Below are 67760 nucleotides of genomic sequence, written 5' to 3' on the forward strand. Positions count from 1 at the left end.
ATGCTATTGCTGCTACTGAAAAACTGAACTGTGATCTGGAAAAGCTATCAAAATGGTTAAATCATAACAAAGACAAAGTACATGATAATATCCAATAAACCAGAAAATATTGAATGGGTGAATTTGAAAATAAATGGAATTCCATTGGAATGTGCCAAAGAGTTAAAGTATTTAGGTGTTATCATTGATGAAAAGCTATGTTTCAAAAGTTACATTGACTATACAGTGAAAAAGATTGCGAAGAAATACGGTGTTATTTGTCGACTTAATAATGAGTTAACACAGTGGAGTATGGTTTACCTGTATAAAGCACTGATATCACCGCATTTTGATTTTGCTCGTCGATAATATATCTGGCCAGCAACCAACAAATGTATCGTCTTCAGAAATTGCAAAATAAGGTAATGAGACTCATTTTGAGATGCAACAGGCGAACATCGATAAGACAAATGTTGGATGCACTACAATGGCTCTCCGTTACGCAGCGTGTAACATACCAAACCCAGTTGTTGGTGCATAAAATAGCTAATGGACTTGCACCAGAGTATCTGTCATCTCGGCTTGAACGTGGCAGAGACATTCATAGTTATAGGACAAGATCTGCTGATGATGTTCGAGTTGCGTCATTTTTGAAAGCATCCACGTAAAACTGACTGTTTTACAAAGGTGTTAAGCTGTACAACTCTTTACCTAGGGACCTACGAGAAGAACATAGTGTGAACGTATTTAAAAGAAAATGTGTTTCATTTGTGAAGGATAATATTATGTAGTGAATCGTTGTAATAAGTGTATATGTGACATTTTTCAGTCACTGGTGATGATGAAACCAAATAGAACAAACGTCTAGGACATTGACATTGTATTCCAGAAGCAACGTGATCTGGGGCGCAGTAAAACAATATATTGGAATCATATGAAAAAAAAAATTGGCAAAAAATAATAAGGACAATGATGGACGTACATGGGAATACAAAAATGCAAATGCAATGACTAAATTCAAATTGATTTTTTTTTTCACAATTATCTAAATAGATAAATAAACCCAAACAAATTCCCATGTACGGGGGTTAGTGGTGGGCCATCATCAACTGTGAACTGTCATCAACTGTATTGACGTAGTTGATGGTATTTCTTCGAGGCCATGTCGAGATGTAGATGGCTGCGGCTCCGCGATGTCCATGACTGACGGTTGCACTTCTAGTTCCAGATTTTCAGCACATGGTTCGATTCTATTTAAATTCAAGCGACACGTATCACATATTGATAGAGATGTATCCAAATTAAATTTCCACTCTAGGAACTTATGTTTTTGAATCAAATTTTCGGATAATTTACGAAGCTTTGACGAACACCGTTTATTAGGAAACGGCTTGCAACACTCGACCTTCTTGAATTCCATATTCAAATTATACTTGTTCACTCAAAAAGATTTTTTTAGTGATGTCTGTTTTCAAAAGGATGGTCATGCTTATACCATGTAGGTACCATTTGGATATTCAGGTATAAATATTGTTTTGGTATTGAAGCTACTCTAACAGAGAAGCTCTTTTTTCATGAAAAATACCATGAAGACATTATAATGTACCTAAAATAATAAGATGGATAGGTACATCAATATTAACAACTTAAATAGGATGAAACTACGCTTGATAATGAAAATAAGTGCAACTTAACTTGTGTTGGTTTCTATATTTAAAATAATAGTGTTTTCATTTCCCCTGTAAATTCTAAACGGGTTGTCTGATCGTTCAATCGTCAAAAGACAAATTGAAGGTAAATATATGTGTATCTTGCTAAACTTATCAATGCTGATGGAGAATCACGATTAACTTATAAAATGGCATATTTTCTACAAAAAAATTGATTTTGATGAAAGTAAATTTGAAATATCACGAAAACGGTTATATTTCGGAAGTTTATCGATATGAGCACTATCGTTTAAAATGATTTTTATAATCATATACTAACATCAAACTGAACATTTTGCCGTAAATAATGAAATTTTCAAAAATGCCTCAAAAGTTTCTCTTAGAAAAACTTTTTTATTGAAAGTTTGTCCATTTTTTTTCCTCTGTTCGGGACCTAACACTACTGCGACAAGTAAATTGATCTATTGTAGTATATCCCGTGTCCTTAGTTTAGTGCATGTCGTATTACTCCATCAATATTGAGAAATGATGAAGTATTCGATTTTACAGTTGCCACTCTTGCATTTATCGCAAGGATCCGAGTCTAATTGAAAGGTCCCGCTATTTATACCCTTCGGAGTGTTGAAACACCCTTCCAAGGCGCGTCCCTTTGTCAGTCAAAATTGGATTCCTTAGCAACAAAATTAAGGTATGACACCGATAATGACCATGCATCAGAACCCTAGTCTTAACCACTTCAAACTAGGGAACAACGAAGAGAAGATTAGGAATCACATAGATGAAGACAACTAACTTATTTTTTGCCTTGTTTCAAGATCATCCTTGGTAGACAAAGCCGAGTCTTGTCACTATCAACAAGGCATAAAAGTAAGATGTGCTCCTTGGATTACTGAAAAATCCTGTTCCCCTAGTTTGAAGTAGTCAGGACTAGGAATCGGTGGTAGATCTTACATCCCGTCACGTACCACGAAAAGGTGATCTACCCACGCTACGGGGAAAAAAGTTTGTCCATCCTAGAGTTGTTTTCAAAACTTCTGCTTTCTATTCATTTTGAGGTTTATTTTTAATTTTTTTTGTAAAAAAACGAAAAAAAAATTCCGTGTATATTTTGTTTTTATAAAGCCTTATTAGTTTCCTACAACTCCTTCTTAGTAAATTTTTTTCTAAAACCAACTGTTTTCGAACTACATTTTTTAAAAGTATGTGAGCAAAAGCACATAGACCCTTTTCAAAAATTACCCTTGAGTCAAAAGGGTCTCCTCTCGGAAAATACTTGCACGCTAACTTCTGCTTACTCACCAGGTGAGTCGATCGTACTCACTTTCGTCCGATGTATCGAGTTCAACGGCTTCCCCAAATCTGCCAGCAACCGCATCATCCACATGGTGTGACACGCAGCTGTGCATAACGCCGCTAGCTCCGCCTCCGTTGATGACAATGATACGGTCTGTTGTTTTCTCGTAAGCCAACTGACAGTACTCCCATACAGCTTCATCACGCAGCTGGAAACCGAACGGCGATCATTCGGATCGTTCGCCCAGTCCGCGTCACAGAAGACTTCCTCCCCCTTAAACACTAGACCAACGTCCGTCGTTCCCTTGATGTAGCGGAGAATCCGTTTCAGGTGGATCCAGTGTTCTTCATTCGGGCACGACTGGAACTGGCTGAAAAAGTTCACAACCGCCGCCAGATCCGGTCTCGTTGTGATCGACGCGTACGTCAAACACCCCACCAGTTCGCGGTAGGGCTTCGACGTTCTCTGCTTCTCGTCTCCCTTCTTCAGTCTCAGCCGGTTCTCCATCGGCGTCGAAACGGGTTTGCAATCCGCCATGCCAAAGCGTCGCAACAGCCCTTCGAAGTAGTCCCGCTGACTGATCTTCAGAACTCCTGCCTTCCGGTCACGATCGACTTGCATACCAAGGAATTGTTTGATCTCACCTTCGTCGGTCATCTCAAACTCCTCCGCCAACTTGCGTTTCACCGATTCCAGCATCTGCAACGACGAGCTGGCCAGCAAAATATCGTCAACGTAGATCACAAGGTTCATCTTCTCCTTCCCAGTTCCACGCGTGTAGAGGCACATATCATTGGCGCTCCGAACAAATTCCAGCTTGCTGATAAAACTATGGAACCTGTCGTTCCACGCTCGGGACGCTTGTTTTAACCCGTATATAGAGCGGTTTAGCCGACAGACCAGTTCACTCCCTTGCTGGAACTCTTTTTTTTTTTTTTCCTCTGTTCGGGACCAAACACTACTGCGACCAGTAAATTGATCTATTGTAGTCTATCCCGTGTCCTTAGTTTAGTGCATGTCGTATTACTCCATCACTATTGAGAAATGATGAAGTATTCGATTTTTTTACAGTTGCCACTCTTGCATTTATCGCAAGGATCCGACTCTAATTGAAAGGTCCCGCTATTTATACCTTTCGGAGTGTTGAAACACCCTCCAAAGGCGCGCCCCTTTGCCAGTCAAAATTGGATTCCTTAGCAACAAAATTAAGGTATGACACCGATAATGACCATGCATAAGAACCCTAGTCTTAACCACTTCAAACTAGGGAACAACGAATAGAAGATTAGGAATCACATAGATGAAGACAACTAACTCATTTTTTTCCCTTGTTTCAAGATCATCCTCGGTAGACAAGGCCGAGTCTTGTCACTATCAACAAGGCATAAAAAAGTAACAAGGACTAAGATGTGTTCCTTGGATTACTGAAAAATCCTGTTCCCCTAGTTTGAAGTAGTCAGGACTAGGAATCGGTGGTAGATCTTACATCCCGTAACGTACCACGAAAAGGTGATCTACCCACGTTACGGGGCTGCTGGAACTCTTCCGGCTGGGTCATATAAATCTCCTCTGCTAACTTGCCGTTCAAAAACGCAGTCTTGACATCCATGGTGTGAACGAACATCTGGTTCTCGTTGGCCAATGCAAGTACAGCCCGCAGCGTGTCGAGCTTCACTACTGGAGAATACGTATCTGTATAATCGAAGCCTTGCTTCTGTGTAAAGCCTCTCGCAACGAGCCTTGCTTTGAACCGATCCGCCTTCCCATCACCGCCACGCTTTACCTTGAAGACCCATTTATAGGTGATCGCCTTCCGCCCAGGTGGCAGCTTGACCAGCGTCCAAGTTTTATTCCGCTTCATGGAACTCATCTCCTCGTTCATCGCAGTCTTCCACTTTGGCCAGTCATCACGCTGCTTCAACTCGGCGATCGAATTCGGAATGTCCTCAATGAAGTTCATGGCGTTCAAAGCAAAACTGGCGTATTCCACGTTGAAATCCTTATGCCATGCGGGTGCCGACCGTACTCGTTGAGGCCATCCGTCTCCAGTTTGACCAGGGGCTTCATCACCCAAGTTGTCATCATCAGCTTCTTCACCATCAGTGGAGTTGTATTCATCATCTGAAACGTCTTCTTCCTCAGGACCAACGTCGCAGTCGTCGTCGGTCTCCTCGACGCTCGCCGGTGCCTCTTCAATCAACTGCTTGTCGGCATTGATCTGCTTCCGCTGCGGACGCCCTGTTTCGACGAAGTCTACATCGCGCGCTGTCACGATTGTCTTCTTTACAGGATCCCAGACACGATATCCATTGTGCGCATAGCCGACGAGGAGTCCTTTCCACGCCTCGGGATCGAGCTTCCGACGTAGTTCCTTCGGCATGTGAACGAACACATCACAGCCGAAAACCCGAATGTTCGACACATCAGGCTTTCTCGATTCCCACAGCTCGAACGGAGTTTGCTTCTTCTCGAGCGCTGCAGTCGGACTCCTATTGACTAGGTAGGCCGCCGTCAACACAGCGTGCCCCCAGAACCTCTTGTCCACGGCCGAATCGTAAATCATGGCCCGCACCTTTTCAACGAGCGTCCGATTCATTCGCTCGCTCAGCCCGTTCTGCTCCGGCGTGTATGGCACCGTCCACTCGATTTGGATGCCTTTGCGTTTGCAAAACATTTGGAATCGCTTGCCTCGATATTCGCCGCCGTTATCGCACTTCAGCCGCGTAATCAGTCGCTCAAACTTCGCCGTGACGAATGCCTCGTACTCCTCGAAACACTCCGCTACCTCGTCTTTCGACTTTATCAGATACACCACCGTGAAGTGGCTCCAGTCATCGATGAACGTCACGAAGTATTTCATTCCGTCAAGTCCAACCGGCGTCACCGGCCCACAAACGTCCGTATGCACAAGCTCGAGCACTCGCGAGGATCTTCGTTCTTCACGCGACGAGAAAGGCTTCCGTGTTTGTTTACCCACTACGCACGGTTCACAAACGATGGTATCAGCGGTCGCACCAGTTGCATTCAACTTCAGTCCCGATACCATTTTGTTCTGTACCAAACACTTCAAGCTTCTTTCATTTAAATGTCCATACCGACGGTGCCACAGTTCGAAACCTTTCTGCACTCGACCACACGTCAACAACGAGGCATCATCCGCACTGTGCCTTTCGGAGTAAAGGTCTAGTCCATACAATTTATTCTGCTCCTGCAGCTCGTCCAAATCCGCGACGTCAGTCCGCACACACTCCAAAAGCTCGTGCTCTTCTAGGAGTATCGCCATGCGGAATTTCCATGCCGCGAAATTAGAGCCATCGAACAGCGGCAACAGCAACACCGATTTTTCCTCCGTTATAACGCCCGATGAAACCGATAATTACTATCGGACAACAAACACGCGAAACGTAACCTGGGCCCAGAACCTGAAGAGGTTTTCGGATGGGCAAACAAAGGAAAAACTCACGGATTGATAGAGAGAAAATAAAAACAACGTGTATTCACTTGGTTTGATTTGGTTGTAATAAAAACGGAAATGCAACTGTCAAAACGGCCGCAGCCGAAAATACCCCAGTGGTGTGGAAAAATAGTGGGGGCACATGGAGTGTAGTGGTTGCCATCTCAACACGAAACGAAAATCAATTATTTTATTCATGTGTTTCACTTATATATTTTTGCCAAAACATCAGCCTTATATAATCCATAAGACAAACCACATAGATCCTATAATAATGCATAAAAGGTATGTGTGACCGCTTATACATTTCATTTGACACATGATCTTCATTAACTTTTTGCAAGGCGTCTGCTTATTAGTTGACTTATACATTTTATGAATAATCAGCAATAGAAATTTGCCGGAAGGTATAAGGAAATTTCTATCCGTGAACATTTTCGAAATAATTGTTTGTTGTTAGCGGTGTAAATCATAATTGATGGCCCATCAATATCATTTATGCTATGAATAGAAAATCTATCAGTTACGTCTTCAACAGAATAAGCTAAAAAATGTTCGTCGAATTCTCCTACCATCCATTGTCGTCTTACTATATATAATTCATTCGTAGTTGTAACCAACAGCCCTAATGAAAAATAACCATAAACGAATGATAACCCAAATCATTGAACTATTCCACAAATGGTTTGGATGATACCCAGAACACGTCGTTAAGCAAATTAACCATACAATTTTTATTAGGGAGGTCTACTATTTCGTACAAATCAATTGCTCCTGTCTCCGATTTAGTTACACATGATTCAACTTTAAATTCTCATCCTTTTGTGTGGATACTAGCTGCTCTTCTAAGTTCCTGATTGATTTTAAATGGCAACGGTAGTGGCAAATCCTTGAAATATAAATTAGAAGCAATGTCACAGCTATGAATTTTTGCTTCGAAAGGTGAATTAAAAAATGTTTCATTGAGAAGGTCATTAGCAAACTGCAACGCTGCTTTCATACACAACGTGAAACAAACATTTTTACGTGAGGAAATAATATGCGCATACTCTTTAAATCCTTTATATTTTACCTCATTCCTAAAATTAATCATATGAACAACGTTTCCACTAGCTTTGATAACTAAGCCGTAATGGCATCGTAGACGGTATCGTGCTGTTCTAAACTACCTGTCTGTGGTGACTGCATTTCGGCTTCAACATTGTCCTGGTTTCTTAAAACAATGCTACTGGTTTCCGAGTTGGTTCCGCTAACTTGTTCATATTGCTCGGGATTCGATGGAGTTTCTACGTGTCCTAATATATGTCGTTTAAAAGCATACCAATTAGATAGCTTTTGATAGCATTCTGCGAACGTACATTCATATCTATATACTCTTGGAATTCTATGTATATTGGTCAGGTAGTCAAAATAAGAGTAAGTGGACGAAAAAGCATTTAAGCATTCTGGAATCATACATACGAACATTTTTATTCTGTTATCAAAAACCGCTTGAGGTTATTAATAGCTTCGTATTGCTCTTGAATTGGTATATCGTAGATGAATGAACATATGAAGTTCCACACCAGTCTGGAAATTCGTGAAAATTGAAGACCAAAGACGCCGTTAAACTTTACTAGCACGTCAATCGCCTTCGCCGCAGTATCGAGCCTATAAATCATCCCTTCGTAGTACACTTCGAAAATTCCGGTCAATGATTTTATGTCTTGACCTCGGACCACAAGCCGTGCGATCGAAGAAATTCCATAACTTGAAAATATAGAGGTGAGCTCCCTCACTTTTTCATGCGCTTGTTCATCCGTAACCGCAAACGAAATCGACAGTGAGCATGCATAAGGGCGTATAAGCGATGATCGATTCTCTTCATCGATTTTCTCTTTGCATTGCTACAGCTAAGCGAAACAATTTTGTAGAATTTGTTCAATGAAGAGTTGTAACAGGTTGCATTGACTATCAAAAGCAACAGCAAACGCACCGACAAACGTTAAATCTAGCGAGTTATTAACAAAAGAGAAAATCGATGAAGAGAATCGATCATCGCGTATACGCCCTTATGAATGCTCACTGTCGAAATAATTTCTTCTTGCACAAATAAGATCGACGGTTTGAATGTTCTTGTAACCTTCGTTGGACATGAAAAGTCTGTCGTTAGCTCAAAGTAAAGAGCCTGAATTTATAAAGAGGCGACATCTTATCCATTTGACAGGTCTTCTGCTCGATTGGAATGACTTTTCCTATGACTTTGACAAACGATTGTTCCAATTTTGACATGTCGTCTCTTTAAAAATTCAGGCTCTTTAGCTCAAAGCAGATAGCTCGCGCGAAAAGGGCATATCATTGTTGATCGATTCTCTTAATCGATTTTCTCTTTCGTGAATAAACCGACTGCAAAAGAATATCCCATGCAGTGTGTTGTTTCAGGCGCAAGCCAACACGGCTAACACCATCTTCTGTCGAACTGTGCTGCGAGCTTAGTGAGAAATTCGTTTATGTTGCCGTGGTTAACCAAAGAGAAAGTCGATGAAGAGAATCGAGGATAGGGCCTTTTCAAATGTTACGCGAGGACAATTTAAAATTTTCATCGAGACCTTAGAGCAACCGTAACGGTACGCTGCTAAACTCATTTTAGCAGCCCTCATCATAGCGCAGCTACCGTATCGGGGGTTGCCATACGAGTAACTAAAATAGCAGTCGGCTTCTCGGTGAGAAGCGCGTTACCAAATTTAGCAGCGCAAGAGAAAGGTTGCTATTCGTAGAAATGTCAAAATGCTCACTACCGGTACGGACTACGGCGAGTAAATTGATAACCGCGATAGCAGCGACCGGTGTGGAGAAGAGTGACTAAACTAAAATGAGAGCGCTGTGCGCTGTTAAAATAGTCGCGCAAATGACAACGACCGTTACGGTTGCTCTTATAAGTGGTGATAAACAATCCTATAGTCCTCTCCAGGTGGGTTCGTATTGGTGCGATTTGCGTGTTAAGTGAGATGAAATTTTTTGTTAGCTGTGAGAAATATTTTGTTTGCTGTAAGAACTGTCATTCTAAAGTAAAAATAAACAACAAAACGAAAACAAACCCTACGCTTGCACGGTAACAGTCAAGTACCCTTTTGTGAGTAAAGGTTAACCCATTTTTGATAAAGGTGCACTGAAACAAAGACCATAGTAAGAAATACTATTTTGCAGAAAACACTTATTTTCAGTACAACTACGCTTAATGCCGTTAAATCTACCATGATTTCAGTATAGTTGACTATAAATATAAACAAAGTTAATACCATTCTGTCAAAACTACTATGCTTACTCAAACGGCATAGTAGTTTTGATAGAAAAAATAGTAAAATTAAATGAATTTCGTTTCTGCACAAATCTATTGGTGGGAGTATTTAATTTAAACCATCAATATAGTAATTTTGCCAATGGATTTTGTTTCTGTGTGGCTTTACTCATTAATGAGTAAATTATTTTAATAACAATGAGTTTCTGCTAACAGTAGCTAACAGTTACTACTCCCTCCCCATGGACATGGAGGTTGACGGTACTGAAGCAAAGTTTAATTTCTTTTTATTTGCAACGATGATGATTTCCTATAGTGACACATATCACCTTCTTAATGCTTCAGTATGCCTCAAACGAGGCCTCAAACGATTAATTCGACAGTGAGCATGCATAAGGGCCTATACGCGATGATCGATTCTCTTCGTCGATTTTCTCTTTTGTTAATAACTCACTAGATTTAACGTTTCTCGGTGCGTCTGCTGTTGCCTCCCACATACAGCGGGCTAGTCGCCCACGGCTCGCCCCCGGACCGCTCGGCGGACGGGGCGGACTTGGGCGACTCGAACCTCGCGGCGCCGCTTGGTCCAATTTTGGTCGCCGGCGCGCCGGGGGCGACCATATTTGCAACATTTGGGCGCCTGAGGCGAAAACGATACCTGTCAAAAAACTGATCGTTTCGGCCATTTTGTCCGCCCCCAGGCGCCCCGGCGCGCTCCCGATTGTTCACCACCATTTTCTTTTTCAATGGGTTTTAAATTAATAAAAATGAAAACAGTTGAAGCATAAACATGACTTCATCAATAAATTTTATTTTTCATTTTCTTATAACTAACATATGTTTTTTTTATTAAATAGACCTTAACCTAACAATAATATCTTACAAGCTAAGTCAACCGCATCATGCGACAAATCAAATTACATGACAATTTAATTACTAGTTCAATGGAACTCAAATCTAGTTCCAAGAACCACTTTGGCCACATCGAGACACATTCCGGGTGTCCCGGGGGATGCAGCCAGCATCTGATTAGGGTCAAACCCACCATGCGACACATCAAATTACATGAGAATTCAAAGACTAGTTCAATGGAACTCAAATCTAGTTCCAAGAACCACTTTGGCCACATCCGGACATATTCCGGGTGTCCCGGGGGAAGAGGCCAACGTCTGATTAGGATCAAACCCATCATGCGACACATCAAAATACATGAGAATTCAATTTCTGGTTCAATGGAACTCAAATTTAGTTCCAAGAACCACTTTGGCCACATCCGGACATATTCCGGGTGTCCCGGGGGAAGAGGCCAACATCTGATTAGGGTCAAACAAATCATGCGACACATCAAATTACATGAGAATTCAATTTCTGGTTCAATGGAACTCAAATTTAGTTCCAAGAACCACTTTGGCCACATCCGGACATATTCCGGGTGTCCCGCGGGAACTCGAATAAAAATTTACGTTTGCCTAACGTTTGATGTCTACATCAGCATCGAAATAAAATGTATTCCTGGCATCAAACATTAGAAAACATTGCGATTTAGATGTATTTATACTAGGTAACGAGAAATAAAATTTTGCTATTCAAATGTTCTGTCGTCGAGAATTTTAATCGAATTTTTTTTTAGATGATTTTAGACGTACAAAACGTTAAAATTTAACGTTCTTCGGGTATTTTCAAATGTAGATGCTTCCTGATGTTGTCAAATGTACAAGACATTAAAACAAAATGATTTTCGGGTGTTTTCAATTGTACTAAGAACTTATTGTTTTCGGATGTTTTCAAATGTGCAAAACATTAGAATCTAACTTTTTCAAATGCTTTCAACCATACAACACATTAGAATTAAAACATGATTTTGTAAACAGTACACACCATTGTTGTTAGATAACGTTATAGAAATGCATACATAATAGTCATTGCTATAGCTCCCGTTCCCCACCAGTCAGTTAACTGACCTTAGCTAACCTAATATCATTGTAGCAACTCTCTATGCGGCATTGGAACCATGCCATCAGCGCGCTAAGAGTTATTAGACTACTGACATAGGCGCCAATTCGTGGATGACGAGGCACTAGGTGACGTTACAGCGAGCTTGACGATTGTTGTATCATTTTTTAACGAACTACCAGACAATGATGCGTAGTGTTTACATGATCAAGTTTCCAACTCTACTGCAATCTACAATCTACAATCAACTGGAAATCGGTATCCGACGCCATTTTTAAATCAAATATGGGATATATTGTCATATACCGTTGATACCGTTGATACCATATACATCGATATGGGTATTTTTGGAATCGGGGTGACGTGTAGATATAGGAAATCGATATCCGACGCTACTTTGAAATCCAAGGTGGAGGATTCCTGTTGCAGAAATAGTGTCAAATATCCATAAATAGGGTATTTTTAGAATCGGGGTAATGACTAAAGGCCGCTAATCGATATCCGATAAGATTCTGAAATTAAAGATGGCGGCTTCTGGTTTAAGAAAACTTGGGAATACTGTCAATTATGTATAAAATGGGTATTTTTGGGATCGAGTGACGTCTAGAGATTGGAATTAGGCATCCGACGCCATTTTGAATTCCGAGATCCAAGAAGAGGTGCTTCAGGTTTCAGAAAAAGTGGGAATTACTGTCCAATATCAATCAATATGGGATTTTTTGGAAGGTTTTTGGAGGTTATCGTCTAGAGAAAATCGATATCCGATGCCATTTTGAAATCAAATGTGGCGGCTTCCAGTTCCACAAAAAGTTAAAAATAATTTCAAAAGTCCATAAATATGGGTATTTTTAGAATTTGGGTCACGAATAGAGGCCAAAAATCAATTTTAACATAACTTTAACCTAACATTTACTTCCCAACAAACAATTGCCTATTGAAGAAACGACTTCTTGACTATTTTAAAGCACTTCATGCTTAATAATACTTGTACTATTTTAAATATTAACTTCTGTTCAGGCTTTGTTCACACAAATCTGGAGAATTTATTCAACTACAACATCGAAGTATTTGGTGTTGAATAAGGTATGTCGAGAAGCTTTTCTTCGACTTACAAAAATTGTAACAGAGCTTATTCGATCAAATATTTGATTATTCAGCGTTCATTAGACATCATTACTTCCTTAAACAGCGATGATATAAAGGTGTATATAGACGCTTGATTATCATGTGAAATAATGTTTCATTAGACACTATTATACATTTATTAAACGATTGTTAAATTACGGGATAATTTAACTTAAACTTAACGTAAACTTAAACTTAACTTAAACTTAACTTAAACTTAACTTAAACTTAACTTAAACTTAACTTAACTTTAACTAAATTTTAACTTAACTTTAAATAAACTTTAACATAACCTTAACTTTACTTTGACTTAAATTTAACATAACTTAAATTTTAACATAACTTTAACCTAACATTAACTTAACTTTAACTTAACTTCAAATTTTAACCTATATTAAACATAACTTTTATATTAACAAAACTTTAACTTAAACCGAACATTAACTTAACATATCTTTAACTTAACTTTAACTTAAAGTAATTTTAACTTAAATTTAACATAACTTTACCCTAAAATTAACTGAACTTTACCTTAACTTAAGCATTCACTTTAACTTTAACATAACTTTAACTTTAACATAACGTTAACTTAACTTAACTTAACTTAAATTTAATTTAAACTTAACTTTAACTTTAACTTAACTTTAACTTAACTTTAGCTTAACTTTAACTTAACTTTAACTAAACTTTAACTTAACTTTAACTTATCTTTAACTTAACTTTAACTTTAACTTAACTTAACTTTAACTTAACTTTAAATTAACTTTAACATAACTATAACATAACTTGAACTTAACTTTAACTTAACTTTAACTTGAACTTAACTTTAACTTAACTTTAACTTAACTTTAACTTAACTTGAACTTAATTTTAACTTAACTTAAACTCAACTTTAACTTAACTTTAACTTGAACTTAACTTTAACTTGAACATAACTTTAACTTAACTTGAACATAACTTTAACATAACTTTAACTTAACTTTAACTTAACTTTAACTTAACTTTAACTTAACTTTAACTTAACTTTAACTTGAACTTAACTTAACTTAACTTTAACTGGAACTTAACTTGAACTTAACTTTAACTTAACTTTAACATAACTTTAACTTAACTTTAACATAACTTTAACTTGAACTTAACTTTAACTTAACTTTAACTTAACTTCTACTTAACTTTAACATAACTTTAACTTAACTTGAACTTAACTTTAACTTAACTTAAACTCAACTTTAACTTAACTTTAACTTGAACTTAACTTTAACTTGAATATAACTTTAACTTAACTTGAACTTAACATTAACATAACTTTAACTTAACTTTAACTTAACTTTAACATAACTTTAACTTAACTTGAACTTAACTTTAACTTGAACTTAACTTGAACTTAACTTTAACTTAACTTTAACTGAACTTAACTTTAACTTAACTTTAACTTAACTTTAACTTAACTTGAACTTAATTTTAACTTAACTTTTATATTAACAAAACTTGAACTTAACTTAAACTTAACTTTAACTTAACTTTAACTTAACTTTAACCTAACTTTAACTTGACTTAAACTCAACTTTAACTTAACTTTAACTTAAACTTAACTTTAACTTATCTTGAACTTAACTTTAACTTAACTTCAACTCAACTTTAACTTAACTTTAACTTAACTTAACTTTAACTGAACTTAACTTTAACTGAACTTAACTTTAACTTAACTTTAACTTAATTTTAACTTAACTTTAACTTAACTTTAACTTACCTTTAACATAACTTTAACTTAAACTTAACTTTAACTTAACTTTAACTAAACTTAACTTTAACTTAACTTTGACTTAACTTTAACTTAACTTGAACTTAACTTTAACTTAACTTGATCTTAACTTTAACTTAACTTTAACTCAACTTTAACTTAACTTTAACTTAACTTTAACTGAACTTTAACTTAACTTTAACTTAACTTTAACTTAACTTTAACTTAACTTAACTTTAACTTAACTTAACTTTAACTTAACTTTAACTTAACTTTAACTTAACTTTAACTTAACTTTAACTTAACTTTAACTTAACTTTAACTTAACTTTAACTTAACTTTAACATAACTTTAACTTAACTTGAACTTAACTTTAACTTGAACTTTAACTTGAACTTAACTTTAACTTAACTTTAACTGAACTTAACTTCAACTTAACTTTAACTTAACTTTAACTTAACTTTAACTTAACTTTAACTTAACTTTAACTTAACTTTAACTTAACTTTAACTTAACTTTAAATTTAACTCAACTTTAACTTAACTTTTACTTATCTTGAACTTAACTTTAACTTAACTTTAACTTAACTTTAACTTAACTTTAACTTAACTTTAACTTAACTTTAACTTAACTTAACTTTAACTTAACTTTAACTTAATTTTAACTTAACTTTAACTTAACTTTAACCTAACTTTAACTTAACTTTGACTTAACTTTAACTTAACTTTAACATAACTTTAACTCAACTTGAACTTAACTTTAACTTGAACTTTAACTTGAACTTAACTTTAACTTAACTTTAACTGAACTTAACTTTAACTTAACTTGAACTTAACTTTAACTTGAACTTAACTTTAACTTAACTTTAACTGAACTTAACTTTAACTTAACTTTAACTTAACTTTAACTGAACTTTAACTTAACTTTAACTTAACTTTAACTTAACTTTAACTTAACTTAACTTTAACTTAATTTTAATAACCTTAATTTAATTAATTAACATAACTTAAATTTTGACATAACTTTAACCTAACATTAACTTAACTTTAACTTAACTTTAAATTTTAACTTAAATTTAACATAACTTTAGCATTAACATAACTTTAACTTTAACCGAACATTAACTTAACATATCGTTAACTTAACGTAATTTTAACTTGATTTTAACATAACTTTATCCTAAAATTAACTGAACTTTAACTTAACTTAAGCATCAACTTTAACATAACGTTAACTTAATTTAACTTAAATTTAACTTAAACTTAACTTAACTTTAACGTAACTTTAACTTAACTTTAACTTACCTATAGCATAACTTTAACTTAACTTTACTTGAACATAATTTTAGCAAAACTTCAACTTAAATTGAAACAAATTCACTATAAATTTAATTTATTTTTAGCATAGCTTTAACTTTAACATAACTTTGAATTTAAATTAATTATAACTTAACATAACCATAACTTTAACGTTACTTGAACTTTAACATAAATTTAATTTAAATTTAACTTTAACATAACTTATACATCAATTTGAATAAACTTCACCTTAACATAATTTTAACTTACCATTAACATAACCTTAACTTAACTTTAACTTAACGTTAACTTAACTTCAACATAACTTTATCTTAAACATAAATTAACTTAACTGTATCTTAACATGAACATAACTGTAACTTACCTTTAACTTAACTTAAACATAACCTTAACTTAACTCTAGCTTAATTTTAACGTAATATTAACTAAATTTTAACTTTTGTTTTAACAAATGTTTATCTTACCATTAACATAACTTTAACTTTAACATAACATGAACTTAACTTTAACTTTACTTTAACATAATTGTAGTATAAAATTAACATAACTCTAACTTAATTAGCCGAACTTTAAATTAACTTCAACATAATTTAACTTAAATTTAGTTGTTGCATACTTAATTTAACTAAACATTGAAATAACTTTAACTTTTACTTAATTTTAATAAAAATTTAACTTAACTTTACCTTAAACATAAACATCGGGATCCGGCATTGGCATGCGTTGCATCAGTTAGGATTCCTCCAGCGGATCAGTGGAAGCAGTCGGCTGAAAAAAAGTATTTTAAAAAATCATCAAAATTTTTCATCTGTCTGTTAGAATTTGTAATTACTTTCCAAAATTGATCCGCTGGAGGAATCCGGCTGAGTTATGCATCCTAACTGATGCAACGCATGAATAAGGCTGCTCAACTCAGCCGGATTCCTCCAGCGGATCAATTTTGGAAAACAATAAATTACATCAAAATTGATCCGCCGGAGGAATCCGGATGAATTAAACATCCTTATTGATGCGTTGCATCAGTAAGAATGTTTAACTCAGCCGGATTCCTCCAGCGAATCAATTTTTAATAATAATTACACTTCGATTCCTTCCAGTGTCGTAAATGCATTACCCTGATCATACAAAGCCCACAGTTCGAACGTTTCCGGGGCCTCTTCCAAATACAACTCCCGAGTCGTTGTCAACACTCCCAACTGGTCAATCATATCCAAAATAACATCGCACCTAAGCACTTCCCCCGTCACCAAATCCTCCGCCAGCATAATCGCCGTATTCCTGCGCCTTTCCTTATTGATCACGGTGACCACCACCCGGTAGGAGCAGTCATCATTCGTTTCATCGTATGCGGGTTTAATCTGAATCAGATCCAACCGGGAAGAAGTCCATTTGAAGCAGCCTTTCTCCACCACTTCGAGGGTAAAGTTGACCGAAATGTGATCGAAGATTGGCAGCAGAACGCGTGGGTAATTCAGCTTCGTTGCCGTTCCCGTGGAAGCCAGCGCCAGTAGCGCTAGCAAGAGGGAGGAAAATCGCATTTTCCTCGTCGGTTACCGTCGATAGTGCTCACCGATTGCAGACAGGCAGCGTGATTTGCAGCACTTTATTTCGGAAAATAAAAATTCACGTACTGTCAAGAAGATAAAATTTGTTGAAATAATTACAACTGTTCAGTACTTACCATCAACTTTGCCATCGGAGGCCAATTTTGCAACGCGGATGATAAAAAAAAACGCGTCTATACACGCACGATATGAAAAAACGACTGACCACGTAATCAGTCGCCGCGAAAAAAATCACAAAAAAATTGCTAAGTTCCATCCGCCATTTGGTCGCCCGGCGGATGAAATTACTCTAGCGGGGCGAGTCGCCTTTCGTCCGGATCCCGGAGCGCCATTTGGTAGCCCGGCGGATGAAATTACTCTAGCGGGGCGAGTCGCCCTTCGTCCGCATCCCGGACAAAGGGCGAACGATCAGTCTTCAAGTCGCTCAATGTCAAATGACGTCACTTTTTCGCCGGCAATTCGTGTGGGCTTTGATAGCCAATACAACCTGTTACTACTCTGCATTGAACAAATTCTAGAAATTTGTTTCGCTTAGCTGTAGCAATGCAAAGAGAAAATCGATAAAGAGAATCGATCATCGCGTATTCGCCCTTATGCATGCTCACTGTCGAATTCTTGCCCACATACAGCGGGCTAGTCGCCCACGGCTCGCCCCCGGACCGCTCGGCGGACGGGGCGGACTTGGGCGACTCGAACCTCGCGGCGCCGCTTGGTCCAATTTTGGTCGCCGGCGCGCCGGGGGCGACCATACCCACATACAGCGGGCTAGTCGCCCACGGCTCGCCCCCGGACCGCTCGGCGGACGGGGCGGACTTGGGCGACTCGAACCTCGCGGCGCCGCTTGGTCCAATTTTGGTCGCCGGCGCGCCGGGGGCGACCATATTTGCAACATTTGGGCGCCTGAGGCGAAAACGATACCTGTCAAAAAACTGATCGTTTCGGCCATTTTGTCCGCCCCCAGGCGCCCCGGCGCGCTTCCGGTTGTTCACCACCATTTTCTTTTTCAATGGGTTTTAAATTAATAAAAATAAAAACTGTTGAAGCATGAACATGACTTCATCAATAATCTTTATTTATCTTATTCTTATAACTAACATATGTTTTTTTTTTTATTAAATAGATCTTAACCTAACAATAATATCTTACAAACTAACCCCATCATGTAACACATCAAAATACACAGGAATTCAAAGACTAGTTCAATGGAACTCAAATCTAGTTCCAAGAACCACTTTGGCCACGTCTGGATACATTCCGGGTGTCCCGGGGGAAGAGGCCAACATCTGATTAGGGTCAAACAAATCATGCGACACATCAAAATACATAAGAATTCAATTTCTGGTTCAATGGAACTCAAATCTAGTTCCAAGAACCACTTTGGCCACATCCGGACATATTCCGGGTGTCCCGGGGGAAGAGGCCAACATCTGATTAGGGTCAAACCCATCATGCGACACATCAAAATACATAAGAATTCAATTTCTGGTTTAATAGAACTCAAATCTAGTTCCAAGAACCACTTTGGCCACATCCGGACATATTCCGGGTGTCCCGGGGGAAGAGGCCAACATCTGATTAGGGTCAAACCCACCATGCGACACATCAAATTACATGAGAATTCAAAGACTAGTTCAATGGAACTCAAATTTAGTTCCAGGAACCACTTTGGCCTAATTCGGACACATTCCGGGTGTCCCGGTGGAAGAAGCCATCATCTGATTAAGGTCAAACCCATCATGCGACATATCAAATTACATGAGAATTCAATTTCTGTTTCAATGGAACTCAAATTTAGTTCCTTTGGCCACATCCAAATAGACAAATACCAACAATATGGGTATTTTTGGGATCGGGGTGACGCAAAAAGGTTCCTGAGCCATTTTGAAATCGAAGATGGTCGCTTCCGGTTTCAGAAAATAGGGAAATATCTATCAAAATGGGTATTTTTAAAATCGGGGTGATGTCTAGAGGAAATTGATATCCGACGTCATTTTGAAATCAAATATGGCTGCTTCCAGTTTTAGAAAAATAGGGAAATACGTCAAATATCCATCAATATGGATATTTCTGGAATCAGGGTGACGCCGAGGTTGAAATGAAAGATAGTGGCTTCCGGTATCAGAAAAAGTGCGAAATACTATAAAATGCCCGTCAATATGGGTATTTTTGGAATTGCAGCGAGGTCTAGAGGTCAAAAATCGATATCCGGCTACAATTTAAAATGGCCGCTTCCGATTTATGAAATGTGGGAAATACTGTACAATACCCATCAATATGAGTATTTTTTTAATCAGGGTTATCTCTAGAGACCGAAATCGATAACGAAAGCCATTTTGAAATCCAAGTTTGTGGCTTCCGGTTTAAGAAAAAGTATCAAATACCCATCATGGGTATTTTCACATCCAACACATTAAACATTTTCGAACAAAATTTTGCTATTGTAATGTTGTTTTGACATCAAGAATTTAAATCGTGTGACATTAGAATCAAACGATTTTGGGATGTTTTTATATGTACAAACAAATTTTTTTCTCGGATGTTTTCAATTGTACCTACAGCTTATAGTTCTCTGATGTTTTCAAATGTATGAAACAGTTCTAACGTACTATGTACTAAACGTTGTTCAGATGTTTTCAAATATGGATGCTTTCTAATGTATTCAGTTGTACAAAATATTAGAATCAGTCATTTTTCAGATGCTTTCAATTGTACCCAAATTTTATTGTTTTCTGAAGTTTTCAACTGTGCAAAACATCAGAATCTAACTTTTTCAAATGCTTTCAACCATACAACACATTAGAATTACAAACATGATTTTGTAAACAGTACACACCATTGTTGTTAGATAACGTTATAGAAATGCATACATAATAGTCATTGCTAAAGCTCCCGTTCCCCACCAGTCAGTTAACTGACCTTAGCTAACCTAATATCATTGTAGCAACTCTCTATGCGGCATTGGAACCATGCCATCAGCGCGCTAAGAGTTATTAGACTACTGACATAGGCGCCAATTCGTGGATGACGAGGCACTAGGTGACGTTACAGCGAGCTTGACGATTGTTGTATCATTTTTGAACGAACTACCAGACAATGATGCCTAGTGTTTACATGATCAAGTTTCCAAATTTACAGGGCCACCCACATTAGATCCGGATCTGACGCAATGCGGTAAAGCGGCAGCTAAATATATTGTCTAACTGTAAAATTTACGTCAATGCAACGCAATAGGATCTAATGAGGGTTACCCTTAAGGTCTGTGGCAGAGTGAAAACTAGGGGTCGCGTAAAATTTTAGTGAAATACCCCAATCATTTATATACTTTATCAAAACACAAATGCTCCGTCCATGTGTCGAACCACAAAGGAAACTCGTCTGTTGGTGGTGATTGATGACTTCCTTGGTTGCTTTGGTGGTGTCATGCCTTCCTTCGAAAATAAGCACAGCCATGGGTCCTGGCCATTGAGTTGATGAGTCCAGGTGTTCAGTTGCCTCCCTGGCGTTAGTGGTTGCCACTCGGTTGCAGAACATAGACCGATAGAAAATAAACAAGAAAATAAAGCCGAATTGAAGATTTATCCAAGGATTTTGAAGTAAATATTTAGATGAGCGGTTGAAAAAGGGGAAATAAGTAAAACACAGCTTTTATGGTGGTAAGCTCCAACCGGTATTATCCTCGGATTAAATCCCGATCAAGAATGTCCGGCTGGTTTGATGTCGACATCAGAGTTAATCAACATAATTCTGAGCAAACATTTTTCAGATCATACAAACAGGGACGGTATTAAAAGTTAATCCGAGTTGGAGCTTACCGCCATTAAAGTCTAATGAGCTAAGACTAGAGAATGCTAGAGAAACTGTGAAAGACTATCAAAGCAAACTATGTACCTAGATCCAAATCTTTTCAGAAAACTTATCAATACGCATAGTTTGAACCGATGTATAAACATCATGCAGACATTGTTGACTTTGAAATGTCTATGAGCCAGGGCCGAACCCAATGACTCCAGGACAGCGGCATAACGGTACAGCGGTAAATGTACATTTTCAGGAAAGTTCGAATAACTGCTAGAACAGGGTAGTTCTATAAACATCAGAAAATTGCGGGATTTAATTTAATTTAAGTTAATAATTATTCTGAAGACCTACTGCTGAACAGAAATTCAAACGATGTCCTTTTGATATTCTTTGAATAGGCCAAATTGATCAGGTATTATTCTGAGAACCTAAAACTGATCAATAATTCAATTGAAACTTTTCGGATATTACTACAAGAGATCATAATAAGCAGGAATTTTTTCGATGACCTAGAACTGATCAGAAATTCAAATAAAGTAGTTTCGAAAATATTCGAAGTGGTCAGGTGGATAAGGATTAGATATTAAAATCTTGAGATATTCTTCGAAGAGGTCAGAAATTATTCTGAGGACCAACATCTGATCAAAAATCGAATTGAAGTCGTTTGAAAATTGCTTCAGAACGCAGAATAATCTGAAATTGTTTTGAAGATGTTACACAGAAAAAAAAGTTGTTGAATATTACATCCAAACTGCTGCAACCAGGTCAATCCATCGGTTGTGTAATATAACGTTGTACGATGTACATCGATTTTGCGAACTAAATTACATCCATTGATGTAATATTGTATCTGTTTTTTGCTATTACATCATTATTTCATACTTCAGCTCGAATTACATTGATCGATATTACATTTTTTTGCTGTGTACTACACCGAAGGTCGTAGATCTTCAGAGAAATTAGCAGAACTTTAGGGAAATTAAAAAAAAAAACTTCATGGAAGTTTAAAAAACTTCAGGGAAGCTTAAAAAACTTCAAGGAAGTTTTAAAAAACTTCAGCTAAGTTAAAAAAAACTTCAGGGAAGTTCAAAAATCTTCAGGTAAGTTCTGAAATCTTTAGATAAATCAAAAGAAAATCAGGGAAGTTCGTAGAACTTCTGAGTAATTTACAGAACTACAGCAATGTTTGTCGTCGTTTAGAGAAATAATCAGTACTTTAGGGATGTTCACAGATCTTCAGGGAAGTTTGAAGATCTTCAGAGAAATTAACAGAACCACAGTGATGTTCGTAAATTCAAGATAATTTTTTAGTTCCTTAGGGAAATTAATAGAACAGAATTTCAGAGAAGTTCACAGAACTTTAGATAAACTCACAGAACTTCAGGGAATATCACATAAATTTAAAGATCCTCGTACATCTTAAGAGTTATTTTCAGTACTTCAGGGCAGTTCACAGAGCTTTAGGCAAATTGGCAGAACTTCAGGGAAAAATACTGAATTTCATGGAAGTTTGTTGATCCTCAGAGAAATTTGCAGAACTTAAAGGAGATCTTCAGATAAATTTTTATAGCTTCAGAAAAAATTACAGAAATTCAGGAAGTTTTGTAGACTTTCAGAGAAATTTTTAGTGCTTCAGGGTACTTCGAAGATCTTCAGAGAAATTCTCAGAATTTCTGGGAATACACAGAACTTCAGGGAAATTCGAAGATCGTCAAACTGAACTTTAACTTAACTTAAGCATTAACATAACTCTAACTTAATTTGAACATAACTTTAACTTAATTTTAACTTAGTTTTCACATAACTTGACCTTGAACATTACTTTAACTTTAGCTTAACTTAAACATAACTTGAGCATAACATAACATAACTTTAACTTATCTTCAATATAGCTTTAAAATACGTTAACTTAACTTAACATTAACTTTAGCTTAACTTTAACCTAGCTTTAACTTAACTTTAACTTAACTTTAACTTAGCGTTAACTTAACTATAACTTAACTATAACTTAACTATTACTTAACTTTAACTTAACTTTAACTTAACTTTAACTTAACTTTAACTTAACTTTAACTAACCTTTAACTTAACTTTAACTTAACTTAAACTTAACTTTAACTTAACTTTAACTTAACTTTAACTTAACTTTAACTTAACTTTAACTTAACTTTAACTTAACTTTAACTTAACTTTAACTTAACTTTAACTTAACTTTAACTTAACTTTAACTTAACTTTAACTTAACTTTAACTTAACTTTAACTTAACTTTAACTTAACTTTAACTTAACTTTAATTTAACTTTAATTTAACTTTAACTTAACTTTAACTTAACTTTAACTTAACTTTAACTTAACTTTAACTTAACTTTAACTTAACTTTAACTTAACTTTAACTTAACTTTAACTTAACTTTAATTTGACTTTAACTTAACTTTAACTTAACTTTAAATTAACTTTAACTTAACTTTAACTTAACTTTAACTTAACTTTAACTTAACTTTAACTTAACTTTAACTTAACTTTAACTTAACTTTAACTTAACTTTAACTTAACTTTAACTTAACTTTAACTTAACTTTAACTTAACTTTAACTTAACTTTAACTTAGCTTAACTTTAACTTAACTTTAACTTAACTTTAACTTAACTTTAACTTAACTGTAACTTAACTGTAACTTAACTTTAACTTAACTTTAACTTAACTTTAACTTAACTTTAACTTAATTTTAACTTAACTTTAACTTAACTTTAACTTAACTTTAACTTAACTTTAACTTAACTTTAACTTAACTTTAACTTAACTTTAACTTAACTTTAACTTAACTTTAACTTAACCTTAACTCAACTTTAACTTAACTTTAACTTAACTTTAACTTATCTTTAACTTAACTTTAACTTAACTTTAACTTAACTTTAACTTCACTTTAACATAACTTTAACTTAACTTAACCTTAACTTTAACTTAACTTTAACATAACATTAATTTAATGTTAACTTAACTTTAACATAACTTTAACTTAATTTTAACTGAGCTTTCACATAGCTTTACCTTGAACATTACTTTAATTATAAAATTATTTTAATTTTAGCTTCACTCTAACGTAACTATAACTTAACTTACACTTAACTTTAACAAAACATTAACTTATTTGTTTACTTAAACATTACTTTAACCTAATTTTAACTTAACTTCAACACAACCTTAAATAAATTTAAACTTAAATTTAACATATCATTAACTTAACTTTAATCTAACATTAACTTAACATATCTTTAACTTAACTTTAATTTTATAATAACTTTAACCTAACTTTAACATAACTTTAAACTAACTTGAACTAAACTTTAATATAACCTTAAATTAATTTTAACTAAAATTTACCATAAATTTAACCTAAGATTAACTTAACTGTAATTAACTTTAAATTATATCTAAAATTTAAAATAACTTTAACATTAACATAGCTTGAACTTAACTGTAACCTAACATTAATTAAATAGATCTTTAACTTAACTTTAACTTTATAATAACTTTAACTTAACTTGAACTAAACTTTAACACAACCTCAAATTAATTTTAACTCAAACTTAACATAACTTTAACCTAACATTAACTTAACTTTAAATTTTATCTTAAATTTAAAATAACTTTAACATTAACATAACTTGAACTTAACTATAACCTAATATTAACTTAACTTATCTTTAACATAACTTTAACATAACCTTAACGTAATTTTAACTTAAATTCAACATAACTGTATCCTAACATTAACTGAACTTCAACTTAACTTAGCAGAAACATAACTCTAATTTAATTTTGACATAACTTTAACTTAATTTTAACTAAGCGTTCCCATAACTGTACCTTGAATATAACTTTAATTTTAAAATGATTTTAACTTAACTTTAAACTTAAACTTAACTTTAAGTTAATTTATACTTTAACATAACATAATATAACATTAACTAAACTCTAACATAACTTTAACTTAACGTTAATTTAACTTTAACTTAACTTTAAATTACCTATACCAGAACTTTAACTTAAGTTTAACATAACTTTAACTTTAAAATAACTTAAACTTAACTTTAACACAAATTTAACTTTAAAATAACTTAAACTTAACTTTAACTTTAAATTAATTTGAACTAAACGTTAACTTAAACTTAACTTTCAGTTAACTTAAACTTTAACATAATATTAGCAAAACTTTAACTTAAACTTAACCAAATATAACATAAATTTAATTTATTTTTAGCTTAACTTTAACTTACCTATACCATAACTTTAACTTAAGTTTAACATAACTTTAACTATAAAATTACTTTAACTTAACTTTAACACAACTTTAACATAACTTTAACTTACCTTTAACATTAATTAAACTTAACTTTAACTTTAAAATAACTTGAACTTAACTTTAAATTTAAAATAACTTAAACTTAACTTTAACTTTAAAATAACTTTAAGTTAACTTTAACTTTACTTGAACCTAACTTAAGCAAAACTTTAACATAAATTTTACCAAATTTAACATAAATTTAAGTTATTTTTAGCATAACTTTAACTTTAGGATAGCTTTAACTTACCAATAACACAACTTTAACTTAAGTTTAACATAACTTTAACTTTAAAATTACTTTGACTTACCTTTAACATCACTTTAACTTACCTTCAACATAACTGTAACTTAACTTAAACTTTAAAATAACTTAAACTTAACTTTAACTTTAAAATGACCTAAACTTAACTTTAACTTAAAAATAACTTAAACCTTTAACTTTAAAATAACTAAAACTTAACTGTAACCTTACTTGAACATAATTTTAGCAAAACTTTAACTTAAATGTAACCAAATTTAACAAAAATTTAATTTATTTTTTGACATTACTTTAACTTTAAGAAAACTTTAACTTACATATAACATAACTTTAACTTAAGTTTAACATAACTTTAACTTGAAAATTACTTTAACTTACCTTTAACATAACTTTAACTTAACTTTAACTTAACTTTAACTTAACTTTAACTTAACTTTAACTAAACTTCAACATAAAATTAATATAATTGTAACTTAATTTTAGCATAACTTTAACCTAACATTTACTTAACTTTAACTTAACTTTAAATTTTAACTTAAATTTAACGTAACTTTAACTTAACTTTAACTCTAACATAACTTTAACTAAACTTTAACATAACCTTAACGTAATTTTAACTTAAATTTAACATAACTTTAACCTAACATTAACTGAACCTTAATTTACCTTAACCATAAACATAACTCTAACTTAATTTTAACCTAACTTTAACTTAATTTTACCTTCGCTTTCACATAACTTTACTTTGAACATAACTTTAACTTAACTTTACTTGAACAAACATAACTTAAACTTAACTTTTACTCTAACTTAACTTTTACTCTTACTTAACTTTTACTTTAACTTATCTTTAAGATAACTTTTTCATAACTTTAACATAACGTTAACATAACTTAAATGAACTTTAACTTTAACTAAATTTCAACTCAAGCCGAACTTTTACTTAACTTTAACTTAAATTTAGTTTTTGCATACTTAATTTAATTTAACTTAAAAATAACTTTAACTTTTACTTATTTTTAATAAAACCTTACTTTACCTTAAACATAGACATCGGGATCCGGCATCGGCATGCGTTGCATCAGCGGATTCCTCCAGCGGCTCAATTTTGGGAACTAATTACTTCAAAATTGATCCACTGGAGAGGACTTTAAATTTTTTATTTAAAAGCAATTTACTTACCTTGAGTATGAACTGGAAAGATGTCTGTTCCCTTCGTTGGTCCCGTCGGAAGACCATTCAATCCCGTAGATGGTCACTGGAGACCAATTTCGCAGCCCGGATAATCGGAGCAAGCAGCCGGCTGAAAAAAATTATTTACAAAAATTATCATTGTTTTGGTTTTTATTTCATTTAAAAAGCAATTTACTTACCTTGAGTATGAAGCAGAAAGATGTCTCTTCCTTTCGTTGGTCCTGTCGGAAGACCATTCGATCCCGAAGATGGCCATCGTAGACCAATTTTGCAGCCCGGATAATCGGAGCAAGCAGCCGGCTGAAAAAAAATATTTACAAAAATTAACATTGTTTTGGTTTTTATTTCATTTAAAAGCAATTTACTTACCTTGAGTATGAAGTAGAAAGATTGCTCTTCCCTTCGGTGGTCCCGTCGGAAGACTATTCGACCCCAAAGATGACCATCGGAGGCCAATTTTGCGGACCAGATAATCCGCCGGCTGAAAAAAAAATGAGGTACAAAAATTAACAACATTGTTTTGATTGTTTTGTTAATTTAAAGCATTTTACTTACCTTGAGTATGAACTGGCAAGATGTATCGTCGGACCATCGGACCAATCCGGAAGATGGCCATCTGAGGCCAATTTTGCGACCCGGATAAAAAAAAAACCAGCACCTGCCACGAACGAAATGAAAACATGGCTGACCGCTTAGTCAGCCGACGCAAAAAAAATCGCAAAAAAATGGCTAAGTTTCATCCGCCATTTGGTAGCCCGGCGCATGAAATTACTCTAGCGGGGCGAGTAGCCCTTCGTCCGCATCTCGGAGCGCCATTTGGTAGCCCGGCGGATGAAATTACTCTAGCGGGGCGAGTCGCCCTTCGTCCGCATCCCGGACCGCCATTTGGTAGCCCGGCGGATGAAATTACTCTAGCGGGGCGAGTCGCCCTTCGTCCGCATCCCGGACAAAGGGCGAACGATCAGTCTTCAAGTCGCTCAATGTCAAATGACGTCACTTTTTCGCCGGCAATTCGTGTGGGTATTTGCAACATTTGGGCGCCTGAGGCGAAAACGATACCTGTCAAAAAACTGATCGTTTCGGCCATTTTGTCCGCCCCCAGGCGCCCCGGCGCGCTCCCGATTGTTCACCACCATGTTCTTTTTCAATGGGTTTTAAATTAATAAAAATGAAAACAGTTGAAGCATAAACATGACTTCATCAATAAATTTTATTTTTCATTTTCTTATAACTAACATATGTTTTTTTTTATTAAATAGATCTTAACCTAACAATAATATCTTACAAGCTAAGTCAACCGCATCATGCGACACATCAAATTACATGAGAATTCAATTTCTGGTTCAATGGAACTCATATCTAGTTCCAAGAACCACTTTGGCCACATCCGGACACATTCCGGGTGTCCCGGGGGAAGAGGTAAACATCTGATTAGGGTCAAACAAATCATGCGACACATCAAAATACATGAGAATTCAATTTCTGGTTCAAAGGAACTCATATCTAGTTCCAAGAACCACTTTGGCCACATCCGGACACATTCCAGGTGTCCCGGGGGAAGAGGCCAACATCTGATTAGGGTGAAACCCATCATGCGACACATCAAAATACATGAGAATTCAATTTCTGGTTCAATGGAACTCAAATCTAGTTCCAAGAACCACTTTGGTCACATCCGGACATATTCCGGGTGTCCCGGGGGAAGAGGCCAACATCTGATTAGGGTGAAACCCATCATGCGACACATCAAAATACATGAGAATTCAATTTCTGGTTCAATGGAACTCAAATTTAGTTCCTAGAACCACTTTGGCCACATCTGGACATAGTCCGGGTGTCCCGGGGGAAGAGGCCAACATCTGATTAGGGCCAAACCCATCATGCGACACATCAAATTACATGAGAATTCAACGACTGGTTTAATGGAACTCAAATCTAGTTCCTAGAACCACTTTGGCCACATCCGGACACATTCCGGGTGTCCCGGGGGAAGAGGCCAACATCTGATTATGGTCAAACCCATCATGCGACTCATCAAAATACATGAGAATTCAATTTCTGGTTCAATGGAACTCAAACCACTACAAGAACCAGAACAAGAACCACTTTGGCCACATGCGGACATATTCCGGGTGTCCCGGGGGAACCCGAATAAAAATTTACGTTTGCCTTGTCTACATCAGCATCGAAATAAAATATATTCCTGGCATAAAACATTAGAAAACATTGCTATTTAGATGTAACGTGAAATAAAATTTTGCTATTCAAATGTTGTTCTGACGTCGAGAATTTTAATCGAATTTTTATTTTTTAGATGATTTTAGATGTACAAAACGTTAAAATTTAACGTTCTTCGGGTGTTTTCAAATGTAGATGCTTCCTGATGTTGTCAAATGTACAAGACATTAAAACAAAATGATTTTCGGGTGTTTTCAATTGTACTAAGAACTTATTGTTTTTGGATGTTTTCAAATGTGCAAAACATTAAAATCTAACTTTTTCAAATGCTTTCAACCATACAACACATTAGAATTACAAACATGATTTTGTAAACAGTACACACCATTGTTGTTAGATAACGTTATAGAAATGCATACATAATAGTCATAGCTAAAGCTCCCGTTCCCCACCAGTCAGTTAACTGACCTTAGCTAACCTAATATCATTGTAGCAACTCTCTATGCGGCATTGGAACCATGCCATCAGCGCGCTAAGAGTTATTAGACTACTGACATAGGCGCCAATTCGTGGATGACGAGGCACTAGGTGACGTTACAGCGAACTTGACGATTGTTGTATCATTTTTTAACGTACTACCAGACAATGATGCGTAGTGTTTACATGATCAAGTTTCCAACTCTACTACAATCTACAATCTACAATCTACAATCAACTGGAAATCGATATCCGACGCCATTTTTAAATCAAATATGGGATATATTGTCATATACCGTTGATACCATTGACATCGATATGGGTATTTTTGGAATCGGGGTGACGTGTAGATATAGGAAATTGATATCCGACGCTACTTTGAAATCCAAGGTGGAGGATTCCTGTTGCAGAAAAAGTGTCAAATATCCATAAATATGGGTATTTTTAGAATCGGGCTAGTGACTAAAGGCCACTAATCAATATCCGATAAGTTTTTGAAATTAAATATGGCGGCTTCTGGTTTAAGAAAAATTGGGAATGCTGTCAATTATCTATAAAATGGGTATTTTTGGGATCGGGTGACGTCTAGAGATTGGAAATAGGCATACGACGCCATTTTGAATTCCGAGATCCAAGAAGAGATTGGGAATTACTATCAAATATCAATCAATATGGGATTTTTTTGAAGGTTTTTGGAGGTTGTCGTTTAGAGAAAATCGATATCCGATGCCATTTTGAAATCAAATGTGGCGGCTTCCAGTTTCATAAAAAGTGAAAAATAATTTCAAAAGTCCATAAATATGGGTATTTTTGGAATTTGGGTCACGAATAGAGGCCAAAAATCAATTTTAACATAACTTTAACCTAACATTTACTTCCCAACAAACAATTGCCTATTGAAGAAACGACTTCTTGACTATTTTAAAGCACTTCATGCTTAATAATACTTGTACTATTTTAAATATTAACTTCTGTTCAGGCTTTGTTCACACAAATCTGGAGAATTTATTCAACTACAACATCGAAGTATTTGGTTTTGAATAAGGTATGTCGAGAAGCTTTTCTTCGACTTACAAAAATTGTAACAGAGCTTATTCGATCAAATTTTTTATTATTCAGCGTTAATTAGACATCATTACTTCCTTAAACAGCGATGATATAAAGCTGTATATAGACGCTTGATTATTATGTGAAATAATGTTTCATTAGACACTATTCTACATTTATTAAACGATTATTAAATTACGGGATAATTTAACTTAAACTTAACTTAAACTTAAGTTAAACTTAACTTAACTTCAACTAAATTTTAACTTAACTTTAAATAAACTTTAACATAGCCTTTACTTTACTTTGACTTAATTTTAACATAACTTAAATTTTAACATAACTTAAATTTTAACATAACTTTAACCTAACTTTAACTTAACTTTAACTTAACTTTAAATTTTAACTTAAATTAAACATAACTTTAACTTAAACCGAACATTAACTTAACATATCTTTAACTTAACTTTAACTTAACGTAATTTTAACTTAAATTTAACATAACTTTATCCTAAAATTAACTGAACTTTAACTTAACTTAAGCATTAACTTTAACTTTAACATAACGTTAACTTAACTTAAATTTAACTTAACTTTAATTTAACTTTAACTTAACTTTAACTTAACTTTAACTTAACTTAACTCAACTTTAACTCAACTTTAACTCAACTTTTGACAATTGAAACAAATTCAACATAAATTTAATTAATTTTTAGCATAACTTTAACTTTAACATAACTTTAAATTTAAATTAATTATAACTTAACATTACCATAACTTTAACGTTACTTTAACTTTAACATAAATTTAATTTAAAGTTAATTTTAACATAACTTATACATAAATTTGAATAAACTTCACCTAAACATAATTTTAACTTACCATTAACTTAACGTTAACTTAAATTTTACTTAACTTTAACTTCATTTTAACTTAACTTTAACTTAACTTTAACTTAACTTTAACTTAACTTTAACTTAACTTAACTCAACTTTAACTCAACTTTAACTTAACTTTAATTTAACTTTAACATAACTTTAACTTAACTTTAACTTAACTTTAACTTAACTTTAACTTAATTTTAACTTAATTTTAACTTAACTTTAACTTAACTTTAACTTAACTTTAACTTAACTTTAACTTAACTTTAACTTAACTTAACTTTAACTTAACTTTAACTTAACTTTAACTCAACTTTAACTTAACTTTAACTTAACTTTAACTTAACTTTAACTTAACTTTAACTTAACTTTAACTTAACTTTAACTTAACTTTAACTTAACTTTAACTTAACTTTAACTTAACTTTAACTTAACTTTAACTTAACTTTAACTTAACTTTAACTTAACTTTAACTTAACTTTAACTTAACTTTAACTTAACTTTAACTTAACTTTAACTTAACTTTAACTTAACTTTAACTTAACTTTAACTTAACTTTAACTTAACTTTAACTTAACTTTAACTTAACTTTAACTTAACTTTAACTTAACTTTAACTTAACTTTAACTTAACTTTAACTTAACTTTAACTTAACTTTAACTTAACTTTAACTTAACTTTAACTTAACTTTAACTTAACTTTAACTTAACTTTAACTTAACTTTAACTTAAGTTTAACTTAAGTTTAACTTAACTTTAACTTAACTTTAACTTAACTTTAACTTAACTTTAACTTAACTTTAACTTAACTTTAACTTAACTTTAACTTAACTTTAACTTAACTTTAACTTAACTTTAACTTAACTTTAACTTAACTTTAACTTAACTTTAACTTAACTTTAACTTAACTTTAACTTAACTTTAACTTAACTTTAACTTAACTTTAACTTAACTTTAACTTAACTTTAACTTAACTTTAACTTAACTTTAACTTAAGTTTAACTTAACTTTAACTTAACTTTGACTTAACTTTAACTTAACTTTAACTTAACTTTAACTTAACTTTAACTTAACTTTAACTTAACTTTAACTGAACTTTAAGTTAACTTTAACTTCACTTTTACATAACTTTAACTTAACTTAACCTTAACTTTAACTTAACTTTAACATAACATTAATTTAATGTTAACTTAACTTTAACCTTACATTAACTTATTTTTAACTTAGCTTAAGCATTAATATAACTCTCACATAATTTTGACATAACTTTAACTTAAGTTTAACTTAGCTTTCACATAGCTTTACCTTGAACATTACTTTAATTATAAAATTATTTTAATGTTAGCTTCACTCTAACGTAACTATAACTTAACTTTCACTTACCTTTAACAAAAAATTAACTTATTTTTTACTTAAACATTACTTTTATAATTTTAACTTAACTTCAACACAACCTTAAATAAATTTAAACTTAAATTTAACATATCTTTAACTTAACTTTAATCTAACATTACCTTAACATATCTTTAACTTAACTTTAATTTTATAATAACTTTAACTTAACTTTAACATAACTTTAAACTAACTTGAACTAAACTTTAATATAACCTAAAATTAATTTTAACTAAAATTTACCATAAATTTAACCTAAGATTAACTTTACTGTAATTAACTTTAAATTATATCTTAAATTTAAAATAACTTTAACATTAACATAGCTTGAACTTAACTGTAACCTAACATTAATTAAATAGATCTTTAACTTAACTTTAACTTTATAATAACTTTAACTTAACTTGAACTAAACTTTAACACAACCTCAAATTAATTTTAACTCAAACTTAACATAACTTTAACCTTTAACAAACTTTAAATTTTATCTTAAATTTAAAATAACTTTAACATTAACATAACTTGAACTTAACTATAACCCAACATTAACTTAACTTATCTTTAACTTAACTTTAACATAACCTTAACGTAATTTTAACTTAAATACAACATAACTTTATCCTAACATTAACTGAACTTCAACTTAGCTTAGCAGAAACATAACTCTAATTTAATTTTGACATAACTTTAACTTAATTTTAACTAAGCGTTACCATAACTGTACCTTGAATATAACTTTAATATCAAAATGATTTTAACTTTAACTTTAACTTAAACTTAACTTTAAGTTAATTTATACTTTAACATAACATAATATAACATTAACTTAACTCTAACATAACTTTAACTTAACGTTAAGTTAACTTTAAATTACCTATACCAGAACTTTAACTTAAGTTTAACATAACTTTAACTTTAAAATAACTTAAACTTAACTTTAACAAAAAATTATCTTTAAAATAACTTAAACTTAACTTTAACTTTAAATTAACTTGAACTTAACGTTAACTTAAACTTAACTTTCAGTTAACTTAAACTTTAACATAATATTAGCAAAACTTTAACTTAAATTTAACCAAATATAACATAAATTTAATTTATTTTTAGCTTAACTTTAACTTACCTATACCATAACTTTAACTTAAGTTTAACATAACTTTAACTATAAAATTACTTTAACTTAACTTTAACACAACTTTAACATAACTTTAACTTACCTTTAACATTGATTAAACTTAACTTTAACTTTAAAATAACTTGAACTTAACTTTAAATTTAAAATAACTTAAACTTAACTTTAACTTTAAAATAACTTTAAGTTAACTTTAACTTTACTTGAACCTAACTTAAGCAAAGTTTTAACATAAATTTTACCAAATTTAACATAAATTTAAGTTAATTTTAACCTAACTTTAACTTAATTTTACCTTCGCTTTCACATAACTTTACTTTGAACATAACTTTAACTTAACTTTACTTGAACAAACATAACTTAAACTTAACTTTTACTCTAACTTAACTTTTACTTTAACTTATCTTTAAGATAACTTTTACATAACTTTAACATAACGTTAACATAACTTAAATAAACTTTAAATTAACTTTAACTTTAACTAAACTTTTACTTAATGTCAACTCAAGCCGAACTTTAACTTAACTTTAACTTAAATTTAGTTTTTGCATACTTAATTTAATTTAACTTAAAAATAACTTTAACTTTTACTTAATTTTAATAAAACTTTAACATAACCTTAACTTTACCTTAAACATAGACATCGGGATCCGGCATCGGCATGTGTTGCATCAGCGGATTCCTCCAGCGGATCAATTTTGGGAACTAATTACTTCAAAATTGATCCACTGGAGAGGACTTTAATTTTTTTATTTAAAAGCAATTTACTTACCTTGAGTATGCACTGGAAAGATGTCTGTTCCCTTCGTTGGTCCCGTCGGAAGACCATTCAATCCCGTAGATGGTCACTGGAGACCAATTTCGCAGCCCGGATAATCGGAGCAAACAGCCGGCTGAAAAAAATTATTTACAAAAATTATCATTGTTTTGGTTTTTATTTCATTTAAAAGCAATTTACTTACCTTGAGTATGAAGTAGAAAGATTGCTCTTCCCTTCGGTGGTCCCGTCGGAAGACTATTCGACCCCAAAGATGGCCATTATGAGCAGCCGGCTGAAAAAAATGAGGTACAAAAATTAACAACATTGTTTTGATTGTTTTGTTAATTTAAAGCATTTTACTTACCTTGAGTATGAACTGGCAAGATGTATCGTCGGACCAATCAATCCGGAAGATGGCCATCTGAGGCCAATTTTGCGACCCGGATAAAAAAAAAAACCAGCACCTGCCACGAACGAAATGAAAACATGGCTGACCGCTTAGTCAGCCGACGCAAAAAAATGGCTAAGTTTCATCCGCCATTTGGTAGCCCGGCGGATGAAATTACTCTAGCGGGGCGAGTCGCCCTTCGTCCGCATCCCGGAGCGCCATTTGGTAGCCCGGCGGATGAAATTACTCTAGCGGGGCGAGTCGCCCTTCGTCCGCATCCCGAACAAAGGGCGAACGATCAGTCTTCAAGTCGCTCAATGTCAAATGACGTCACTTTTTCGCCTGCAATTCGTGTGGGTGGTTGTTAATAGAACTTCCTTGATGAAATCGGCTGCTTCATGCAGACTGAGCAATTCAAGAGCAAATTTTCATTATGTCGTAAGTAACATTCGCACCGATCCGAGAAAAATAAAGTTTTGTTTTGATGACCGAAAAGTTATTCCTATTTCCAATTAAACACATATAATCTCATAGTGATAGCAATGTTTAACATATTTAGCCGGGTTTTAATCATACAAAGGCAAATCGCTAGCTTTCATGCTAAGAAATACTGGTTTTTGAGTCAAAAGTTATTATACGTCGTTTGGTGGCCCCTATTGTTACTTAAGTCAAAGTGTATTTACCAGGATATTCGGAAGAATTATCAATTACGTCTCCTTACGTGCAGCCCATTCATCATTTTAGGACCACCGAAATCATCTTAGCAACAAACAGTTCGATTTATTCACTTTAATAATGAGAAAGCGAAACGACGAAAGTACACTTTTCACGGGTTTCTCAGTGCTGTTACTTAAGGCAAACGGCATCTCCATAGAAATCGGGTGACTTAAGTAACATCGAAAACTATTTTGATCGGAAGGTGATTACGTCAAAAAGCAATTCGACTGGTAAATAAATTTAAAAATGTGATGTGATCCTATTGGCAAATCAAAGTTGGCACTCGTGGAGAATAGAAGAACTATGAGAGTGATGATGGTTTCAAAATTTTACACGGTGAGGTATACGAGTGCAATCTTAAAATGCTTTTATTTTGCAAACGGAGCATTTTATTTAAATCTGGTTAATGCTACGTTAGTAGAAAACTTAAGGACTACTCAATAGACATATAATATAGAAAAAAATCATTTCTGTTCAGATTTTTAGGTGTACACAGAGATTTCAGCTTTTCTACAACTGTAGCAGCAACCAGATTTAAATAAACTGCTCCATTTGCAAAATAAAAGCATTTTAAGATTGCACTCGTATACCTCCTCGTGGAAAACTTTTAAAACCATCATCACTTTCATAGTTCTTCTATTCTCCACGAGTGCCAACTTTGATTTGCCAATATTCGGACAGTATATAGTGTAATAGCGGGAGCATCGATTGACACTGATAGCTCGACTTTGTTTACCTTTGTTACATTCGACGTAATGAAAATTTGTCTTGAATTCTGATTATAGTATCAGATTTGTTCTGTATACAGAGGAACTGTGGGTGTATTAGAAACTACTCACCAATAAAGTAATTATTTTCTAGTAAATTTTGCATTTAATTATATTAATACTTTATTTTTAGCATACGATACAAGAGTGCTCGTTTTTGCGTAAAATAATCAATATTTATTTTGTAATTACATTTAAAAGTTTTTTTTTGCAATCTGAAAATTTTCCCAGTTTGATTAGAAGTTTCGAAGCTAACGCATGTCCGCAAGCCTAATAGAAAGATAGGCAGAAAAAGTGATTTTCGGAGTTTTTTTCGTTAGGTGTTGTAGTGGAGATTTGTGTTGTTGGATGCGAGAGGAGATTGGAGGGCGGGTGTTTGACGCATAGAGCCTGTCAATTTCGCTTTCAGAGTATCGCAGTCAGCGGTTTTATGATTCGTGAGCGCTCGCGATTCGTAGAACCGTTGATTTTGACTGCAAGTGGATTTGGCAGGTTTTGTGAGTCGGACGCTTGCTTTTTGGCCTATTCTTGTTTCTAACATGTGCAGAGTATCATTATAGGGTCTAATGGTTTTGAGATTCCTGGTTGCATGAAATATATTTGTGAGAATATCTTTTTGAGATTTTAGTAGTCACGTTTTGTTTGTAGTTTATATTTTATTTCTTTCATGTAATTATCGTAAATAATAGTTATACAATAATAGATAGTTCATCCATATATTCGGACTTTGACGCGAAGCACTGTGGATTATGAGATGCTTGATGACCCTGGAGGGATCGATTTGCTTACTGAGCAGAAAATCATGGATTTAATTTCAAGCTCTTCCACAGCACAATAAATCGCCACCATCATTTGTATATTTGATATTGAACATTAACCTTGGAAACTATTTGTATATCAAGCGAAAACGTAGTCCTGTATTGTCGTGAAGCGTTATGGTTCTGAGATGCTCGATGACCCTGGAGGGATCGTTTTTGCTTACTGAGCAGAAAATCATGGGTTTAATCCCAAGCTCTCCGTCATGACTCTTAAAATTCATGATCACTAAACAAAATGAATACGTTCTTTCGATAGCCGGCTATCGAGAGATTAAATAAACAACAAATAATTAATACATACTTTTGGTTGCATCGCCAACTTGAGGTGAATCCTAACCGAATACCCTACCCAACCCTCCAACTCCGTAGCACTTATGAGGGTGTCGCTAAGTCGGTGGCTTCTCGTTAAGTAAGTACTACATCAACATTTCCTTCCCTATCCCTAGTTATGGTAAAGATGGGCGTGGCCGGGAATAGCGACAGTCATGCTTCTGTTACTCTTGTTTAGATTGGAACCAATGTTTACTCCCCAGCATTATTCCTGAAAGTAGTCTAACTGAGAATTTCAGAAGAGACGTGAGTGTCGCTAGTATCCAATCTACGAAGTACATCATAACAACGCTAACGCTAACAGTAGCTAACAGTTACTACTTAATTGGCATAATGAATTACCCGCATAAACGCGAACCACAAATTGACCTTACCTAAAATGGTTAAAAATTGTTTATAATCCCTGCTAAACTTTAACTGAAATGGTTATGGAACTTTACATGAACTTTTAATGATAAAGTTTCAACCTTATGTATTATGGTTTTTTGGAACTGGACCTTACAAATAATGGGTTGTTAAGAACCATTACCATTCCAAATTCAGTATGCGCCCAACCTGACCCTACGACATGCAGCATTTGTGTTATTCTAAAGGACTTTATACACAAATCAATACGGATGCACGCAGTGTGCCTTTTTCCGACAACCTTATTTCATGTTACAGTCGGATGGCAATCGCTAGATAACCGCAGAATCGCCAGAGAGAATACAACAGTGTACAGCGAGTGTCTGGTACTGATCTGGACTGACATATATGAATGGTTTTTAATGCTGACGATTACTTCTAGTGCCCTTCATCATTTACACAAATCCTTCTTGAGATAATGCTCAGCGGGGATGATCGTAGTCTGTAGACAGTCTCCGCTTCAGTAAAAATTTAGCATAACGCTCTGTTCAAAGTTTAGAACATGTTACTCAAATTTGTCCAACAAAAACACCATAAAGTTTGCAACAAATCATCTTGATGATGGTCTTCATAATGATGTCTTGAATATAACGTAATGATTTACAGTTTGATTAGCGAGTTAGGGTGTCTTCAAAGCACACGTTATCAAATCACTCAAGTCCAGTTCTGAATGAAATGCACAATATGGCCCGGAAGGTTTTAATTCATGTTTCGTTAATCAAATTGAGAAGAACTCCGTGGTGCATATATTGCAACAGCCGAGAGCAAACTAGAAAGTATTCTGCAAATTATCGGAGATGAAAATAATCTGGAAAGTATCGCAATTTCCTGTATGCATCAACATTACACAACATTAAAACCATTACACTGATTTTTTAACTATTAAAACGACTTTGAACTTTTCACAATTCTACGAATTAAGTTGAAAATAGTTGAGAATTACTTACTAGTTGGTATCCGAATTCATCACTGTAATGCTGGTATTCTTTGAAGAGTCTTGCCTTATTATCGGATTTCATGAGAAAAGATTTTCTCAACGGAAACGAAAAGGTTCATTTATCGAGTGTAGTTGACCACGGTTTAGTATTTTGTTGAAGCCACACAGCTGCATCGACAGCCACCTTGTCCTCGATGCTTGGCGAATTTTCTTTCTTCTTACTTTTGCTTAGATGTTTTTCTTCCTTCCACTTCCGCTTTGCCGTTTTCTGCTTCCAGTTGACAATACGATTATATAGCTTCCCACCAAGATTTTTCTTCGATCCTCCTCGAGCAATAAAGTATGTATCCTTAAAAAAACACGGTGTCAAATTTTAAATTTTAAACAAAATTTATAAAAAAAAAATACCTTGCTTTCGCCTTTGAACAATGCTGTGATTGAGTGAACGTATTCTCCGAGGATACACTCGGTTGTTTCGGCTCCTCTTTGACAGTGATAGTCTGCAATTATCGCTACGAGTTCTTTCTGGCTGTCCTTGGACAAAGGACCCAGAGCTCCCCGTTCAAGAAGGTGTTTTCCAGTGACAGTGGATTCGAGTAAACATGAAAGCGTCGTAGGAGAAAAATGTTTCAAACATGATGGGCAATCCTCAGCGTTCTTTTGAGTGACTATTTCCACTCTTCCGGAAGACGTGTTAGGCACAGCTGGACTTAAAACAATTACAGTGGCGTTGTCAGAAGAAAGTTCGATGAAAAAATTACCAGTTGACGCAGAAAATTTTCGTTTATCATTCAAACCGACACCATTATTCGAAGAACCGGTCGTAGCGATATCCTCAGTTTTTTTTTTTTTTTTTTTTTTTTTTAACTCTTTATTTGTTCCAATTTCAAAATAAATTACATTTCATTTTAACCTAGGTGCTCCAGTTACTGCAGTAACGTACCAGCCTTAATTGTTATGATATATATCTAAGTGTTTTTACATTGTTCATGTCTTGGCAATTCAGTATTTTAAACAGGTTTTTTAACCTGCATGTCAGTATAACAATTGATATCTTAAAACTAAAAACTAAAACTAAATCTTATCTAAGTATAAAGGGAATTAATCGTTGCAATTGAGGATTGCAACGATTTTTGCCTGAAATTATTAATTATTTTGTTGGACATTTGTGCTAAAGTCTCAACATTCGAAATTCTATGTACTTCGGTTGTACTGTACCAGGGAGGCAACTTCAAAATCATTTTCAGAATTTTGTTCTGAATCCTTTGAAGTGCTTTTTTCCTGGTAGTGCAACAACAAGACCATATTGGCACAGCGTAAAGCATGGCCGGTCTAAAAACTTGTTTAAATATTAGAAGTTTATTCGTCAGGCAAAGTTTGGATTTCCTGTTTATAAGAGGATACAAACATTTTATATATTTGTTACATTTGGCTTGAATGCCCTCAATGTGATCTTTAAAAGTTAATTTTTGGTCAAGTATTAATCCAAGATATTTCACTTGGTTTGACCAGGAAATTGGAACTCCGTTCATAGTGACTATGTGACTACTACTAGGTTTCAAAAACGAAGCTCTAGGCTTATGTGGAAATATTATAAGTTGAGTTTTGGAAGCGTTGGGAGAAATCTTCCATTTTTGTAAATAAGAAGAGAAAATATCTAAACTTTTCTGCAGTCTGCTGCAAATAACACGAAGACTTCTTCCTTTAGCGGAAATGCCTGTGTCATCAGCGAACAAAGATTTGTGGCAACCCTGAGGCAAATCAGGGAGGTCCGAAGTGAAAATGTTATACAATATAGGCCCAAGAATGCTACCCTGAGGAACTCCTGCTCTAACAGGTAGTCGATTAGATTTGGAATTTTGATAATTTACCTGCAGAGTTCTGTCAGTTAAATAATTTTGAACTAATTTAATAATATAAAGTGGAAAATTAAACTTTTTCAATTTAGCAATCAAACCTTCATGCCAAACACTGTCGAATGCTTTTTCTATGTCTAGAAGAGCAACTCCAGTTGAGTGGCCTTCCGATTTGTTTGAACGAATTAAATTGGTAACTCTTAAGAGTTGATGAGTAGTTGAATGCCCATGGCGAAATCCAAACTGCTCATCTGCAAAAATTGAGTTCGTATTGATGTGAAGCATCATTCTATTCAAAATTATCTTTTCAAAAAGTTTACTTATTGAAGAAAGCAAACTTATTGGGCGGTAGCTAGAAGCTTCAGCTGGATTTTTATCCGGCTTCAAAATTGGAACAACTTTTGCATTTTTCCATTTATCAGGAAAGTATGCCAAATGGAAACATCTGTTAAATAATTTTACCAAGAAAGACAAGGTACTCTCTGGGAGTTTTTTGATGAGGATATAGAAAATTCCATCATCACCTGGAGCTTTCATATTTTGAAATTTTTTAGTTATAGACCTTACTTCGTCCAAATCAGTCCCCCAGGAATCATCAAAAATATTTTCCCGAGAGAAAATATTCAGAAAATCCCGAGCAACCTGATTCTCAATAGGACTAGTAAGACCCAAACTGAAATTATGGGAACTCTCGAATTGCTTAGCAAGTTTCTGAGCTTTTTCCAAATTTGTGATCAAAATTTTACCACCTTCTTTAAGCGCTGGAATAGGCTTTTGAGGTTTTTTCAAAATTTTTGTGAGTTTCCAAAAGGGTTTGGAACTCGGGTCTAATTTAGAAATATTATTTTCAAAAGTTTTGTTCCTCAGGGCAGAGAATCGCTTTTTAATTTGTTTTTGCAAATCCCGCCAGATAACTTTCATGGCAGGATCGCGTGTTCTTTGATATTGTCTCCTACGGACATTTTTAAGACGGATCAAGAGCTGAAGATCATCGTCTATTATAATTGAATCGAATTTAACCTCGCATTTTGGTACTGAGGCAGCTCTTGCTTCAACTATAGAACTAGTCAGAGATTCAAGAGCGTAATTAATTTCATCTTTGGTTTGCAAATGAATGTTTGGATCGAAGTTATATTCCATAAATGTTCGATACTGCTCCCAATCAGCTCTATGGTAATTGAAAGTAGAACTGTTGGGATTACAAATTATTTCTTGGGATATTTCAAAAGTTACTGGAAGGTGATCAGAACCGAAGTCAGCATGGGTAACCAATTGGCTACAAAGTTGACATGAATCAGTTAAGACCAAATCAATAGTGGAGGGATTTCTTGCAGAAGAAAAGCATGTTGGGCTGTTTGGATATTGAATAGTGTAATAACCTGCAGAACAATCATCAAACAGAATATTACCATTGGAATTGCTTTGAGCATTATTCCATGAGCGGTGTTTTGCATTAAAATCACCAATAATGAAGAATTTAGACCTATGACGGGTAAGTTTCTGGAGGTCACCCTTGAGAAAATTCTTTTGCTGGCCTACGCATTGGAATGGCAAATAGGCAGCTATAAACGTAAGTTGTCCAAATTTTGTTTCAACAGAAACTCCCAAAGTTTCAAAAACTTTGGTTTCAAAAGAAGAAAGAATTTTATGTTTGATTTGTCTATGAATAATGATGGCAACGCCACCACAGGGTCCATCAAGACGATCATTTCTATAAATCAAGTAATTTGCGTCCTTCTTAACCTTATGGGCAGGTTTAAGGAACGTTTCAGTTATAACGGCAATATGCACGTTATGAACTCGTAAAAAGTTAAATAGCTCGTCTTCATTATCTTTAAGAGATCGAGCATTCCAATTTACAATATTTAATGCTTTAAAATCCATTACTGAATTTTAAAGTCATGACAATATTATTTGCAAATTTTACTCCAGTTTGAATAGCATCAAACATGGAGTTAGATTTAAGCATATCAGAAATCATGTCAATTAATGAATTCTGTAAAAATTCCATTTTGGGGGCAGTAATGCTTCCTAAGTCAAAATTGTCAAAATTTCCGTTAGAACGTTGGTTAGTATTTTGATTTCTACCCGCTGCAATAGCAGCATAGGTAGCTCCATTAACTCGCTGAACATTGTTAGCAGCGAGGGGAGTAGGTACAGATGAAACATTTGAAGCAGGGGAGATATTTGTACCTACGGGTACGAATGTAGAATTTGTTCCTCGCTGACCGTTGTTAACAGCAGAGGAATTTGTACCTGGTCGGAAACGTGGAGCGTTTCCTACCTGACGGTTAGAACGAGATTGTAGGATCGCTTTGCGAGTCTTACATTCCCAAAAATTGGATTTGTGGTTTTCACCACAATTTGAACATTTAAATTTCTTAGGATCTTCCTTCACAGGACAGTCGTCCTTTGCGTGAGAGGAATCACCACAATTCATGCATTTAGCTGGCATGTAGCAATTTTTAGTTCCGTGACCCCATCCCTGGCACTTACGGCACTGGGTGAGGTTTTGGAAATTTCCTCCAGTCTTCCTGAAGTGTTCCCACTTCACTCGGACATGGAGCATAAGGCTAGCTTTGTCTAAGGCCTTAAGGTTGTTTAGTTCACTAGACTTGAAGTGAACTAAATAAAAATCATTAGAAATCCCGTTGCGCGAATCGCCAGGACGGGATTTCATTTTCATTTTGATTACTTGGAGTGGCACAACTCCAAGTAATTTTGCCAGTTCATCTTTGATCTGATCCAGGGATTCACCACTGGGCAGTCCTTTCATGACAACCTTGAACACACGTTCAGTTTTGGTGTCGTAAGTAAAAAATTTGTGCTTCTTCTCAGTAAGATACTTGAGAAGACATTTAAATCCGTCCAAGGTTTCAGCCAATACACGGCATTCACCCCGACGTCCAATTTGTAGTGAAAACTTAACTTTCACGAAATTCAAAAGTTCCATGCGAAGAGCATGGAAATCGGTAGTGGTTATCACAATAGGGGGAATCTTTTCCTTCTTGGCATTAAGCCGGGAAAGTTTACTAGAATTTTTCTTGGATGATGGATCATTCTCATCATCCGTGAGCAAATCAAATTGATTACTCAAATTAATTTCATCAGAAGGGGGGTCAAGAGTTAGCCCCTTTCTTTTGCGTTTAGGCGCCATGGCGGCAGTAAATTTTTATCCAAATCGATTTCCAAGCAGATTACTATAAGAATCTGAAGGATCGAAGAGGAATTTTCCAAATCGATATCCAAGAAGGATTACCTCGGGTAGGGTCCAAACAAGGATCGAAGAGGAATAAGAGTTGAACAAGGTAGAAAATTTTTACAGGTTGAGCACTGAAAAGTGCTGTTTAAATTTGTTGTAGCTTTAGGTAGTAGTAACACTTCCTTCAGCAAAAAGCAAATAGATCCGCACGGCAAGAGAGCACGATGCGGACTGATATCCTCAGAGTAATTCTTAGTGGAAGAGGCAATAGGCTGCAGCTCATCGAGTCTATCCGGAAGTTCTTCCGCCTGTCGATTTTGCGCATCCAACTGGTCCAGCTTCTCCTCCTCCTCCTCCTCCTCCTCCTCCTCCTCCTCCTCCTCCTCCTCCTCCTCCTCCTCCTCCTCCTCCTCCTCCTCCTCCTCCTCCTCCTCCTCCTCCTCCTCCTCCTCCTTCTCGTCTGATGGATGTAGTTCTTGTGACTGAATCCAAGACTCTTGCACTTCTATCTTTGTAAACCCGATGATATCGTAACCCTATAAGATGCAATGATTGTGTTAGCAAAATATTGAAAATGTATAAATTGCAATATCTACCTGCTTCTGTCAGCAGCAAATTATCCGCCGGAATATTTCATCGATATTCCAGCTTTGTCCAGATGAGCTCTGAGTCTCCAATAGCGCTTCTGATAATTCGTCTTTGGAAATATTGACCAAAGAGAATAAATCAAAGCCTTGACCTGAAAATAATCGGAATAATGAGAATAAACCACAAAACTAATGTTATTAGGATAAATGTTACCTTCAAAAGTCGAAAACAAATCCTCCGGAAGCTCCAACTCGTTAAGCACGACGAACGCAAAACTCTTTTCAGTCGCCATTTTATAGTTTTGTTCCTCACGCTTCTTCTCTTGATTCGTATATTGATGATATTTCGGATCGTTTTCGAATTTATGTGTGAGATGTTATGGATTTTGACCATTAGTTCTCACACATATTTTTTTAAATGGGACGCTAGTAATACCTATTATATATGTTTATAAAGCAAATCTGAGCGATTTTGTAGTTTATAAAGCCCACATGAAATTTATATTTTACACGTTTTGATTGATTTATATGTTGCTACATATATAAAAAAAAACATTGATTTTTTTGTAGTGAACGAAAACTTTTAATTCTACCAATGGTTTTTTTTTTCAGTTTTACTAACGATAATTTTGAGTGTGTGTCTCTATATATATATATATATATATTTGCAATCATTTTTCAGAGTCCATCGAAGCAACCAGCATTGAATCAATTTCCGTTGCGGGACCGTTCAGAATGGTTCCTTTTCCCTGCCAAGGTAAATAATAAAAAAATAAATCATTTGTATATTTTTTTCTAATAATCAATCATTTTTTATATTTATTTTCAGAATCAGTGGAAACAACCAGTTCTGAATCGATCGTTACCACCTACAACGCACCTTTGTCGGACGAAAATGAATTCCTTATACAACTTAAGGATAAATATAAAGAAACAAGAGACAGCAATGAGCGATACAGGATTTTAAATACACTTCCCAAAAGTTGGTCTACATATAGAATTATGAAGGAGTTCAATGTTTCCCAACATATGGCCAACCAAGCAAAAGCACTGCAGCAAGAGAAAGGAATAATGTCGGTGCCTGTAAAGAGGTTAAGCAGAGCTTCATTAGGAGAACCAACGATAATGCTTGTTCGTGATTTTTACAATAGTGACGATATAAGTCGTGTTTGTCCGGGGAAAAGAGATTATTTAATATCTAAAAATTATGAAGGCGAAATCTACGTACAAAGAAGATTAGTTTTGTGTAACTTGCAGGAGGCTTACTCCATCTTTAAAAATACATATCCTGATATTAAAATAGGATTTTCCATGTTCGCCAGTAACCGTCCGAAACACTGCATTTTGGCAGGGACAAGTCGCACACATACCGTATGGGTTTGTATATATCATCAGAACGTTAAACTTATTTTTAAAACACTACAAAGCAGACAATCACTCCCAGATGGTGTTGATTCCTATCACGATTTGTTTAAAAAAATAATCTGTCAAAATCCAAGTGAACAATGCTGGCTGCAGTGTTGCAAAAATTGTTCAGGAACGCAAATTTTGGCCACAGAACTAATGACTATTCTTAGTAACGGACATGTTGAATCAATACAATTCAAACAATGGCGTCAAGTAGAGAGATGCATTATGGACTTAGTTGAAATGGACACACAGGAATTTATTGATAATTTTTTAGAAAAATTATTCAATTTATTGCTGCATAACTTTATAGCTGAGCAACAGGCAAATTACATGAAACACGTCAAAAGCAATTTGAAAGCTACAGAATGCATCATAATCTGTGATTTTTCGGAGAATTATTCTTTCGTTGTGCAGGATGCAGTTCAAGGCTTTCATTGGGCGAACGCCCAATGTACTATTCACCCTTGTGCTATTTATTTTAAAGACGAAGAATCTAACGATTTGAAATTTACTAGTTTTATTGCAATTGCTGATTTCACTAAACATAATCATGTCGCAGTTCGTTTATTTCTTACGCATTGTCTAGCGTTCATAAAATGTAAATTGCCAAGCTTACAACAGAAGCCAATATAAAAATAAGATGACCGCTTTTAATTTATGCAACATGCAAAAAGATTTTGGCATTGCTGCCGAGTGGAATTTTTTCGCAACTTGTCATGGAAAGGGCCCTTGTGATGCTTTGGGAGGAGTATTAAAACGAAATGCTGCGAAAGCGAGTTTGCAAGGCCACCATATAACAACGGCCCAAGAACTTTACTCATGGGCTATTTCTAAGCCAGATTCAAAAATACACTATCAGTTTTTTTCGGAATCCGATTACAATAAAATGGAAAGAAAATTGAAAAACCGTTATATACATGTGAACCAAATTTTGGGGACACAGTCATTCCATAGTTTTAAGCCTCAAAACGAAAAGTATATTATTGTCAAACGGTATTCATTTTCAACGGAAGAAAAATGTGTGAAATTGTAATTAAAGAAAATAAATGCTTCATGTTTTACTTATTTTTCTTCGACCTCGTCATTATTTGTAGCATTTAAGTACTTCTCCCAGAATTTTGATACCAAAATTAATAATGTCAAACTGGGGCCTGTTTTAAAGCCACGAAGACTTCAATGGGGGAGGGGAGTCCAGCCACAGTATACGCTCGGTAAAAATATTTTAAAATTTTAGTAAAGTATACGAGGGGGGAGGTAGGATCTGCAATGATTAAAAATTGGTCTACGTGGTTTATGGACAGCCTCCAGGCTGAACTGAATGTTGCACCCAGCTTGTAAGTTACTCATAGATTTCATTAGTCACAGCTGCTGTGACTCGATGGAGACGCATTGTGAACTACCTTGCGTCTTCATCGTTTCCATGCACGTGTGGTGCATATATTGCGGAACAATAATTTTTTTATTTTAAAGAAATTGTATCTCGAAAACTGCTTCTCTGACATCGCTAATTTTTGAAATGTTATGTAAAATTAAATGATCTTTCAATTAAAAATACTAAAATAAAATACTAAACTCTCGCAGTGAAAATCAAGAAAAAGCATTTGTAACATATTTTTTTCCTACAAAATCAAATATCTCTGAGTGTTTCATAATTTTTCTTAAAACTACATTAAAACATCTTTCATTTGAAGGGTCAATCGTAAAAATCGGTCAAGAGGTTCAGAAGTTATAAATTTTTGAAGAAAGACATTTTTGAAAAAACATTATTTTTTGGACCACCCTAACACGGAAATGGTCACCCTAATGGCGCAATAAAAAAATACGAGTCTAATATTTTTTGATAAGGAAGAAATATACCAATTTTCATGAAATTCTGAGACGCACTATAACTTTTTTCTATGGAATTGCTGTATATATATATATATATATGTATATATATATATATACATACATAAATATTTTTTTTATTTTATTTTTATTAATTACTTTATTTGTACAGGCTCAATCGAATAAACTTTACAGACCCGAGTTATCATTTTCGTTGTACATTATTGATGTATTATATTTAAAGCTAAAGGAGCTGGACCGGATACTCGCGGTTGTCTCGAGGTTAGTGGAGATTTACAATTTTTTTGGATGGGAAAAGGGAGAAGGAGGTTTGAAATGGGGTTTACGATACAAATGTTTAATTAATCCTAAAACATGAACTTATTTCTATTAATCTTGAAAACAAACATAAAAAAAACCCACACGTACAAAATACAAACTAAACACAAGGTTAATAAAACTTACAATCTAAGGTTAATATTCTTAAAGTAAACATATATGAGCAGTGATGGCATCATCCTCACTCAAATGATTTTGTTTCGCTCTCAAGGGCTCCCAATATCACGCATGATATTGGAATAAAATATCAAGCCTGATATTGTTTTTACAAGCTCCTTTGATATTGCGAGACTATTCAAAACATGTAAAATTGCAGCCACGAGTTGACTTACCACAAAAATGATTCCTTTGCACATCGTTTTCTTAGAAAGAGAAAGCATAGTTTGCTATCTTTCTTTACGCTTCACAGATGGCAGACACGAAGTTACTGCTGCCAGCAGTGATGGAAGTTTCGTTTCGTGTTCGGATGTACAGCAAAAACACAGTTTGGTGAGAATTGTAGCCGGGGAGTTTTGTTAGCATGATATCATAGCAACCGTATCACAGCTTGTAATATCATCTGCTGTTGTTTGCGTGTTGAGTTTTTGGTCTACGATACTCAAATGAGATTATGCACATAGGTGAGATTAGATCTTTTGATATTTTCACAACACTGTATATGAGTTTCATAAACTTCAGATCACGTCTAGCCAAAATATCCCGAACTAGAACATTAGGTTGTCTACCTCGAGCCCGAAGGGAATCGTACAGCTCAGATCTGACTCCACGATGCTCAGCACATGACCAAATAATATGATCGGCGTCCTGGTAACCTTTTCCACATTGACAGAGATTGCTGTCCCCCAGCCCAACACGGAACAAGCAACAATCAATTCGAAACTAACGATTTTAAATTGGCTCACTACTTGACTAGCCTATTGGTCCCAAGCAAACGATTAACGTATCCCATTCTAGTCAAAATTCTAGTACTACACTATGTTTGTTTTGATTTGCTATGAAAGTTTGACAGATACAATGAGGGGTTCATGGATTTTCTTATGTTTCGAGGGGTGCATCGATTAGCTTGGGACCGAAGATAGTACCAGAGCTGAGCCAAAAAGTTGAACACGAATCTTCGGGACCTTCTGGTCTTAGAGTTACCTCTATAGAACAAGTGAGCGTTTAACATTATTCAAGTGGGTTAAATCGATTTGTATTTTCTTCGAATTTTTCTAGGATATGTAAAGTACATATCGAATTATGGCGTCAAGCATTAAAATCTAAAAATTGTCGAAATGCCACATGGGCCAGTTATGCGTCCACCGGCAGTTTATAGCCAAGGTAAGTGTTTCGTCGGTAGTCATGTCATCACTAAATAGGAGGAATATGTTTTTGTATAAAATAGTTATTTATTATAAATTATAACTACAGCATTATTTACATTGTACACTGTTATCAGATAGTTTTTTCCACAGATCATATTGTTCGTTTGTTTTTACCATGTGTATACTGATAGATTTTTTTATATTACACTGATTAAAAGCAATGCGCCTATTTAAAAATTCTTTTATATTAATTCTATGAATATTTAGTAGTTGTGCTACTATTCCAGTTGTGTATACATCTTCCAGCTTGAGGTAAGTTTGTGATAACGACTTGTTGTACAATTCCACGATGATATCTGAAGTCATTAGATAAGCTGGCCCTGAAAAAAATAGTGAAGAAAGCAAATATTTTAAAACAAGTATGAAATGGATGAAAAGTAACATCAAAGTATAAAATTAAAAAAAAAACCACCACAATTTTCGAGTTCCACAAAATTTCTATACTTCCAAAAAACCTCGAAGTACTGGAAGATAATGTAAAGAAAGAGAGAAAGATTAGTATTTTCCATTTAATTCCACTAATTACCTTATACCATAGAGGTAACTCTAAGACTAGTAGGTCCCGAAGAAACGTGCTCAACTTTTTGACTCAGCTCTGGTACTATCTTCGGTCCCAAGCTAGTCGATTCACCCCTCGAAACATAGGAAAATCCACTAACCCCTCATTTTATCTGCCAAACTTTCATAGCGAATCAAAACAAACATTGCGTAGTACTAGACTTTTGACTAGAATGGGGTACGTTAACCGTTTGCTTAGGACCAATAGGCTAGTCAAGTAGTGAGCCAATTTAAAATCGTTGGTTTGCACCGGATGCTCATACCCCGTTCACATTACAGCGTATATCACGTGATATACGCTGTCTTGCAATGAGCACTCATACATCTAGTTTTCACTGGAAATCCTATGTACACGCAGAAAAAAATATTTTAAACGTAATAATATTTGACGTAAAATCAATAAGAATTTCCTTTTGTTTTGGCTGCAAAAATAAATCATTATTGTTTCAACAATCCAGTATTTTTGTTTCTAAAAACCCATGGATTGTTAAATCAAAAAGGAAATCTGTTAGAATTTACAAGAGCTTTCATGGTTTTGACGTAAGCTGTCAAATTTTGGCAGCTGGGTCAACAACAAAAATATGTTTGTTTTAAAAGAGATTTCTTGTTGATTCAATCATATTTATTTTATAAAGTCCGACAATTCACGCAGTAGAAATAAAAATATGTTTATTGATGCAAAAATAATCTAGAAATTTTTTTTATGTTTCGTTTTCTTTTTGAAACAAAATTGCAGAAATTGCAATTGAATTTCTGAGGCATAAAATAAAAGTCCCCGGTTCATGAGTTGATGGGTCGATATGTAGGGTCCAGATGTGGTAGCTGCCTTCCTGGCGTCGGGAGCATTGGTACTCGTCAGTACGGAAAACATGATCGACGGAAAAAAAAAACAGAAACATTGATTATATTTATCAACTGCAGCTCGAATTGCAGCATACTTACTTACCTCAAGTCTCAAGATTTTCGAAAATCTTGCACTTTTTTCCCGAAATTCACAATTAAAAACAATACTTACGTGGAACGCGGAAGTATTGTTATTGTTTACATTTTTGTACGGGTGAAAACGAGGGAATCGTTGGTAGCTATTTTTGCTTTCATGACCCAGAAAATGGACACAGCAAATAAATGCTAAATTAAAATTAACTTTTGTTGGCTTAATAAAAGAATATTGTTATTTTTACAATAGTTGCAGTTGAAAAGTGACTGATTAAAACAAAAAGAATCCTATTTTAAATTTATATGAATAAGTATTATTGAAACAACAAAATGCAATATAATTTCAACAGGAATTGTTTGCTTAAATACAATTAAAGTTTTTTTTTTTTTGGTTCAATGCAAACAATTTTCTGTCCGTGTATGAGTGTTCATTGCAGACAGTCTATATTACGTGATATAGGCTGTAATGTGAAATTACCTTACTCGAGTATTAGTTCAAGACATTAAAAAAGTCTTCACATTGTAGTCGAAATACATGTATCTGTCAAGGATAAGCAATTAAGGTAGTGGAATTAAATGGAAATTACTCATCCTTCTCTCTATAGTTATACAGGTATTCCACTACAGACGACCACATACATCAGGATCTACTCGAATATGCTTTGAAGCTTTAACCACCCAAAAGATTACTGAAAAGAGTACACGCAGAAAAAAATATTTTAAACGTAATAATATTTGACGTAAATGCAATAAGAATTTCATTTTGTTTTGGCTGCAAAAAGAAATCATTATTGTTTCAACAATCCAGTATTGTTGTCCCTTAAAACCCATGGATTGTTAAATCAAAAAGAAAATCTTATCGAATTTACAAGAGCTTTCATGGTTTTGACGTAAGCTGTCAAATTTGGCAGCTGGGTCAACAAGAAAAATATGTTTGTTTTTAAAAGAGATTTCTTGTTGATTCAATCAAATTTATTTTATGAAGGCGGCTGACAATTCACGCAGTAGAAATAACAATATGTTTATTGATTCAAAAATAATGTCGATTTTTTTTGTTTTGTTTTCTTTTTGCAACAAACAGAATTGCAATTGAATTTCTGAGGCATAAAATCACTGATCACGCCTTCCTTTGGAAGGGAAGTAAAGCCGTTGGTCACCGGTTCATGAGTTGATGGGTCGATATGTAGGGTCCAGGTGTGCGAGCTGCCTTCCTGGCGTCGGGAGCATTGGTACTCAGTACGAAAAACAAGATCGACGGAAAAAAATCAAGGAAAAAAAAAACTTAAAAATTGTTTATATTTAACAATTAATTATATGATTTGAGTAGTAGCTATACTGAAGATCCGAGAGATGTCGCCCCTTCAGTGGCAGGAAAATAATTTTTGCAGTATGGAGAATATCAGAAAATCCACGATTTGTGACTAAACATGCTTTCACAGAAGGGAACAAATAAACGAGTGTTTACCTTATCACCATAGTAATGTACTCGTGCAATTTTTGTGTATCTAAAACTGCCCATTAAGACGATAATGAATAAAGGGTGATACGGTCAAAATTTGGTCAATATCAACTTGACGTATTTCTTTCAATTTTGCATTTAAAAAACCTGAACACCCCTCATTTTGAAGGTGTGTGTGTGTAGAATGTTGCTCCTATTTTGATTTTGAAATTCACTCTTCAGTTGTCAAAATGCCGTCCAAGCAAGAAGAGCAGCGTATCAAAATTTTGCTCGCGCATCGCGAAAATCCGAGCTACTCGCACGCAAAGTTGGCAAAATCGCTAAAAGTTGCCAAATCAACCGTTACAAATGTAATTAAAGTGTTTGGGGAACGTTTGTCGACAGCCAGGAAGTCTGGATCGGGGGGAAATCGAAAACCGGAAGCCGCTGAGACAACAAAGAGAGTTGCCGGTAGTTTCAAGCGAAACCCTAACCTCTCTCTCCGAGATGCCGCAAATAAGCTGGGTGTATCGTCTACAACCGTGCATCGAGCCAAAAAACGAGCCGGACTATCGACTTACAAGAAGGTAGTGACTCCAAATCGCGATGATAAACAAAATACGACGGCCAAAGCGCGATCCCGGAGGCTATACACGACGATGCTGACGAAGTTTGACTGCGTGGTAATGGACGACGAAACCTACGTCAAAGCCGACTACAAGCAGCTTCCGGGACAGGAGTTTTATACGGCAAAAGGAAGGGGAAAGGTAGCAGATGTTTTCAAGCACATGAAACTGTCAAAGTTCGCAAAGAAATATCTGGTTTGGCAAGCCATCTGTACCTGTGGCTTGAAAAGCAGCATTTTCATAGCTTCCGGGACTGTCAACCAAGAAATTTACATGAAAGAGTGTTTGAATAAACGTCTGCTGCCTTTCCTGAAGAAACACGGTTGTTCCGTACTGTTTTGGCCGGATTTGGCATCTTGCCATTACGGTAAAAAGGCCATGGAGTGGTACGCCGCCAACAACGTGCAGGTGGTTCCCAAGGACAAAAACCCTCCCAACACGCCAGAGCTCCGCCCAATTGAGAAATACTGGGCTATTGTCAAGCGGAACCTAAAGAAGACCAAAAAAACTGCTAAGGGCGAGCAGCAGTTCAAGGCAAACTGGCTTTCTGCGGCGAAGAAGGTGGACAAGGTGGCTGTACAAAATCTGATGGCAGGGGTCAAGCGTAAGGCCCGGCAATTCGGATTTGGAAAAGCGGAAGCCTAACTGAATATTTTTCTTGAATTTTATACTAATTGAACTTGAAAAAGAAATTTAATTTGATTTTTTAAATAAACGATTTCACCGATTTACACGCGTTTTCCCTTGACCAAATTTTGACCGTATCACCCTTTAAAAACTGAAAATTCTCATGCATTTCCAAATGGTTTCCTACCATTCCCATACATTCGAAGTGACTGGCCCTCTGGATGTGGATGATGTCAAAAACAACAAAACATGATTAATTGCAGCTCGAACTCGAACAGCTTACTTGCTTACCTCAAGTCTCAAGATTTACGGAAATCTCGTACTTATTTCCCGAAATTCACAATTAAAAACAATACTTAATCAAATGAGAAAATTTTTGGTTTTCTTTACATTTTTGTCCGGGTGAAAACGAGGGAATGGTTGGTAGTAATTTTTGTATTCATGGCCCGGGGAATGGACACAGCAAATAAATGCTAAATTAAAATTAACTATTGTTGGCTTAATAATAGAATATTGTTATTTTTACAATAGTTGCAATTGAAAAGTGACTTATTGAAACAAAAAGAATCTTATTTTCAATTTATTTGAATAACACGCAGAAAAAAATATTTTAAACGTAATAATATTTGACGTAAAATCAATAAGAATTTCATTTTGTTTTGGCTGCAAAAAGAAATCATTATTGTTTCAACAATCCAGTATAGTTGTTCCTCAAAACCCATGGATTGTTAAATCAAAAAGAAAATCTTTTCGAATTTACAAGAGCTTTCATGGTTTGGACATATGCTGTCAAATTTGGCAGCTGGGTCAACAACAAAAATATGTTTGTTTTTGAAAGAGATTTCTTGTAGATTCAATCATATTTATTTTATGAAGTCTGACAATTCACACAGTAGAAATAAAAATATGTTTATTGAATCAAAAATCCGGAGTGATTTGAGATTTGGGCGTAATTGCTTTTGTAAACAAACACGTCAATTGCTGATTTCTCTTGAATAAAAGCTCAATCTCACAAACAAACTATACCAAATGATAGAGGAATCATTCCTCTACCTCATAGTGTAATTACTTTTCGAGATTGAGCTTTTATTTGTGAGGAATCGGTGATTGACGTGTTTGTTTACAAATGCAATTACGCCCAAATCTTAAATCACTCCGAAAATAATATGGCCAATTGTTTTTTATTTTTTGTTTTCTTTTTCACTGATCACGGAAGTAAAGCCGTTGGTCCCCGGTTCATTAGTTGATGGGTCGATACGTAGGGTCCAGCGGTCGCATTGCGCATCTCGAAACGAAAAACTTTTTCATACAAGCGTTCGTGCAAAAAGTGTCTTTCGTTTCGAGATGCGCAATGTGCCACCAGGTGTGGGAGCTGCCTTCCTGGCGTCGGGAGCATTGGTACTCAGTACGGAAAACAAGATCGACGGAAAAAATGAAGGAAAAAACAGAAAATTTATTATATTTAGCAACTGCAGCTCGAACTGCAGCATACTTATAAGTATACTTACCTCAAGTCTCAAGATTTTCGGAAATTTTGTTATTGTTTACATTTTTGTCCGGGTGAAAACGAGGGAATGATTGGTAGTTATTTTTGCATTCATGGCCCGGGGAATGGACACAGCAAATAAATGCTAAATTAAAATGAACTATTGTTGGATTAATAATAGAATATTGTTATTTTTACAATAGTTGCAGTTGAAAAGTGGCTTATTAAAACAAAAAGAATCCTATTTTGAATTTATATGAATAAGTATTATTGAAACAACAAAATGCAATATAATTTCAACCGGAATTGTTTGTTTAAATAGAACTAAAGTTTTGTTTGGTTCAATGCAAACAATTTTCTGTCCGTGAAGTTTTATCGAAACAATAAAATGCAATATAATTTCAACCTGAATTGTTTGTTTAAATACAACTAAAGTTTTGTTTGGTTCAATGCAAACAATTTTCTGTCCGTGTACTAGAACAAAAATTTAGGGCTTTAGGTTAGGCTGTGCTATTACCAACAATCAATACGAAACTAACGATTTTAAATTGGCTCACCACTTTAGTAGCCTATTGGTCCCAAGCAAACGATTAACGTACCCTATTCTAGTTGAAATTCTATTACTACACTATGTTTTGATTCGCTATGAAAGTTTGACAGATAACATCAGGGGTGTGTGGATTCATGCAGAACATGCAGGGGTGAGTGAAATAGCTTGGGACTGCTTGGGACCGTTGTTCTGGTACTGAGTGAGCCAAAAATAATAATGATTTTCTTCGGGACCCAGTGGTCTTAGAGTTACCTCTATGCTATTACCCCGAATGCAATTTCCACGAACGCCATTACTTCGAATACAGTTCGGTGTACCGCTCGAAGTCCCCGACCTTACCGTGTTTGCGAAAGTGTTTAAACGCGGCGAATTTCTCGCTGTTTGCGTCGGTGCAACCCTTATCCCACCACGGAGTGGGAGGTCGCTTGCGAACAGAAACACCCGGAACACGTTTCGTCTGTGATCGCAGCGCACAATCAATGATGAGACGCGCGAGAAAGGAGTACTCGTCCAGTGGAGAAAGTGTTTCAACCGATTGACGAGCATCAAGAACCGCAGTCGCGAGATTTCGCTTATCATTTTTTTTTTCATATGATCGTACGCGGTGTCAACCGAGCGAGTAGAAGATGAACCATTATTAATAGAAATTTTGATTGGCAAATGATCACTAACGTAGGGATCTTGGATTACTTTCTATGAGCAATCCAACGATATTGAACTCGAACAAAATCTGCTTACTTTTGCTTGGTTTGACTACTCGTGTTGCTTTCTCGGTGTACATCACGGTTGAGCGGTTGTCGTTGTACAGTTCCCCCCAGCCTGTACCGTGAGAGTTGAAATCTCCCAAAATCAACCGTGGCTCCGCATCCACAGATATCCGAGAAACTTTGACGAGAAATCGCAGTTCTCGGTGGAAAATATACTGAGGCAATACTGAGGCATTTACCTCGAATGTTAACCTGATATGCAACAACTTCAATGCCCGTCACCGAAGGCAGATCGATTCTGTAAAAGGAATGGAGCTTGTTGATCCCGAGAAGCACCCCTCCATACGAATCTACACGATCAAGGCGAATAATGTTGAAATCGTGGAAAGCAAGATCGTCGTCTGAAGAGAGCCATGTACCAACAAGGGAATCAAATGGTCCTTTATCCCACCGCGAAGTCCACGCTTCGGTGGTATTTGGGAAGCCGGCGTTAAACAAGTGAAACATAATCTCAAGCGGATTGTCGGTGACCGGAAATTGACCTTCGAGGAGCTGTATACTACGCTGACTCAAATCGAAGCTGTATTAAACTCTCGACCCCTAGTGTCTAGCTCGGATGACACAAACGACTACACAGTTATAACACTTTCTTGGTAGGCCGCGAGCTGCAGGCCATTGCTGAACAGTCGTACTTGCATTTGAAGGAGAACACTTTATCAATATGGCAGCTCGTGCAGACCATGCTGCAGCACTCCTGGAAACGATGGACAGCGGAATACCTGCCGGAACTCCAGACTCGATCCAAGTGGCTGAAAATGAAGGAAATCAAGGAGGCTTCGCTTGTATTGCTTGTGGACCAGAACGCATCGCCGCTGCAGTGGCTACGAGGAAGGATCTCAGCCGTGCACCCCGGACAGGATGGCGTGACACGTGTCGTTACGGTGAAAACAGCAAATGGAGAAACCGAACCCCTAAAATTTACAGTCCACTCGATACAGTTAAACAAACAATCTAATACCTTCTCTAGTAAAACACAATTTATAAACAAAGAAACATTTAACAGTTGCTGCGTTGTTTTTGATTTTTTTTTTGTTATAATCAAAATCACTAAAAAAATAGCCATAATATATAAGATAGTAAATATTTTGAAGTAATCTTTATATTACCGCTAGTAATTTCGCCTCGTACGCCATATTATTTTTGTTGGAGTAAATCGGTAACGCAGTGTGCTGATCACCTCCTTGGAGACCGAACGTCACCCCTAGCAACCTAAGTTTTCTTAAATAAACAACGGTGAAAAAAACTTTTCATTCCTGTTCAAGACTCCACTCAAGCTAGTCGTTAAATAAAATCCATTCTACTTTTAAACTTTGCTGTTCCGGTTCTTTCTAACAATCAAGAGGTTATGGGCGACTCACGCAAGGATTTGGTCCACGGGATCCCACAGTTCTCGGGCACCGGTTTCGACAATTGGTAATTTCGAGTGGAGAAGTATCTGAAGTCCGTGAAGCTGTTGGATATCATCAAGAAGGATCCTCCGATGGAAGCGGCCGAGCTCACGAAGTTCCAGGAAGATGACGGTAAGGCGGCGTTCCTGCTGACGTCATTTGTTCATGACGATTTGCTGCATTTGGTGCGGGACAAGGAGACGTCCAAGGAGATGTGGATGAGCCTTGAATCCGCCTACGCCAAGAAGTCCGTCTCGTCGCAGACATTCGTCAGGAAGCAACTTGCGAAGCTACGAATGATGGAAGGTTCGTCTGTGAAAGATCACCTGAAAACCTTCGAAGAGCTGATCCGACAACTGAAGCTGGCCGGAGCGAAGCTTGAAGAGAACGATATTGTGTCCCAGCTGTTTGCTACCCTTCCCGAGTCGTTCGATCCGTTGGTTACGGCACTGGAAAATCTAGGTGAGGAAAACCTAAAACTGGATGTTGTTCGCGAGCGCCTTCTTGCCGAGGAGCTCAAGAAAACCGACCGGGCAGCGGATTCCTGCCAAGAGAAACCTGCAGCATTCCAAGGATCGAAGCAGAAGCCTGGTAAGTTCACCGGAAAGTGTAACCGTTGCCAGAAGAAGGGGCACAAGGCCAAGGACTGTCGTGTGAAGTTGAAGACAGATGGGCGCGCTGAAGCTAACGCTGCTGCTGGAGGTAAGGCGGTGGCTTTTATGACCGGGATATGCTCCCAAACAAAGGACGAGGGAGCAGTTTCCTTTAAGCTGGATTCCGGAGCCTCGGACCACCTTGTGAATGTGAAGCACTGTTTCGCCGACCTCACGAAGCTGAAGCACCCTGTCGTCATAAACGTGGCGAAGGATGATCAATCCCTGATTTCCCGGCACAGTGGCACGATCAACGGCGTCAACAAGGAAGGTAACTATATCAGCTTGAAGAACGTCCTCTTCGTACCAGATCTTCGAGCGAACTTGCTATCTGTGAAGAAGATGGCAAAAGCGGATCTTGATGTCACATTCACGAAAAAGGAAGCGATCATGAAGCAAGGTCGTGACCTGATTGCGAGATGTCCCATGCGGGGCGATTTTTACGAGCTCGATCTCCGTGTCGATACGGTGGCGGCCAACATGTGTGGAGCTGTGACTGGTAACCTGTGGCATCGTCGACTGGCTCATTTGGGGAGCAAGAGTTTGCAGACACTCGCGAAGCATGGCATGGTAACAGGTATTCCCGAGAAACCAGATAAATTGGATTTTTGTGATGTTTGTGTTCTCGGAAAGCAGTGCCGAGAACCATTCACGGGTACTAGAGTCCGTGCTACAAGACCTCTAGAACGAGTGCACTCCGATGTGTGCGGTCCAATTACACCAGCGGCTTGGGATGATTCTCGGTACTTCGTCACCTTTATTGATGATTACACGCACTTTGCAGTAGTATATCCCATCAAGAAGAAGTCCGAGGTGTTCCAGAAGTTTCGAGAGTACGAGGCCATGGCGAGTGCCGCTCTGGGACATTCGATTTCGAAGCTGACTGTCGACCAAGGGCGCGAGTATTGCTCCAATGACCAGCGTGATTGGTACGTTTCCAAGGGGATCCAAGTCGAGCCAACCGCAGCGTACAGACCACAGCAGAATGGAGTGTCCGAACGGTTCAATCGGACAATCGTCGAAAAGGTGCGTGCGATGCTGATTGAAGCCCAAACCCCGAAGAATCTGTGGAATGAAGCGGTTCTTGCGGCGGTATACCTGACGAACAGAAGTCCAACCACCGCGGTATCTGATTGGAAGACTCCTGCGGAAATAGGACTGGTCACAAGCCGGACGTTAGTAAACTACGTGTGTTCGGCTGTAAAGCATTTGCTTGGGTGTCCACGGCACAGAGGAAGAAACTGGATCCGAAAAGCAAGCCTGCTGTGATGATCGGCTATGCGCCGAACGCCTACCGCCTGTGGAACAAAGAGAAGAAGCAGTTATTCCTAGTCAGAGATGTCAAGTTCGATGAAAACAGTTTTCCGTTTGCCACCCAGATCCGTGACGAAACTCCTTTGGTTGTTGCTCCGTACGAGTTCGAGGATCAAGATGAGGAAGACGTGCAAACCCCTGAACAGTCCGTTCAACCCGATGAGCCGCTGGTGGCTCAACATGACGACATCCTGACTGATGATGAAGAAGGCGAGGTTGAAGACGACGGTGTTGAAGAAACCGGAGCGCTCCCTTCGCAACTAGACCGTGGTTCAAACCTCGAAATGGAAACCCCGAGGCGCAGCGAACGGGAGCGCAGACTTCCCGGTAAGTTGAAAGAATTTCTGGTTGGAAAAATTTTCACTGCCGCGCAATCCCATTCTGCAGATGTTCCCCATAACGTTTCCGATGTACTATTTGACGGTTCCGTTGGACGAGATGAGGCCGAGCGTTCGATCTTCGATATCCCGGAGGCGTACAAGGAGATCGCTGGACGAGCCGACGAAGCTCTTTGGCAGCAAGCGGTCCGTGAGGAACTGCAGTCGCTAGCGGACAACCATGCTTGGCGATTGGTGAGATGCCCTGCTCAAATGGTGTGGTTCCGCTCAAATCGAAATGGGTCTTCCGAATCAAGCCGGACGAGCATGGCGAACCGATCCGTTACAAGGCGCGCTTGGTGGCGAAGGGATTCCAACAGAAGCCCGGAGTCGACTACAACGAAACATATTCCCCCGTAGCAAAGTTAGCCACGATACGAACCGTTCTTGCTGTAGCAACCCACCGAAGGATGCACGTTCACCAACTCGATGTGAAGACCGCATTCCTCTACGGTGAGCTTGAAGAAGACGTCTACATGGCCATACCCGAAGGAGTTGCAGCACCGCCGAACTTCGTTTGCAAGCTGGATCGATCGCTGTACGGACTCAAGCAAAGCCCCCGCTGTTGGAACAACAAGCTAAACGACCTTCTACTGGATTTCGGCTTTACCCGTTCCCGGCATGATTACTGTCTATATACCAGGATCGACGATCGAGGGGGGGGTATACATAATCATCTACGTGGACGATTTGCTCATTGCTGGCGATCGACTGGACCTGGTGAAGGAGATCAAGCGTGCTCTTTCCAAGAAGCTCCAGATGACGGATTGCGGCGTGGTTAATCATTTCCTTGGAATGAAGATCCGATACGACCGCGCCACCGGATGCATGTACCTGGCGCAAGAAGCTGCTGTGGACCGTGTGCTGACGAAGTTCGGCATGCAAGACTGTAACCATGTCAAAACCCCAATGGAGAAAGGCTGTTTCCTGCCACCACAAGCTGCGAATCCTGTGTCGCATCCATACCGTCAATTGCTGGGCAGCCTGATGTATACGATGCTGTGTGTTCGACCGGACATATGCTACGCTGTTGGATACCTAGGGCGCTTCCAAGTTCAACCTGATGAGGCCCACTGGCAAGCCCTGAAGAGAGTGGTCCGTTACGTGAAGGGAACGAAGAACTTGAAGCTCCAGTACAAGCAAAACGACGACGCCGAGGCACTTGTCGGGTACGCAGACGCTGACTGGGCATCGGATGCTGAGGATAGGAAATCCGTTAGTGGCTTCGTCTTTAAGGTCTTTGGGAACACCGTGTCTTGGGCAAGCCGCAAGCAACAAACCGTTGCACTGTCGTCGTGTGAAGCCGAGTATGCAGCTTTAAGTGCCGCGGCCTCCGAAGGGCTGTGGCTGCACGGAATCCTTGAAGACCTGAAGCAAGTTCGACCGGACACGGCATTCAAGGTGTACGAAGACAACCGTGGGTGCATTGCAATGGCCACAAACACCGAAAGCAAGCGTGTCAAGCACATCGATGTAAAGCACCATTTTTTGCGCGACCATGTGGCACAAGGAAGACTTCAAATCGAAGCAATTGATACAGCAAACCAAATAGCGGACACGTTCACCAAGCCCCTGGAACCTGGACGCTTCCGCGAACTGAGGACCCTCCTAGGACTGACCGATTCAGGGGGGGTGTTGGAGTAAATCGGTAACGCAGTGTGCTGATCACCTCCTTGGAGACCGAACGTCACCCCTAGCAACCTAAGTTTTCTTAAATAAACAACGGTGAAAAAAACTTTTCATTCCTGTTCAAGACTCCACTCAAGCTAGTCGTTAAATAAAATCCATTCTACTTTTAAACTTTGCTGTTCCGGTTCTTTCTAACAATCAAGAATTTTGTTTTGAACAAATCATACGAGCGTTTCATACGAACGACGTATGATTTTTTTCACACAAGATCAACTCATAAAGTTCATTGCAGCCTCGTATGAAATTTAGACGCATTTCGTATGGGAATCATTTTTGAGTCATGTAATTTTCATAAACATGCTATCAATACCATACGTGTCGTATGAAACTATTTCCAGAGCTCAACCAGCAATCAATACGAAACTAACGATTTTAAATTGGCTCACTACTTGACTAGCCTATTGGTCCCAAGCAAATCGATTAACGTATCCCATTCTTGTCAAAATCCTAGTACTACACAATGTTTGGTTTGATTCGCTATGAAAGTTTGACAGATAAAATGAGGGGTTATTGGATATTCCTATGTTTCGAGGGGTGAATCGATAAGCTTGGGACCGAAGATAGTACCAGAGCTAAGCCAAAAAGTTGAGCTCGTTTCTTCGGGACCTTCTGGTCTTAGAGTTACCTCTATGGCTCAACATGCTCGTTCATACGTTCATATTATGAAAATCGTAAATCTAGTTTCATCAGTGAAGAATTTCGAGCAGAAAGACAAACCAATGTTTTGGCAGGGTGGCAGCTCGGGCCCCTCAAATATTCAAACGAAATTTTCTGAATTTTTAAGGTTTTTCTAGTATAAAAAATAATACTACTGAGACATTAATTCAGGGGTTTCCCCATTTTCTTGCCATTTTGCAGTATATTACGATTTTACCTCAATAAGTAGGGGTCTGGTTCAAGTCTCCTCATCCAAGTTAGGTAAAGGAGTGTGCGTTTGACTAGTACTGTCGCCCTTCGCTCATTTCAAGCTGAACATTGCATTAGGTCCTAAGTAACATTGATCGATTCTCTTCGTCGACTTTCTCTTTCGTTAATAGCATGAGCACATAACCGTTTCTTGTTGTGTTTGTCGTATTAGATGCTAGATGAAAGCTTCTGTTATCGATATGCGTGCTGAAAATACCTGGAAATGTCTTAAGATGGCCGTGGGGATACAAAGAGATAGTCGACGAAGAGAATCTGTCAATGTTACTTAGGACCTAATGCACTGTTCAGCTTGATTTCAACTTTTATTCAATTTTCACACTGCCACTGCCAGTTCAAATGTCGACATACCTGTAATTTTCGCTTCTGCGATTGTATGATTCGTGAGTGCTCACTCTGAATGAACGCTCACGAGTCATAAAATCGCTGATTGTTACACTCTGAAAGCTAGATTGACAGGTTTTATGTGTCAAATACATACTTCTCAACCTCTTGTTGTAATTGTAATTGTTCAGTGTATAGGCTATGCCAACCACTAAGTTAGCTTATCTAGGGTCTAACCCCCTAGTCTTTACACCTACTGTTTTTTCCCGTTGCACTCGTCAGCTATTACGATACTCTAGACATATGGGTGGTCGTATCCGGGTCCTTCCCTGGGTAGGCTCATGTCCATCCAGGTTCTGGTACGTTAACTTATCTCTATGCATGGTAATAATACTTTACAATTCACCTTTTGATTATAATGTCGATAATGCTGAAACTATATGAAGGTTACACGCAGAAAAATGGATTGTTGTTTCAGGGCCCAATGTATTTTGTTATTGATTCAAATATATTGTATCACTATTTCAACAAAACATATTTTTGAATCAACCAAATGGTTTTTAGAATCAACAAACAGATTATTGACTCTACAACCGGTTTGTTGATTCCAAAATATTTTTCTTTGAATTAACCGAATAATATATTTGAATCCATACCAAAAATATATTTAGCCCTGAGCTAAAAAGATATCCATTTGAAATTTAAAAATCATTTCTCTGCGTGTAGTGATCAATATTAGGTGTGTGCTGCGATGGAGTAGTAATTGAAGAAAATGAGGTTCTGATGTGGCTTAAAGGTATTTCTAAAATAGGTAAATCATGCAAATACACACCTTTTGCAATTCTTATCCTACTTACCAGTTCTGTCCAGTATAAATAGGCTGTCTCCAACCGGCGTGATCCTTTATGATTGCTTAATCTTTCCGATGCATGTTTTACTTTCTTTTCTTGCTCATGCTTTCTCGCTATTTTTTCCTCCCATTGAACATCGTGTTCCCATTCGTTCTCAGGCAGGTAATATTGGTACATGATGAAAAAGAGAACCCATATTTGGTTACTTCTCGCGAGCTGCAATGCAAAAGATATTAATAACAAACTAATCTAGAAATGGGCTTAAACATATAACATTTTCTAAGACTGATCATGATTAATTTAGTATGAATAATGAGAATTGTATGACGAAAAGACGATCTCAAAAGAAAGTTCCCTAGCAATAAAACTATTACTCTGTACTAATCTGAGTTATTTCAAAATGGGAATCCACAAACATCATACTCAGAAACTATACCCGATCTCAACAAACTCTACCGAAATCAGAACGGCTGAACTACTCGGTAAGATTTTGGCATTGCTATTTAATTGTATTAAGCTACTTTGTATCGAGCTTTTTTCAATAATTGCAACATGTGAACAATGCAGAACAAGTTTAAAATTGTTCTAGAGCCCAATTGGTTTTGAAAGGAAGGTCAAACTACCACCGAACAGATCAGCCGCTCTTAACTCTTCAAGTGTGAACATTATGCTTTCCCTAAGCGGTCCCTCCGCGTTCTGCCTCTGTTAACCCAAAAACCTAAAACTGATTCAAAGATTATAATATAGAGAGTATAAAATAAAACATCCACTTGCACTGTATTGTCCATTTAGAAATCATTAGACCCTAACCCACTTATTTGGCCAGACATCAGCATCAACCGGTGGGCAGTGCACTCTACACTCAAAGTTCCCTTTGTTTCAAATTCACTCAAATTTCATAGTTTACCCATTGAGTTTTGATTAATCACAATACAAATTGTGACCGAGCGCGGACTTGAGGTTATTAGACTATCAAATAATCTAGGTCCCTTTTAGGATGATTAGCATTAGCATCGAACAAGTTGCACAATATCGTAGGTGGTACGAATTCAAAACTATTAAGAGCAAGACGAATGTCTATTACTGGACAGATAGTAGGTAGGAAATAATTACTATCTCCCAGATAAAGACATATCCCGCTCCAACAATTAAGGATTGTCCTGGCCACGTCCTTACAACTGGTAGGGATAGGAAAGGTATGTTAGTCTAACATTTACTTAAGAGAGAATCTAGGTCCCTTTTAGGATTATATATAAAAAATCCAATTTTGGCCAATGTCCACCGAAAATAAATAATAATTCTTTATGACTTACTGCAATGAATGAGCGTTAGTTTCGGGATCATTTTAGAGTTAGAATTATGTTAGTTTTGATCCGTAGTCAGCCCTGCCGGCCCAACTCCAGCATTATTTGCAGGCCAGTGGTTGTTAGATCATGCGACACTGTAACTACTACTATGTTAGATGTATGATTCGTCCAGTTTATACAACTCAATGTTTCAATTGAGGTAAACTATTTATCTTATGATTACAATAGCAAACTTAAAATTACAATTATATGCAAATGCAAAATAAAACTTGACAAATCATCGTCAATTTCCTTATTCTTGGGCAGGGCCTGACGATGTGAATCTGATTTTGATCACTGAACGGGCACTATATGGTACATTCTCTCTCTATGCACCTGTCATTTATAGCCTATCTGAACTATTTAATAAATGGAACCCATAACATGAGTTACGCTCCCCCTAAGCGGGACGACCAACCATTCGTGAAACTTCTTCAAAGTTCTTTACACAAAAATAAAGATTAATGTCGGTAATTCTTTACTTTCAAGTTTCTTTGATTTCGATGAATATATTTAAAAAACTTTATTGATCGATACTTACATTTAAGATAATTTCTCTATCGGTCGCATGATAGTAATCTATAAAGATGCCATACTAAATTTCTTCTAATTTCGATGTGTCACAAGGACTATAGTTTTCTTTATAAATATTCATCTAAAAATATTTGAATACTGATACCATCGTAACGTTGAACTTTGGCAAAGAACAATAAAGATTGCCATCGATGCACATTTATAATCTCCTTGTTATCGATTTGCATCGATGGGTAAAGAGTGTTTGATACACACTAGATGACAGATGGCAATGTTTATATTAGTTATCGACAAATTTGGTTCTTCATCGAGAGAAGCATGATCTGCCGGAAAATTAATGGGAAGACTGATCGATGGCCACGAGGATACAAATGTTTGCCATTATAGTTCTTTAAGTTTACTTCGATACGCTCTCGGCCATTTCTTAAGAATCAGCGATAGCAAGCGTGGTAGAATTCTCGGCATTTTGAACCGAATGAGGGAACTTGATACTTCTTTGGTTATGGATATGAAAAATAAATTTTGAATTTCTGCTTGAAAAAATGTACATCTATTTCAAAACACTGTAACCAGTTGGTTACAATCCGTGGATTTTCGTTTGTATGAGTAGTTGTTGTTTGGAAAATTCACGTATTTTAATATCAAAGACAGAAGGCAAAACACAGCAGCGAGAGGGTTAGTACCGCTGCAAAAACACTCGAACGATACTAAAGGGAGGAAAATCGTAGTCTTAAGTGGACCCTACACGATTGCTTTTATTGACAATAATCGTATTGTCAATACATTCTATATTGACGTCAATACATCGAGATTGACAATATTTCTGAATTCACATCATCAATATTATTGTCAATAATTCCCCTTCGCGTCAATATATTGATGCGTGTGGGGTTTGCTTTAAGCTAAAAATGGAGAATGATCGGCAAAAGGCATGCGAGTGGCCATCTTCTAAAAGATAAAACCTGCTAATTGGCAGAAGTAATCAGGCGTCCGTGTAGACCGGTATCGTAAAGTGCAGTGCCATTTAGTGTACCCCCCCCCCCCCTTGTGGGGTTTCTGGGATGTTGGACTGCCTCCGTTCAGGTAATTTACTATTTATTATCCTGACGGAAAATTTCCCTGAATTATAACAATTCTCAGGACCTCGTACCGTAAATAAAACGGCTTACACGGCTCGGCTCGGAAGTCAAGATGGCTTCCGAGCCTAATAGTAAATGATCCTCGATCGTCCGTCAGGGACGTATTCCCTCAGGCCGGTGGCCTTAATTGCCAAGGAGGGTCCCGTCTCGGCTTGACCAAGGTGGCCATGCCACGGTCAGCCGATGCCGTCAACGACGGAAGACGCCATCAGCACACCCTAAATGGCACGGGATCGAAACCTAGCAATTATGCCGATAAAAAAAATCCCAAAAATATCAGTACCGTGTATTGTTATTTTGATCTGACAAGAGAAATCGATATTTTTACATAGTAGCAACATTTTGATAAAGATGTTTATAAATGATTCACGATCAGGCTTTTAGTATCTTTACATTTATTCATTAAATGGTGATGATCGCTATTGATTTTTCATATGAATGTCTTTGAA

At 36.2% G+C, this 67760-nt stretch overlaps 1 pseudogene; it reads right to left on the reverse strand.

The window, feature by feature from the left end:
• Window positions 1–7866: 7866 nt before the first annotated feature.
• Window positions 7867–40005, reverse strand: LOC135701474 (uncharacterized; annotated as a pseudogene).
• Window positions 40006–67760: the final 27755 nt, after the last annotated feature.

Source organism: Ochlerotatus camptorhynchus, unplaced genomic scaffold (assembly GCF_037179485.1).
Source record: "Ochlerotatus camptorhynchus isolate MF236.1 unplaced genomic scaffold, CSIRO-AGI_Acam_v1.1 ptg000164l, whole genome shotgun sequence".
Classification (NCBI taxonomy): domain Eukaryota; kingdom Metazoa; phylum Arthropoda; class Insecta; order Diptera; family Culicidae; genus Ochlerotatus; species Ochlerotatus camptorhynchus.